The sequence below is a fragment of the Cetorhinus maximus genome, chromosome 31, assembly GCF_964194155.1.
Source record: "Cetorhinus maximus chromosome 31, sCetMax3.hap1.1, whole genome shotgun sequence".
Classification (NCBI taxonomy): domain Eukaryota; kingdom Metazoa; phylum Chordata; class Chondrichthyes; order Lamniformes; family Cetorhinidae; genus Cetorhinus; species Cetorhinus maximus.
The window spans coordinates 1,718,110-1,790,198 of record NC_135909.1 but is presented as its reverse complement, the minus strand read 5'-3'; the positions used below and the strand labels follow the sequence as shown (position 1 = coordinate 1,790,198).

Sequence of the window (72,089 nt, the reverse complement as noted above, 5' to 3'; positions counted from 1 at the left end):
AGAGAGGCCTTTCACCTCCCAACGTGGTCCTGTAGATTTTTGATTTCTTTATTCTTTCATGGGGTGTGAGTGTCTCTGGCTAGGCCGGCATTTATTACCCATCCCTAAGGTGGTGGTGAGCCGCCTTCTTGAACCGCTGCAGCCCGAGTGGTGAAGGTACACCCACCGTGCTGTTAGGGAGGGAGTCCCAGGATTTTGACCCAGCGACAGTGAAGGAACGGCCGATATATTTCCAAGTCAGGATGGTGAGTAGCTTGGAGGGGAACTTGCAGGTGGCGGTGTTCCCATACATCTGCTGCCCTCGTCCTCCTAGGTGGTAGAGTTGGTGGGTTTGGGAGGTGCTGTTGAATGAGATATGACTGCAGGCAACATCAAAACTCTGACAATCATAGAATGAATTGGCACAGAAGGAGGCCATTTGGTCCATCATGCCTGTGACAGCTCTTTGGTCGTTGTCCAATTAATCCCACTCCCCTACTCCATCCCCGTAAGCCTGTACATTTTTCCCCTTCAAGTATTTATCCGATTCTCTTTCGGAAGTTAAATGTTGAATCTTTTCCGATTACCCTTTCAGGCAGTGCACACGAGATCACAACAACTCAGGGCATTAACAAAAAAAGCTCCCTGGTGTGGTGGAGGCGGGTTGCCTCACATCCTTTAAAAAGTACCTGGACGAGCACTTGGCACGTCACGACATTCAAGGCCAAGTGCTGGTAAATGGGATTAGGTAGGCAGGTCGGGTGTTTCTCACGTGTCGGTGCAGACTCGATGGGCCGAAGGGCCCTCTTCTGCTCTGTGTGATTCTGTGTGACCTCTGGCGGAAAATGCTTTGCGCATGTTTTTATTTGACATGAAAATGGCATTTCAACTCCAGGAGTCGGTCAGATCGTAATCGGACTGGAGAGAATGTAGCCATGCGATGCCCCTGTGGGGAGGCCTCTTTGATGTTACGCTATGTGCAGTATAACTCCAGTGCAATGCGAAGCAGTGTCCTGCAAGTGCACCTTGCGGACATGTTGCAAACTTTAATTTTACATTGGCACCTGGTCTCGATACAGTTCCACGGTTAACTGGTCAAGAATGGAGCAGGCGGTTTGTAAATCACAGCCTTTTCAGTACAATGCAAGTTTGGCTCTCTGTGTGCTGCACTCTGCTCCCTAGTGGGCCCAATGTACTATTACCCCAGTCTGGAGTATCACTTTTTTTTTTGGCTCCAGAAATATCTCACAGCTTGCAGAGAAATTCCCAAAATGTGTACTCTTTCCACGCTAAGAGAGGATAGGAAAAACATCTGAATCACCTTTAAAAAAAAGGTCTTTGAGGAGGGGACCCAAGCCTGCAAAAAAAAATCAATAGTAACTTGCATTTATATAGCACCTTTAATGCAGTAAAACATCCCAAGGCATTTCACAGGAAAACAGTCAGAATTTGACACCGAGCCAAAGGGGGAGGTATTAGGCCAGGTGACCAAACGTTTGGTCAAAGGGGTAGGTCTTAGGGTTAGGCTCTTAAAGGAGGAGAGGGAGACAGTAGGTTGGGGAGGGAACTCCAGAGCTTAGAGCCCAGGTGGCTGAAAGCACAAGCAGCAATGATGGGATGAAGAAATTGGTGGGGGGGGGGGACCAGAAGAGGTCAGAATTGGAGGAATGCAGATTTTCTGCAAGGCTGGAGGAGGTTACAGAGATAGAGAGGGTTGTAGGGGCTGGAGGAGGTTACAGAGATAGGGAGGGGTGTGGGGGCTGGAGGAGGTTACAGAGATAGGGAGAGTTGTAGGGGGTGGAGGAGGTTACAGAGATAGGGAGGGTTGTAGGGGCTGGAGGAGGTTACAGAGATAGGGAGGGTTGTAGGGGCTGGAGGAGGTTACAGAGATAGGGAGGGGTGTAGGGGCTGGAGGAGGTTACAGAGATAGGGAGGGTTATAGGGGCTGGAGGAGGTTACAGAGATAGGGAGGGGTGTGGGGGCTGGAGGAGGTTACAGAGATAGGGAGAGTTGTAGGGGGTGGAGGAGGTTACAGAGATAGGGAGGGTTGTAGGGGCTGTAGGAGGTTACAGAGATAGGGAGGGTTGTAGGTGCTGAAGGAGGTTACAGAGATAGGGAGGGTTGTAGGGGCTGGAGGAGGTTACAGAGATAGGGAGGGTTGTAGGTGCTGGAGGAGGTTACAGAGATAGGGAAGGTTGTAGGGGCTGGAGGAGGTTACGGAGATAAGGAGGGTTGAGGCCATGGATGGATTTGAACACAAGGATGAGAATTTTTCAATTGAGGATCAGGGGCTCAGTGGTTAGCCTTCTCAACTCTGAGTCCGGTTGTGGGTTCAAGTCCCTCTGCAGCCTGACATTTCAGTGCAGATGTTGGGAGAGTGATTCATTTTCAGAAATGCCAATGCTTCAGGTAAGACATTACACCAAAACCCTATCTGCCCTCTCAGGTGGATGTTAAGGATCCCACAGCCACCATTTAAAGTTTTTCCAGTGTCCTGGGATGAACCTTACCCTGTCAACCAACACCACCAAAATAAAACAACTTAGTTAGACTGGTCATGCATCCAACTTTATGTGGGATCTTGCTGTGTGCAAGGTGATTTCTGCATTCACCCGAAGAACAAACCCTACACTTCAAAGTAAAATAATTCGGTATATGAAGTGCTTTCTGATTTATCTGAGAGATGTGGTAAGCCAGCAAGGGCAATTATGGAATGGCAACAAGTGCTGGCTCTGCCAATGGCACTCACATTCCCATGAACGAATTAAAAGGAACATAAAAAAATGTGTTTCTTTTAAAGAGAAGCCACTTGGAGGTTATTTATGACTAACTTACCAGCAAGCTGCTCAGAGATAAATTTTACATATTTGTGTAACAGTTATTGCAATAGTTGAGGGAACAGATGATACAGTTTTCAGCTGAGATGCTAAACCAAGACCCTGTCTTACCCTCTCCATTAGGCACTATTCAAAGAGGAGCATGGGGTCGGGGGGTTGAGGGGAGGGGGGGTTCTCTCCAGTGTCCTGGGCCAATGTTTATCCCTGAAGTAACATCACTTAAACAGACTATTTGATCTTAACCACATCGCTGTTTGTGGAAGCTGGCTCCGCACAGCTTGGCTGTAATGTCTTCTACAGTACAACCTCGGGTTGCTAACCCACCAGGATTGGCCTGGAGACTCCAGGAATTGAGGATCAGTCTCCAGGACACTGCTGTGTGTGCAAACCCTGGAGAAAAATCATCGGGACATTCAAAAAGACTGTTTTCTGTCATTTTCTTTGAACGTTTCTCTTTACCAGATATAAAAATATTGAACACGTGGGGGAAACAACGCTGTTTGGCTGACAGTCAAGCATCATTCCATTGGGTAATGAGTCTTCTTTACTTTCCCAATTGGCGTAGGAAGGCCGTACGTCACAAGGATGGATGTGTGGGTCGACTAATGGCTGGAGCGTGGGAGGGGCAAGTCACGTGATTTCATGTCAAGTCATGAAACCTCCAGGAATACACTTAATCACCGTTGGCAACCCTAGTGACTACACATTTCAAAAAATAGATAATTGGCTGTGAAACATTCAGGGTGTCCTGAGGCCGTGAAAGGTGCTATAGTAATGCAAGTCTTTCTTTCAGTGCAATGAGACTGAATGGGATTGTCACCGTAACAAAACAGCTTGCATTTATACAGCACCTTCAGCAGAAGTGGGGAGACGGTGGTGTAGTGGTATTGCTGCTGGACGAATAATCCAGAACTCAGCTAATGCTCTGGGGGCGTGGGGTTCAAATCCAATTGACAAATCTGGAACATAAGGCTAGTCTCAGTGATGGTGGCCATGACAACGATTATCGTAGAAACCCATCTGGTTCACTAATGCCCCTCTAGGGAAGAAAATCTGCCATCCTTACCCGGTCTGGCCTTCATGTGACTCCAGATCCAAAGCAACGTGGTTGACTCTTAACTGCCCTCTGAAATGGCCTAGCAAGTTACTCAGTTCAAGGGGCAATTAGGGATGGGCATTAAATGCTGGCCTTGCCAGCAACGCCCACATCCCATGAAAGTATAAAGAAAGAAAAAGAACATTTCTTGGGAGCAAATATGAAACCAAAAATTTGACATCAAGTCACATAAGGAGATGTTAAGACAGGTGACCAAAAGTTGGTCAAAGAGGTCAGTTTTAATAATCCACAGTTCAATTGAATTCTACTAATCATTTGTATTTTCATTGGCTCCAAGGGAGTGTAGCTTCAAGGGGCTGGGCCAGATATTGTTATTTTTCTGCTCTTGCTTGAGTTCAGGCCATGTTAAATCGGGTGTATGACTTGGCTCGAAAGAGCTGGATCCTCAGCAGAGCCAACAATAAAAATTCCAAGGCTGAGAAAGTTGGCTTGCTGAATATCCTTAACCAGCAGTGCTGACTTTTTTGTTGAGAGGCACAAGCCATGTCCTTTTAGAGGGTTAAGCTCTCAGGAGCATCGCCTCACAGGGTGAGGGTTGGAGGTCTGCGCACCACACCCCTCCGAGCTCCCGATCTCAATCTCTCTCTCTGTCAACAGCTGCCAAGGAGGATCAGCACCTCCCCACAGAAAGGAGAGAAAACATAAGACTTGCAGGCCCAATAATTTCATCGTTGCTATTTGCAATGTCTGGAATCTGAGATAAACCTACCTTCCGGCAACAGTTACTGCCTGTTACTGGTGAACCTCATGCTTGCTGATGTGAGGGATATTGAATGAAGCTCTCTCTCTACACTCTGACACATCAATATGCCTTGCACTCTCCCAAGAATGTCCCCGTACTGCAACATTTCTTCACCTCCCCCCCCACCCCATCCAGCACCCCTAGTCCAATTTTGTGCCAACTCTGACAGTTTTCGGCTGTGGTCAAAATAAGAACAGAGATGCAACTCAATTTCAATAGGGCCCTTGGAGCCATCAGTCCCCATCTATCTGGGCTGAATTGGGAGCTAGGCCACAGAGCTGAAAGGACAGTGGGGTGACCCGCTGAACCACTAGCTTCCTGTTTACCAGACCAGCCAAACTAAATGGTCTCACTGACTGGTCACGGCCCCAGCCCAATGATTAGAAATGGTTGTTCTAATGCTAATAATGTCTTCACTGGCATGACCACCTCAGAGCGTGTTCTTGCTCTGCTGACCAACAGTTTTGACAATAAAACTTACTACGAAAATGGGATGACTCTTCCTCACACTTCTCCGCTGTGGCTTCCTGCACAATGACTAGACTTCAAAGGCACTGCAGTGGCTGTAAATGTACGAACTAGGAGCACGAATAGGCCACTCGTAGGCAAGCCTGCTCCATCATTCAATAAGACCATGGCTGATCTGATTGTAACCTCAACTCCACATTCCCACTACATCTGACAACCTTTCACCCCTTTGCTTATCAAAAATCTATCTAGCTCTGCCTTAAAAATGTTCCAAGACTCTGCTTCCACTGCCTTTTGAGGAAGAGAGTTCCAAAGACACACGACTCTCTGAGAGAAAAACCTTTTCCTCATCTCTGTCTTAAATGGGTGATCCCTTATTTTTAAACAGCGACCCCTAGTTCTAGATTCTCCCACGAGAGGAAACATCCTCTCCACATCCACCGTGAAAGACCCCTCAAGATCTTATATGTTTCAGTCAAGTCGCCTCTTACTCTAATAGTTGCAGATACAAGACTAGCTTGTTCAACCTGTCCTCATAAGGCAACCCGCTCATTCCAGGTATTCTAATAAGACTTCTAGTTCTAGTCTAGTAAACCGTAAAGTGCTTTAGGATATACCAAAGCTGTGAAAGGTGCTATATAAATGCAAAGCTCTTTCACTATTACAGTGCAACCCCTTGGGGGGCATTTATGTTTCAGTCAGAGGTTCAAATTAAGCTAAAAGCTAAAAGCTACTGCGGATGCTGGAAATCCAAAACAAAAACAGAATTACCTGGAAAAACTCAGCAGGTCTGGCAGCATCGGTGGAGAAGAAAACAGTTGACGTTTCAAGTCCTCATGACCCTTCGGCAGAACTGAAGTATAGTTAGGAGAGAAGTGAAATATAAGCTGGTAACAGGGCAGAAGAGACAGGCGGAAATCCTGTCGGAGAACAGAGCAGTACTTCTTTAGGGAGGGCATTTCTTGAAGAGAGGTGGCAGTCAATTAAACACAGAGATAAAAACAAAAAGCTAAAAGCTACTGCGGATGCTGGAAATCCAAGGGTTGTTCACTTGGATCCAATGCCATTAAACACAACAGGACCAACCCTCAATGCCTCTTGCTGCCGTGTAACAGAAGCAAAGACATTTTTGCATATGAGGGCAGGGAAGGGGGGTGCTTTTAAGCTCATTGTACAATGTGTCGGCTGCAATCTGGAGATGCCTGCTCCACTTATTTTTTCTTCTTTCACAGGATGTGGGTGTTGCTGGCTAGACCAGCATTTAATGCCCATCCCTAATTGCCCTTTGAGAAGGTGCTGGTGAGCCGCCTTCTTGAACCGCTGCAGTCCACAGTCCATGTGTTGTAGGTACACCCGCAGTGCTGTTAAGGGAGGGAGTTCCAGGATTTTGACCCCGTGACAGTAAAGGAACAGTGATTTAGTTCCAAGTCAGGATAGTGTGTGAATTGGAGGGGAATCTGAAGGGGGTGGTGTTCCCATGTGTCTGCTGCCCTTGTCCTTCTAGGTGGTAGAGGTGGCAGGTTTGGAAGGTGCTGTCGAAGGAGCCTCGGTGAGTTGCTGCAGTGCATCTTGTAGATGGTACATACACTGCTGCCAGTGGGCATCGGTGGTGGAGGGAATGAATGCTTAAGGTGGTGGATGGGGTGCCAATCAAGCGGGCTCAAAATATTCTGCTAGATACACTGTTTTCCATCTTGTACTTGGTGGGCAGAGTTCAACTAAGCACAAAAATCAAGGCTGACACTCCAGTGCAGCACTGCATTGTCGGATCAGATGTTAAACCGAGGCCTCAACTGCCTTGCTTGAGTGGATGTAAAAGATCCCATGGCATTATTTCAAAGAAGAGCAAGGGAGTTATCCCCCAAGTCCTAGCCCAATATTTATCCCTACATCAACATCACAAAAAACATATTCTCAGCTCATTATCTCATTTCTGTTTGTGGTAGCTTACTGTGCGCAAATTGGTTGCCGCTTTCCCTACATTACAACAGCGATAAGACTTCAAAAAGTATTTCATTGTCTGCAAAAGCATTTTGAGACATCCTATTTTTGTGGAAAGCACTATATAAATGCATGTCTCTCTCTCCCTGTTGAGGTTCCATTTGCTGGCAGAGTGGGATTGACATTGGTAGTAGCTGAGACTGGAAAAAGCTCACTAGAGGAAAGTAGATGGGAACTGTCAGAGGCAATCTTCTTTAGAAAACACAAGGCCGAGGGGTGACCTGATAGAAGTCTTCAAGATTATGAAGGGGTTTGATAGAATAGACTTAGAGCAGATGTTCCAGTTGTGAGAGGACCATACAGACCCTAAACAGCATGTTCCTTCAGTGGTTCATATTAGGCAGAATATAGATCGTACTCAACTAGCCACGCTTGCAAAAGCCAAAACAAAACATCTACTGTTAGATGTGACTCTGCATTTGGGCAGCACTTGCTGAACAATCCTGAGTGTGCCAATAGCTTCACTAACAACCAATTTGAGGTAATCAGTCAAGCTTGTAATGTGGCTCATTTATGCTTGTTAGAAGTGACATACATTCATACACAGGGACCCGGTCTCTGCAAACAAGAGGAATATGTTCAAGGCTTGCGCTTTTTTGGAATCACCTGGGAGCTTGGAGAGCCTATAGTTCCCTGTGACTTTCTCCGTGGCAACACCTCGGCCAATCAGAGTCAACTTTCCAACCCATCAGCATTCTTTTCTCTGTAGTATGAATTGTTGTGGTTGTTTGAAATTTGGCATTCTTCCATTTGTCCTGATGTGTGTAAGACTAAAAGCTTTGGCAACATGTCTCTCTTTTCAGCAATATTCAAGCTCTGTACCACCAAGCGCCTGTTAATAAACAAAGACTTTTGTCAGAATGAAAGGTTATCTGACGGAAGAGATCACCGCCCTGAAACAGTAACTCTGCCCCAGGCAGATGTAGCCTGACCTGCTGACAGTTTTTTTTTAAAGTATTTTCTGTTTTCAAACACGAGGGAGGAGGGAATAGAAAGATCTGCTGTGAAGGTTAGGTGAAGAGGGACGGTGGGGGGGGAGGCTAGTGTGGAACATAAATGCTGGCATAGACCAGTTGGGCCGAATGGCCTGTTTCCAAGCTGTAATGTAATATATGCAACAGAACACCATTTTTTTACCACTAGCTGGGCCACAGGTTGCCTCTTTGTCTTTCATAACCCTCCGAGAAAGATAGCAGAGGGTTAAGAGAGAATGTCAAGACAATTTTCAAAGACTCAGCTCACCTGTTTCACAACTGCACTGCCCCATCCCCCACCCCGCATATCTTTCTTAAATCCCATTCAAACTTAACCACTATACAACTGTTGACTTAACCCACCTACAATGATTTATGTTGACCGGCGGTTTGTAGAAGTCCCCCGCTAAGCATTCCATCTGCTCGGTCAACCCAGTCACAGGCGCATATCTCGAATGTTTTACTGACACAAAAGACCTTTCTTCAGGGGTGATGACCTGTGAGGTTGAAATCAGAGCGAGAAACAGTGAAAACTATTGCACAATTGCCCATCAAAACAAACTAACAGCAGGGTTTGAGAAAAAGGAAATAAAACAGTCACTCCTCCCAGGCAAAAGGGAATGACTCACTCCTGCCTGGCACTGTAACCAGGGTTGCCAACATTCCAGGATTGGCCTGGAAGGTATCGAAGATCAATCTCCAGGACACTGCTGTGCACAACACTGAAGAAAAAAAAATCATCGGGATGTTCAAAAAAGATTGTCTGAATATTTCTCCCTCCCAGGCATAAAAATAATGAAAATGGCGGGGGTGGGGGGAACAAAAAGGCTGTTTGGCTGACAGTCAAGAATCATCCAATTGGGTAATGAGTCTTTTTGCTTTCTAATTGGCGTAGGAAGGCCGCACGTCACAAGGATGGATGTGTTGGCCGATTAATGGCTGGAGAGTGGGGGCAAGTCATGGGATGAAACCTCCAGGAATACTTTTAATCACAATTGGCAACCCTAGCTGTAAAGTTCAGGTGTGTCTCAGTGCCAACTCCTTTACAAGTACAGCACACAGCAGGTGAAAAGGAATGATTCATTCTCGTCTGGTATCATTCCTGCCGTTGTCTCTATGATTATTAGTTCTTGGTATCAATTTTGACATATGGAAGTAAGTATTAGATGTCAGACAATCAGTGAAGCAGCGCAGATAATTGAGGCTGCAAGAGTTGTGGTTTTTCAGGCGAATAATGAAGATATCTTGGACAAGTCATGCTACCAGTAAAGAGGCGCTAACAAAGGCCGAGACCAAAGAACTCAGCTAACCAAAATCAGGAAGAGGAAGTTGGAAACCAATCGGGCACGTACTAAGAAATCATGATTTAGAAAGTCTGGTGCTGATGGAAAAGACTGATGGTAAAAGAGATCGAGGTAGACAGAGAACGATCTTTCTAAAGAGCCTCGCAAACTGGATGAGTGTACCACCAACGAAGATGATCCACTCATCTAGAGAAAGATTAACGTGGAGATGCATGGTCACCAATGCCCTCTTAGGCCATTAGGGCATGGTACCTGAAGAGAAAGAGAGAGTTGTGTACAGCACACGTGGGAAAATGGCTGTGATTCACTCCTGTTACAGTACAGGCTGTGTGTGTTTGTGTCAGCTCCTGTACATGTACAATATACAGCAGGATAAAAGGGAATGATTCACTCCTGTCTGGAGTACACTGGGTAAAATGAATTATTCACTCCCTTCTGATAGGGTACAACTCCCATGCGTCTCAGTGCCAGCTTTTGTGTGTACAGTACTCAGCAGATGAAAGGGAATGATTCACTCGTCTGTTACTGTACAACTCGTGTGTGTGTCTCTGCCTCCTGTATATGTACCGCACACAGCAGGTATGTTTCACTCCCAACTGCGACCATAAGTATTGCTTTTCATCTCGTACTCATCAGGACACTTCGCAAGATTACCAATATAAGGAGAAAACAACAATTTATACTGTTTGTGAAGAGATTGCTAATTGGTTGGCAAGTGGACTCTGAATGGTAGAGGTGTTGCCATGGAGAATGCACCTGTGATGGTGACTGACAGTTAACTGCCAAGCATTGTTTGAAATTTAAACCAGGCAACTTGGCCCTGATTGGTCAAGGCATTGCCCTGAGGAATGAGTCAGCGAATCGCTGTCACTTATTTTGTTTTAGCCAAAACAGACGCAATGTGTGTACATGTACTTTCTGTCTGCAGAGAACAGGGCCCTGTATATTAATGCGTGTAGCTTCCAGTACACGCAAATGCACCACACTGCGAGCCCAACTGATAATCTTAAATTGGTTGTCAGCGTAATTCTTAGCAGACTGAGGATTATTTAGCAAACGTTGTCCAATCAAGGAATCACATCTAATGTTGGACAGTGTGTTTTGAGTTTTGCAAGCACGGGCTGGTTGGGTATGGTCTGTACCCTGCCCATTGCGAACAGCAGCTGGGACATGCTAGGTTTTTTTTTTATATACGATCCACCAGTCTTTGGGATGTACAGCCTAGTTCCTGGAAATCAGTAAGAGTCCACTTGCCAACCAATCAGCACTCTCTTCACATACGGGATAAATTGTTTGTTTTCTCCTTATATTGGTGTTCTTGCAAAGTGTCCTGATGAGTGCAAGATGGAAAACTTCAACATGTCTCTTTTTTCAGCAATACTCGAGTTCTGTACTACCAAACGAAAATCCCATAAGGCATGCAAACATACGAAGTAAGAGCAGGAATATGCCACTCGGCCCCTCAAGCCTGCTCCGTCATTCAATAAAATCATGGCTGGTGATTGTATCCTCAACTCCACATTCCCACCTCCACCCGATAACCTTTCACCCCCCGCTTGCTTATCAAGAATCTATCTAGCTCTGCCTTAAAAATATTCAAAGACTCTGCTTCACCACCGCCGATTGAGGAAGAGATTTCCAAACACACACAACCCTCTGAGAGAAAAAAATTCTCCTCATCTCTGTCTTAAGTAGGTGACCCCTTATTTTTAAACAGTGACCTCTAGTTCTAGATTCTCCCACAAGAGGAAGATTCCTCTCAAGGCAGCCAGATTATCTGATATTACACCATTGCTGGAGATTCAAGCATCATTACTGAGCTCCTAGACAGGCCAGAACCTGTTACACAGCTGTGGAAAACTAGATTTCTCCTAATCACCATCACAACATATTCTTCAACATTAAATAACAAGGGGGAGGCGGTAGCGGAGGTGGTGAAACAGTGGCGTAGTTGTAATGCAAGGGGGAGGCAATGGCATAGTGGTATTGTCACTGGACTAATATTCCAGGGACCCTGGGTAATGCTCTGGGGACCACAGCAGATGGTGGAATGTGAGTTCAACAAATATCTTGAATCAAAAGTCTAATGGTGACCGTGAAACTATTGTCGATTGTTGTTAAAAACCCAGAATTAGGGAAAGAAATCAGGTCTGGCCTACATGTGACACCAGACCCACAACAATGTGGTTGACTCTTAAACGCCCTCTGAACAAAGACAAGGGCAATAAATGCTGGCCTAGCCAGTGATGCCCACATCCCATGAATGAATTTTTTAAAAAAATGTCACTGGACTAGTTATCCAGGTCCCAGGCCAATGCTCCGGGGGCACGGGTTCAAATCCCACCACGGCAGCTGGTGGGATTTAAATTCAATTAATAAAATCTGGAATTGAAGACTAGTTTCAGTAATGGTGAACATGAAGCTGTCATCAATTGCCGCAAAAGCCCATCTGGTTCACTAATGTCCTTTAGGGAAGGAAATCTGCCATCCTTACCTGGTCTGGCCTACATGTGACTCCAGGCCCCACAGTAATGTGGTTGATTCTTAAAATCCCTCTGAGATGGCCTAGCAAGGTGCTCAGATGTATTAAACCGTTACCAAGTCTACAAAAAAAGGAATGCGCTGTGGGTGTACCTACAGCACATGGTCTGCAGCGGTTCAAGGCGGCAGCTCACCACCACCTTCTCAAGGGGCAATTAGAGTTGGGCAATAAATGCTGGGCCCAGCCAGTGACGTCCACATCCCGTGAAAGAATATTTTTTTTTTTTAAAATGACGCGCTGCTTATTTTTATTACATTGCTTTGAGCATAATTGTCAGTCAACAGGGTGACAAATGTGCAGCCGTACCTTTGGCCCTGCTGAACAATTTTGCAGGGCACAACATTATGTGCAATGATATCTCTGACAGACAGAGCGGGGCTGAGAAATTCCCTTTGCATCAGACTCGGAGTTGGCCGTGACTCAACAGTTTAGGTTGCTTTGCGTTCTGAGTGGCTGTACAGTTAACAACTGCTACCTAACGGGCTTTTGTTGGTTCTGAACGACAAAACATTTTCTTGCCTTCTGCTCGGCGCAGTTTGTAGCATTCCCACCACGGAATCAGGGGATTGAGTGTTTGAGCACCCCCCCACCCCCCTCCTCCAGGAACTGAATGATACTCCAGTGCAGGACTGAGGGAATGCTATGGTGTCAGAGTGCTGACATGTTGCTGGTTTAGGTGGGAATATTCCTCTCTCAACTAATCATCAGAGACAGATTAAAAAGACATTCAACGCGCAGCAAATTGGCTGCTGCATCTTCCTAAAGCGACTGCAGATTAAAGCTGTAGTGCTTTGTGGTGATGATGTGTGTGATGGATAAGGCATTATATATATTAGTCCAGTTACTTTAGGGCTACTGCTGCTGAAATGAAGGCAGGTTTCCAGGGACTGGATTTGAGACCCACATGGTTCAAATTGAACTCTTACAGCCAGTAAGCGGAACAGCGACTGGGGCAGATAAGAGACCATGTCCCCAGTTACCAAAGAAAGGCAGACTTGCAATTATACAATGCCTTCCACCACCTCAGGTCGTCCCAGCCAACTAAATAACTTATTTTTTTTAGTGTAGACATTGTTGTAAGGTAGGAAATGCAGTGGCGAAATCCTACAACTGATTTGATTGGCACCCACCCCTCTGCAAGAGACTATGGGAATGGAGCCTCAGAACTTTGGTGAGCTCAGAGGAGATCATCAGCTGCAATTCTTTTGTTGACTGAACAAGCTGATTCTGGAAAGGCAAAGCCTGCCATATCCCAAGTGCCACACATGAAGTTGGTCCCTTGCCAGTGGTGTGGGATGATCTCTGCTGCTGCAGAGCTAATATTCGTTTTGGAGCTTCTGAAACCACATGGAGTGGTAGTGGAGAATTCCTGCCCAAAGCTGTCGTCGCCATTCAGATCAGTAGTTGGCTAGCATTTCCCACTTGTCATGATTGACATCGAGGGCCTTCGTGTTTCTTTCGACAGCATCCTTGAATGGGAGTTTTGGGCGCCCTGCTGGTCTCTTGGCACGGGCTATCACCCCGTATAGCATATCCTTTGGGATACGGCCATATTCCATCCTGTGTCTACATCCAAGCCAGCAACAAACAGCAAAGTGAGAATGGCCAAGCAAACTATTTTAGTGATGTTGGTTGAGGGATAAATATTGGGCCCAGGACACTGGAGAGATCTCTCCTGCTCTTCTTCGGAATAGTGGGATCTTACAAGTCCACTTGAGGTCGGATGGGGGACTTGGTTTTAGCGCCTCAACCGAAAGATGTCACTTCCTGCAGTGCGACCCTTCCTGGAGTGTCAGTCTAGAAATTGTGCTCGTGTATTTGGGGGTGGGGTTCGAACCCACAGTCTTCCAACTCAGGCAAGAGTGCTTGCTACCCACTGAGCTGCAGCTAACCCCAGAGGCACTGGAATTGTTCTCCAGATTAAAGGGGCGATTTATTAGAGGCGTTCAAAATCATGAGAGGTTTCGATTGGGTGCACGAGCAGAAACTGTTTTGCAAAGGCCGAGGGGACAAACGTTTTTCAATGCAGCATTGGTGTGAACTGGGATGGTGGTGAGAATGGGTTCAATAAGGATACGTACAAAAAGCAGAAACATTTACAGGGTGATGGGGAAAGAGCAGGGGAATGAGGCTAATTGGATAGCCAGACGAGGTACGATGGGCCAAAGAGTCTCCTTGCAGTGTGATTCTGTGATTTCACACAGAATGCTTACAGTCAGTGAATAGTGGGGCTGCCAAGTCAGAAAAAAGAACACGACCCTAATTACCAAAGAGACTGTGCACGTCTCGTGCAACCACGGATGCAGTGTGCAATCCCATGGGAAGTTACAGCTGATCGTTTCCTGCCAGAACATTGCTGAAGCACACTCACTGATTGCGAAAAAAAACTTTTTTTCCCCTACTGGCAGCTTGGTGAGCTGCTGCAAACCTCATGAGGACAATCTCCTACCAATCCTTGGCAGAGACTGCAGGTAGTTATTGCGAGTTCATCTCTTTGTTTGTGTTCAGGCTAACTGTTGCTAGGGAGATCAGCAATGGAAAGTGTAGAGACCAAGGGGCAATCATCCTGCTGACATTCAAAAGATAGAGTGCAGGGGTAGCTGGCCAGGCACGCTGCCATTTTAAACATGTGCCCACTTCAGACATTGAGTCTTTCCACAAGTACCTGCACTTGGCATTCCGGGATTGAAAAACAGCTGCACTTCCTCAAGCCTATAGAGGTGACTTTGGGCGACAGCTTGTCGTATAGCACAAAGTGCCTGCGCTTTTAACTCACTCTCCATCAAGTTGAAAAAGGCCAGGAGATAGCTTTTAAACCAGAGGAAGGCAGTCCAACCCTCCCCCCTTACATAGCCACTTGTGTTAGCAGCTGGGTGAGGGAGGGCGTCAGACCACAGAACAACACATCTTTCAATGCTTAAACCATCAATCCCACTTTGCAAGCAAAAGCAGAGAAAAAGAAAATGACATGGAGAGTTTAAGTCCCAATCCAATGACTTTCTCCAACCACTTCCTTCATATAGGGATTTTCAGGGATGTGGGACGGAATCATAACATTTATTTTGAAAAATGAAGATGAGGGGAGGTTACTGCTTTTGGCATCAGCAAATAGTCCCAGAGTAGTTACAGAAACAGAGTAGTGAGTAATGCTCCCTCTACACTGTCCCCATCAAGCACTCCCAGGACAGGTACAGCACGGGGTTAGATACAGAGTAAAGCTCCCTCTACACTGTCCCCATCAAACACTCCCAGGACAGGTACAGCACGGGGCTAGATACAGAGTAAAGCTCCCTCTACACTGTCCCCATCAAACACTCCCAGGACAGGTACAGCACAGGGTTAGATACAGAGTAAAGCTCCCTCTACACTGTCCCCATCAAACACTCCCAGGACAGGTACAACACGGGGTTAGATACAGAGTAAAGCTCCCTACACAGTCCCCATCAAACATTCCCAAGACAGGTACAGCACGGGGTTAGATACAGAGTAAAGCTCCCTCTACACTGTCCCCATCAAACACTCCCAGGACAGGTACAGCACGGGGTTAGATACAGAGTAAAGCTCCCTCTACACTGTCCCCATCAAACACTCCCAGGACAGGTACAGCACGGGGCTAGATACAGAGTAAAGCTCCCTCTACACTGTCCCCATCAAACACTCCCAGGACAGGTACAGCACGGGGTTAGATACAGAGTAAAGCTCCCTCTACACTGTCCCCATCAAACACTCCCAGGACAGGTACAGCAAGGAATTAGATACAGAGTAAAGCTCCCTCTACACTGTCCCCATCAAACACTCCCAGGACAGGTACAGCACGGGGCTAGATACAGAGTAAAGCTCCCTCTACACTGTCCCCATCAAACACTCCCAAGACAGGTACAGCACGGGGTTAGATACAGAGTAAAACTCCCTCTACACTGTCCCCATCAAACACTCCCAAGACAGGTACAGCACGGGGTTAGATACAGAGTAAAGCTCCCTCTACACTGTCCCCATCAAACACTCCCAGGACAGGTACAGCATGGGGCTAGATACAGAGTAAAGCTCCCTCTACACTGTCCCCATCAAACATTCCCAGGACAGGTACAGCACGGGGCTAGATACAGAGTAAAGCTCCCTCTACACTGTCCCCATCAAACATTCCCAGGACAGGTACAGCACGGGGTTAGATACAGAGTAAAGCTCCCTCTACACTGTCCCCATCAAACATTCCCAGGACAGGTACAGCACGGGGTTAGATACAGAGTAAAGCTCCCTCTACACTGTCCCCATCAAACACTCCCAGGACAGGTACAGCACGGGGTTAGATACAGAGTAAAGCTCCCTCTACACTGTCCCCATCAAACACTCCCAGGACAGGTACAGCACGGGGCTAGACACAGAGTAAAGCTCCCTCTACACTGTCCCCATCAAACACTCCCAGGACAGGTACAGCACGGGGCTAGATACAGAGTAAAGCTCCCTCTACACTGTCCCCATCAAACACTCCCAGGACAGGTACAGCACGGAATTAGATACAGAGTAAAGCTCCCTCTACACTGTCCCCATCAAACACTCCCAGGACAGGTACAGCACGGAATTAGATACAGAGTAAAGCTCCCTCTACACTGTCCCCATCAAACACTCCCAGGACAGGTACAGCACGGGGCTAGATACAGAGTAAAGCTCCCTCTACACTGTCCCCATCAAACACTCCCAAGACAGGTACAGCACGGGGTTAGATACAGAGTAAAGCTCCCTCTACACTGTCCCCATCAAACACTCCCAGGACAGGTACAGCACGGGGCTAGATACAGAGTAAAGCTCCCTCTACACTGTCCCCATCAAACACTCCCAGGACAGGTACAGCACGGGGCTAGATACAGAGTAAAGCTCCCTCTACACTGTCCCCATCAAACACTCCCAAGACAGGTACAGCACGGGGTTAGATACAGAGTAAAACTCCCTCTACACTGTCCCCATCAAACACTCCCAAGACAGGTACAGCACGGGGTTAGATACAGAGTAAAGCTCCCTCTACACTGTCCCCATCAAACATTCCCAGGACAGGTACAGCACGGGGCTAGATACAGAGTAAAGCTCCCTCTACACTGTCCCCATCAAACATTCCCAGGACAGGTACAGCACGGGGTTAGATACAGACTAAAGCTCCCTCTACACTGTCCCCATCAAACATTCCCAGGACAGGTACAGTACGGGGTTAGATACAGAGTAAAGCTCCCTCTACACTGTCCCCATCAAACACTCCCAAGACAGGTACAGCACGGGGCTAGATACAGAGTAAAGCTCCCTCTACACTGTCCCCATCAAACACTCCCAGGACAGGTACAGCACGGGGTTAGATACAGAGTAAAGCTCCCTCTACACTGTCCCCATCAAACACTCCCAGGACAGGTACAGCACGGGGCTAGAAACAGAGTAAAGCTCCCTCTACACTGTCCCCATCAAACACTCCCAGGACAGGTACAGCACGGGGCTAGATACAGAGTAAAGCTCCCTCTACACTGTCCCCATCAAACACTCCCAGGACAGGTACAGCACGGGGTTAGATACAGAGTAAAGCTCCCTCTACACTGTCCCCGTCAAACACTCCCAGGGCAGGTACAGCACGGGGTTAGATACAGAGTAAAGCTCCCTCTACACTGTCCCCATCAAACACTCCCAGGACAGGTACAGCACGAGGTTAGATACAGAGTAAAGCTCCCTCTATACTGTCCCCATCAAACACTCCCAGGACAGGTACAGCACGGGGTTAGATACAGAGTAAAGCTCCCTCTACACTGCCCCCATCAAACACTCACAGGACAGGTACAGCACAGGGTTAGATACAGAGTAAAGCTCCCTCTACACTGTCTCCATCAAATGTTCCCAGGTCAGGTACAGCCCGGGGTTAGATACAGAGTAAAGCTCCCTCTACACTGTCCCCATCAAACACTCCCAGGACAGGTACAGCACGAGCTTAGATACTGCGTAAAGTTCCCTCTATGTTGCCGTTAAAATATTCCAATCTCCGAAATGACTTACTTCACTGGTGCGATTTTCCATATCAGCCATCCTGGGATCTTTCTGTGCTAGACTGTCAGGTTGCTACTTTCTTTAGCAACAACTGAGAGACAAAACCTTCGTCCCTCATTATGGGTTTGAGCTGAGATGAAAGGCCAGTCTCAACCACTGAACCTTCCCATACTCCACATTAAATATGAAATAACTAACTGTTAAATGAAGTGTTTTTTTTTGCCGAACAATGTGGTAAGCTTCTTTGACAAGCATTTTTGTCTAGGTGTTCTTCGAAGGATAAATGTTGGCCTGGACACCAGGCTGATCCTCTCCCCCTCCCCCCACCCCCCTCCCACCCACCCCCCACCTTCAACCTCCTCCTCCAGGTACCATGCCTTAAGAGGGCCTTGGCGACCATGGACTTCCATTGGACTGATCCATGATTATGCTTGGCAAAGTACTACAGTGGTTTGCATTCTGCAGTATGGCTGACCAGGAAACTCTCCCACTCTTAACACCTGCCATTAGGCATATTGGAAGGATTAACAGGCTGATAATCAACCTGCTTGGTCACATTATGCACACACCTTACATGGCCATCAAGTCCTGAAGTGGGACTTGAATCCAGAGCGTCTAGTCCAGAAGTAGGGACGTTACCTACTGTGCCACATGACCTCTGTATCCCTTAACCAACTTCACTAAAAACATGGTATCTGGTCATTATCTAATTGTTGTTTGTGGCAGTTTGCCGTCTGCAAATTGGCTGCCGTGTTTCCTACATTACAACTGTGGCTACACGTCAAAACTATTTCATTGGCTGCGAAGTGTTTTGGGGCATTCTGAGGTTATGAAAGTCACTATATAAATGTAGGTTCTTTTTTGCTTTATTTGGCAAAATCATTATTCATTCCTTTAGCACTGTGCTGATATACTTACTTGCAAAGAAGTTGCTGGAGCCTGTTATGACACAGCAGTTGGTAAAGGCTGAGTTGTTTAAATCCCAGAGGGAAACTTGAACAACTGTCATAACCTATATTTTCAATTGGCGTGTCTGAGATGCAGCTCTGAATTCAGGAGTAAAACGGCCAAACCTCAAGAGGTTTTTATATAAAACTAAATGAAACATTTATTAATTTAACAAGTTACACACATACACATCTACAATTTACTACCATAATAACTTTTAAATAAATCCTCAAATTAATCAGTCCCAGGTAAATCTTCCCCAAGGCAACAATAACCTATTGACTTTAACCAGACACCAGGCAAAGCACATTTGATCTAACAAACTCAAAATGAGGTCCCTTGCAATTTGGTTCCTTTGCAGAGTTGCAGGCTTACAGGCTGGTTAGAGGTTAAATGCCTCTGACTTGCACACACAAACTCCTTTCGGTTTATACCTAGTTTTCCCTTTGAATGTAAATTTTCCATTGTATTACTAGGTTTTTAATTTTACCTCTCCTAACAATAATCCTTTCATTCCACCAACTTTATTAGTAATATAAACACATTGCATGGCAACTCCCAGCTAGGCACAAGATTTTACTCCCTTCTTTTGAATGGTTTATTCAACAAATGCAAATGTACTCTTTACCTTTTAACCTCCTTTTATCTAATTAACATCTCAAACCACTATACATCAAGGCACACAGACTAGCTGGCTTTAATCCAATTAAACCACTCACAGGCATACACATAGACACAAACCCCACTACAAGTCCAATTTAAAAATAAATTCCAATAACATTATACACATTGATATCTCTTCATGATAATAAGCTGGGATCCAGAATGCTATATATTATGACCCAATAGTTCAGTGTCTCGGGCTGAGGGATCCATGCTCATTCCTCCCCGTTGCCAACAGCATCTGGGAGCAGGAATTAGAATGGATGAAATATTAGAAATGTTAGTTATTTTTGAAGTTATCAATGTTAATAGGATCCAAGCTGGTTGGCGAGGCCAAAACCACGACACAGCTTTTTTTATTGAGAGAGTTTATTGACTTGTTCAGTCTCAAGCTCTCCTGCTACTCAACCCAGTGTCCCAGCTATCCCCTATTTATTTGTGCTCAATGCCAATTAATACCCATCACCTGTATCTCTTAACCTTAATGTCATTAACAAACCATAATAATGTAATTTGACAAGACATTAATAATCAAGATGATCTTTTCAGTGTAAATATTTTATATCTTTTGATTGTTTATTTGTTTGCAACCAAGGCAGGAGATATCTGATTCCAGCTGTGAAGATAGCTCTACATTATTAAGACTTTTCCTTTAATCACCTGAATTCAATCAAAATTTGAAACTTTCAATTTAAGGATTTGAATGCTAAAAATGGTGGGAGTGTGTCACAAACTTCTACCTCCCTTTGCAGCTAAAGTGTTTTCTTAACTGTTCCCCTGAATGACCTGCCTCTGATTTTAAGGTTATATCATGTCCTAGATTCCCCTACTACTAGAAACAGTTTCCTTCTGTCTACCCTATCATTCATTTCAAAATATAGGAACCTCAATCAAATAACCTTTTCACCTCTTATATCTCAGAGAATACAAACCTAGTTTATGTCATCTCTCCTCATAATTTAAAAATGTAAGAACATATAAGTAGAAGCAGGAGTGGACCATAGCCTCCTTCAGCCTGTTCCACCGTACTATACAATCATGACTGATTATCAGCTTGAACTCCAACTTCCTGCCCACTCCCCACAGCACTTGATTCCCTGAGAGAGCCCAAAACTCTATTTAACCCTTGAAGCCTTAATAACATTACAGCACAGATGCACTGCACTCCTTTCCAGTAGAGTTGTCAACCCTCCAGGATTGGCCTGGAGTCTCCAGGAATTGAAGATCAATCTCCAGGACGCTGCTGTGTGCAACCCTGGAGAAAAATCATCAGGTCATTGAAAAAGATTGATTTTTTAGCATTTTCTTTGAACATTTCTCTTTACCAGATATAAAAATATTGAAAATGGGTGTAAAAAATTGTTCCTTTATTCTTTCAAGGGATGACAAGTCCAGCATTTGTTGGCTATCCCTAATTGCCCTTGAACTGGAGTGGTTTGCTAGGCCAATTCAGAGGCCAGTTAAGATTTAATCACATTGCTATGGGTCTGGAGTCAAATGTCGGCCAGGCCAGGTAAGGATGGCTTTTTACAACAATGATAGTTTTGTGGTCACCATTACTAAGACTTGCTTTGTATTCCAGATTTACTACTAGAATTCAAATTGCACCAGCTACTGCGGTGGGATTTGAACCAATGTCCACAGAGCATTATCCTGGGTCTCTAAATTGCTAGCCCAGCAACATTACCACCACACCGCCATCTCCCCACGCGGTTTGGATGACAGTCAACCATCTGCCAATTGGGTAATGAGTCTTCTTGCTTTCCAACTGGCGTAGGAAGGCAGTACGTCACAAGGATGGGTCTGTTGGCCAACTAATAGCTGGAGCGTGGGGGCAAGCCATGTGATGAAACCTCCAGGAATACATCTAATCAGTTAGCAACCCTACTTCCAAGGCCAATACATTCTCTGTAGGACAACTGGATCTCTGTCATGGATGAGTCAAGATGGGCCTTGCTTCACACACATTTATCCACTCCACAGGTTTACTGCAGTCCCAATGCTTAATCACAAGTTAGATTCCAGATTTCTTTGCTTCAGCTTCAGGAATTTCATGGGGATTCGGGCTGTAGGGTCCCCTACAATGCCAAATGGATCTCTATTCCTAGAAAAGTAGCAAGCTCTTACTCTCGGCTGTGGCCTCGAGTCAGACAACTCAATGACACTCAAAGCCTATGCTGCCCAGGCGAGGCGGACAGCTCAGACACTGACAAACCTGAGACAGAGTTTCCACGTAATGCCGTTTTGGCTGAGTGGAGTTAAAACAATCTCTGCAATTGCTCGTCCTGTAAGGTGCTCCCTATGCATTCATCATGGACTGGGTTTCAATCATCTGAGAGGAATTTTCCTGAGCCTTTATTTTTACCCCTTATTGGCCCTAAGTTTCTTCCACTGGGTGTCGTCTCTCCTAGATTCCTTACTTGGCTGCTGAGGGCACAGGTATAAGCGCTTGGTCACAGTGCTGCAGTTATGTTAAGTGTGGGGCCAGTCTTCAAGCTGGACACTTCCTCTCTGTTGATTTTATATTGTTGCATGATTTGTTTTTTTCCCCCCCCCCGAAGATGTTATGGTATCCTTCTTGCTAAGATACAGTCCATAATCAGCTGCGACTCAGTTGGTAGCACTCTCTTGTTGGCCGTAAAGCGGTATGAGAGGTTCTGATGTTGTGAAAAGCAAATACAAGCTCTTTCTTCATGACACAGAGCTAGGAAGACTATCCAGTAAGGAGTACCCTTTCACAAAGCACTCCGGAAGCTTCTCTGCACTCAACTAGTTAAGCCAAGTTGATAGAAGATTACAGACACTGGTTTGCACATTCCACTTAATTCTTAATGCAGTCCAGAACGTCCCTCAGGACAGTCTGAGACACAACAGAACCACAGAGCTACAGGGGAGCCTTAGCAACTGGTTGCATTCATTCATTCGTTAGATATTTAGGTTCAATTAATAAAAAAATACACCGCCTGGTGAAACCAATGGCAAATCTGAGACTTTGAAGGAAGAAAAAAAATAAAGGAATAGAGCAATTTAGTTGGTTCCAAATGGCATGCGTGTGTAATAAGTATCATCTCATTATCCACCTTCTCATTTATCAGCCAGGACCAGTTCCGAGACATTACCTCAGCACACAGAACGTAATCACCAGTCACCTCCCATCAAGTATAAATAGACCTCATCGTCCAACACAGATTACATTTGATTTATGGGTTTTTTTCTGTCCACAGTTCAGGCCTCCATATTACAAAAAAGATAAGGCACAATTGGAGAAGGTGCAAAAAAAGGATTCACAACAATGACAAGAGATTTGAGAGATTTTGTTTGTCAAGAGAAGCCATTAAGGCTGGGGCTCTTTTCTCTAGAAAAGTCCGATAAAGGTTTCTAAGATACAATGACAAGGGGCAGCGTTTCACTTTTGGGGCAGTCCAAATTAAAGGTCCTAAGCACAAGATAGTCACAAATAAATCCAACCGGGAATTCAGGAGAAACTTCTTCACTCAGAGTGGTGGGAATGTGGAAGGTGCTACCGCAAGGTCTTGGTTGAGGAGGATAGTATAGATACATTTGAGTGGAAGCTGGATAACCATGAGGGAGAAAGGAACAGGCAAATATGTTTATAGGGTTTGATCGAGGGGTGAGACGAGACTCCTGTGAAGCATAAACACTGGCATAGACAAGTTGGGCTGAATGGCCTGTTTCTGTGCTGTTGGCTTATGATTCTTCATGCACACGTTCGAAGAGTACTGTATCCTTACCCATCAGACTAAATTGCAATTTGTGGGACCTTGCTGCGTGCAAATTGGCTCTTTTCCTCCAAAATTAATAATAGTGACAGCACGTCAGAAAGTACTGAATTGGGTGTAAAGTGTTTTAGGATTGTGAAAAGCACTACAGAATCCCAGCTTTCTTTCTATTCAGCAGAAAATGCATGGGAGATGGATGAGGGAGGATGAATCTTTCTGGAACTGTAAGAGTTCTCTCTTGTACCAGTTAACAAGTGACTAACTTAAGTAGACACGAGGCCATAGGGAGTGTCTACAGGTCATTCAGGGAGTCCGAGGGATATTGCTATGGCAACATGCACTTATACATGCACGTTGCAGTAGAACAAATCCAACCCATCCAATGACCGTCCCATCAGTCTACTCTCCATCATTAGTAAAGTAATGGAAGGGGTCATCAACAGTGCTATCAAGTGGCATTTGCTTAACAATAACCTGCTCACTGATGCCCAGTTTGGGCTCCACCAGGGCCACTCAGCTCCTGACCTCATTATAGCCTTGGCTCAAACATGGATAAAAGAGCTGAAGTCCCAAGGTGAGGTGAGAGTGACTGCCCTTGACATCAAGGCTGCACTTGACCGAGTGTGGCATCAAGGAGCCCTAGCAAAACTGGAGTCAATGGAAATCAGGGGAAACCTCTCCACTAGCTGGAGTCATACCTAGTACAAAGGAAGATGGTTGTGGTTGTTGGAGGTCAGTCATCTTAGCTCTAGGACATCACTGCAGGAGTTCCTCAGGGTAGTGCCCTAGGCCCAACCATCTTCAGCTGCTTCATCAATGACCTTCCTTTCATCATAAGGTCGGAAGTGGAGATGTTCGCTGATGATTGCACAATGTTCAGCACCATTCGCGACTCCTCAGGTACTGAAGCAATCCATGTCCAAATGCAGCAAGACCTGGACAATATCCAGGCATGGGCTGACAAGTGGCAAGTAACATTCGCGCCACACAAGTGTCAGCAATGACCATCTCCAACAAGAGAGAATCTAACCATTGCCACTTGACATTCAATGGCATTACCATCACTGAATCCCCCACTATCAACATCCTGGGGGGATTACCATTGACCAAAAACTGAACTGGACCAGCCATACAAATACTGTGGCTATGAGGTCAGAGGCTAGGAATCCTGTGACATGTAACTCACCTCCTGACACCCCAAAGTCTCTCCACTGTCAACAAGGCACAAGTCAGGAGTGTGATGGAATACTCCTCACTTGCCTGGATGAATGCAGCTCCCACAACACTCAAGAAGCTCAACACTGTCCAGGACAAAGCAGCCCACTTCGTTGGTACCACATCCACAAGCACACACTCCCTCCGTCACCGACACACAGAGGCAGCAGTGTGTACCATCTACAAGGTGCACTGCAGGAATTTACCAAGGCTCCTCAGACAGCACCTTCCAAACCCACGACCATTACCATCTAGAAGGACATGGGGATCAGATATATGGGAACACCACCACCTGGAAGTTCCCCTCCAAGTCACTCACCATCCTGACTCGGGAATATATCGGCCGTTCCTTCACTGACGCTGGGTCAAAATCCTGGAACTCCCTCCCTAACAGCACTGTGGGTGCGCCTACACCACATGGGCTGCAGCAGTTCAAGAAGGCAGCTCACCACCACCACCTCAAAGGTAACTAGGGATGGACAATAGATGCTGGCCTAGCCAGCAAAGCCGACATCCCATGAATGAATTTATTTTAAAAGTCTGGTGCTATGCATGGGGATGGTAGAGGCTCCAACTTTCTTTCCAACAGATGGCTGACCAGAAACCTCTCCCGTTCTTACTATCTGCCACTGGCACATGTTGGAAGGGTCTGCAGGTTGATAATCAACCTGTTTTGCCACATTATAAATACGCCTTCCTTGGTCGTCAAGTCCTCGAGTGGGACTCCAACTCAGAGCTTCTGGCTCAGAGGCATGGATCCAATCCAAGACTCCCTCACTAGGCTATAGAGCACTGCCAACATTTAGGGGAGACAGGGGCATAGTAGTAATGCCACTGGACTAGTAATCCAGAAGGCCCAGGGGGCACGGGTGCAAATCACACCAGAGCAGCTGGTGGAATTTCAATTCAATTAATAACATCTGGAATATGAAGCTAGTCTCAGTGATAATGACCATGACAACTATCATTGATTGTCACAAAAACCCATCTGGTTTACTAGCGTCCTTTAGGGAAGGAAACCTGCCATCCATACCTGATCTGGCCACTTGATTCCAGACCCCACAGCAATGTGGTTGACTCTTAACTGCCCTCTGAAATGGCCGAGCAAGCCACTTTATTTAAGGGCAATTAGGGGTGGGCAACAAATGCTGGCCGTATCAGCAATGCCCATATCTCATGAAAGAATTTAAAAATTGGGCAAAGGGGTGGGGGAAATTTCCAAATATTAACAGCACAATATATCATCATTGACCCACACTCCATTATTTTAAAAAGATTTTGATGAAATGTTGATCCTCTGGTGCAACCTTGACTCACACATACACACAGGGGGGTGGGGGCTGATGTTTTGGCACTCCTACAGAAAGCAATAACAAAAGATGGCACAAGCTGATGCTTTTTTTCAATCGAGGCTGCAAATTCCAAAGACTCAACATCCATGCGCCAAGCCAACTCAGAGGCCATGAGCTCACCAGCCAGTTGGCCAGTCAATATTCCAACCTTATCAAAAGGTTTTATGTCCTTGCTGTAAAAAAAGAGCTTTGTTATCAGTGCGCTTGTCACAACCTTTGAATGTTAGGGGAACCAAACAAGTTTAGCCCAGTATTTACTCTGAAGTCCAAGTGTTGCAGGCCAATGCAAACAGCCTCACTTCCTGTTTGTTGCCTGCATTGTCAGTGTGGATGTGTTTAAGCCTGAACGCAATGTACCTGCTCTATTATTTTAGGCAGTGCCTCTGTTTTGGTTTCATTCAAGTAAAACACTGAGATGGAAGGAATGTCGTGGGTTCCCAGGCATTGCTCACATATTCCACGGCTGAGGTTATTGTCTGGAACAAGGCCCAACAATTGGGTTCCCAAGTTAACAATAACATGAGGGGCCTGGTCTTTCTTCAGGCAAGACGTCTGGCTGAATCAGTTATAGATCAGTAAAGGTCAACTGAAGCAACCAGGATCGACAAAAAAAAGACAGACTAGCTTTCTTTTTAAAGGCTTTTCCCTTTAGGTGTGTGTCACGTTTTCTCAGCTCTCTCCTGAAATGGGGTCACATCTTGCTGGGATACAGGTCTACCAACACTGGAGTGAAATAGTAAGGCAGGCTGGGGTGGGGGGCCGGGGGGGGGGGGGGGGGGGTGCAGTTGGTGGGTACATCATCTTCCTGCGCAATACAGGCAGTGAGATTACCAACAATGAGGAATAACAAAACACAGTTCAATCACAACCTCAGCAGAAGATCCACACACTTTTCCCAGTAGGAGTTCTAGGATAGTGATCCACTGCAAAAACATCTGGCTGTTTCTTTTTGCCCTTCCAGCCCCAAAGGAGGCATTAATTGCAGCATCCCTTCTTCAGCTTCTGTTCTCCGCCGAAAGGAGGTCCCACACACACTCCCATGACCTCCACCAGTTAGGGCCAGAAGGCAGGTCCCAAATCCACCCCAGCCAGAATGGGGTTTCAACCCCATGCTGTTGGAACCAATCTGATCCACACTGGACATCCAGCCAACTGCCCCCCCTCACCTCCACAAGAACTTGAACCCAGAGCTTCTGACCCAGAAACAGGGATGCTAGCCACTGTGCCACATGGACCTCCTTGTAGCATCCCTACCTCAGCACAGGTCAGAAACCACCCTGGATTCTCCTGGACCATAGGGGATAATGCTACACCATCCTTTCCTGAGCCCAGAAAGTAGATACCTTGTTTGGCACATTGTGTAGTGGCCTTGCTCACGTGGAGTGGGAGCTTCAAAAGAGCAGAGATTTAATCAGAAATAATTATTTATCAGAGATTATCAGGGAAAAATCTGAGATTCTGGAGAATTGGGAAGGCCACTGGGATCTAGTGGTATTGGGATGGGGTCTACAGGCACTAGCATTCTTTTGAGGAGGTCCGCTGGATCTCAGAATTTGTGGGCACAGTCTAGCATTGCAGAGAGGAGTTCTGGCAGCATTGGCACAGGAGATCCTAGCATTTAGGATCACAGAATGAGGTACTGGAATCTGGGAGCATAGAATGATACAACACAGGCCATTCACCGATTGCGTCTGTGCCAGCTCTCTGAAAGATTGATCCAATCAGCCTTAATCCTCTTCTCTTTCCACACCGTACACATCCAATTCCCTTCTGAAAAGTTATTACTGAATCTGCTTCCATCCTTTCAGGCAGCACAGCACATTTCAGACCATTGCAAGGAGAAGGGAATCTGTGTATAGTTTGGTGGCATGTTTGAGGCGGGGTCGGGGGGGGGGGTCCAAAACAGCAGCGCAGAAAGTCAATAAACTCCAGGTTTAAAGTTCAGGAGACAGGTGACGTCATGAACATTAGTTCCAGCCACATGCCGTTAGGGAACCCAACATAAATACTCAACTTTAGTATGAAACAGTCTACAAGTTGAACACAAACACTGGCACCAAGGGCTTCAAAAGCACTGTGACAGATTGCTTTTTTTCTTTATCCTTTTATGGGATGGGGGTGTTGCTGGCAATAGCAGCACTGGTTGTCCATCCCTAATTGCACTTTTGAGGATAGTTAAGAGTCAACCACTTCGCTGTGGGTCTGGAGTCATAGGTAGGCCAGGCCAGGTAAGGATGGCAGGTTTCCTTCCCTAAAAAGCGTTGGTGAATCAGATGAGTTTTTATAACGACAAATCAGTGATGGTTTCACGGTCACTATTCCAGATTTTTTTTTTTTGGATTTATTAATTTAATTCTTATATTCCACCAGCTGCCATGGCAAGACTTGAACCTGGGCCCCCAGAGCATTAGCCTGGATTACTTGTCCAATGACATTACCATTAAGGCACCATCTTCCTCCTAAAATTTGGTGTATCCCTCAAAACAATTATTTCAGAAAATAGAAGCACATGAGATTTAAGGGACAGCTGTAGCTTGGTACGCAATTGGTCGAGGGATAGGAGGCAGAGAGTAGTAGCGAATAGAATTTCTTCTCGTTTGAGTGCATTATGCACTGCTGTCCCTCAGATTGATATTGGGAGCATTACTTTTCTTGTTGCATACAAAGGACCTGGACATTGGGAGTACAATGGAAGACATTGGCGTAGTGGTAATGTCACTGGAATGGCTAATGCTCTGGGGGCATCACTGAATCCCTCACAATCATCTTCTTGAGGGTTACCATTGACCAAAAACAGAACTGGACCAGCTATATAAATACTGTGGCTACAAGAGAACGTCAAAGGCTGTGAATTCTGCAGTCAGTAACTCACCTCCTGACTCCCCAAAGCCTGTTCACCACCTACAAGGCACAAGTCAGGAGTGTGATGGAATGCTCTCCACTTGCCTGGATGAGTGCAGCTCCAACACAAGAAGCTCGACACCATCCAGGATAAAGCAGCCCGCTTGACTGGCGCTCCATTCTCCACCTTATTCACTCTCTCCACCACCGACGCACACTGGCAGCACTGCGTTCCATCTACAAGGTACACTGCAGCAACTCACCAAGCCTCCTTCGATAGCTCCTTCCAAATCCGCGACCTTTACCACCAAGGCCAAGGGCAGCAGACGCTTGCGATCATGTCAACCTGCAAGCTCCCCTCCAAGCCCCATACCATCCTGACTTGGAATTATATCCTTCAACGTCACTGGGTGACAATCCTGAAACCCCCTTCCTAACAGCACTTTGGGTGTACCTACACCACGTGGACTGCAACGGTTTTAGAAGGTGGTTCACTATCACGTTCTCAAGGGCAATTAGGGATGGACAATAAATGTTGACTTAGCCAGAGATGCCCGCATCCCATGAAAGATGATAAAGGTGGTCTCAGCTGGAATATTGAACACCATTCACACTTTAGGAACGATGTCAAGCCCTTGGAGAGGGTACAGAGGAAGTTGACCAGTGAAGATACCAGCGATGAGAGACTTCAGTAAGCTTGTATTGTTCCCTCTGGAGCAGAGAAGGTAAAGGGAGGCATAATAGCAGTATTCCAAAGTGAGGGGTTTTGTCAAGTGTAAAAAAGGAGAAACTGTTTCCTCTGTCAAGTGGGTCAGTAGCCACTGGTTAAAGAATTAAAATACTTGGCAAAAGGACTGAAGGGAAAATTAGGAAAATGTATTTATCTTCCCCCCACAGGGGGTTGTCCAGAAGCAGATTCCAGGGAAACTTTCTAAAGGCAATCGTGCACACGCTTGCTCACTTATGGGGGAAAAAGTTGGGGTGTGGGACAGTCCTTGCAAAGCGCCGGCGCAGCAAGCGGCCTCCTTCTGTGCAAGATTCCATGAAAGGTCTTCCTAATTAAGACGCAACCTGTTGTGGAGCAGGGGGTGGGGGGAGAAATCTGATCAGAGAGAACATGCTTAAATAAGGGAAAACTTTAATTCACATTAGTAGAAAGACATTGTGTGAATACTGCAAACCTAAGAAACACTGTGTATTAACAATTAGTAGGAACAACCGACCGATCATAATTAAGTGCTGATTCATACAAAAGCAAATTAGACCACAGAGTAGAAAGTGAAAATCTCTTAAACTCGCAAACGTTCTGGAATCAGTTACCCTATGTAGTGCAATTAGAAAAAGAAACCAACACCACACACACCTAGCAGTTTCCTCTGGATTAATTTCAGTGCAGTCAGGGAGGAAGAGAAAATATATATTCACTGAGTTTTCTGGATCTGCACAACTCCGAAAGCAGTTGAGCTTAAAATCAACTAAGGCACTGTGTTAGGAATGCAATATGTTTTTGCTCTGACTAAAATCGAGATCTTTAACCCTCCCACAGCTCCCATTAAACTTTCGGGCCTTGGAATAGCACCCTGCGACCTTACCTTTTAAAGCCGTTAGTACTCCTTGGTTAAATAGAGGAAGGAATATTATACAAGCCAGTTGAGTGTTCACAGACCCTACGGCATCATTTCAAAGCCTTGACTTTTCTTTTGGGGTAGGTGCATGAGAAAGACCAATGCTTTGGATTGTGTCGAAGAGAACAGAAAGGGTTCCCAACTCTGTGCTGTATCTACTGCTGCCATCTAAAAAGTTAAGGTTGCAATTCAGAACGCTAGAGACAGACCTCTCTGGGACTCTGGTTAAATGTGAATGGGAACGAGGCAAATAAAATAAAAAAGTAGCCCATCCACTGGCATCGCTTGCTGCCACTGCCCCAGAGGAGGTGGAATGTAATGAAGCATTGGAAATCTCATCAACTAGAGGCCACCTCTGGACGTGCATTAGAAGCTAATCACAATATTTAGGGCATGTTAGTAGCCTCCTTCCACTCTGCTCTGTCACCCACCAGTAGGCAGCTGGGGCAGATATCGCACCTAGTGCAGATTAAAAAGGCCACAAGAGGTACCAATGTGAAAAGTAGAAGATACTGGAAAATGATAACAGGTCTACCATTGGCTAGAGGCTCTGATGATGTCCTGCCCAAAATGTTAAACAAAAGCTCCCTCTCTTTACCAGAGGGTGACAGGGCTTGCTGTATGCCTTTCTAGAATTTTTGCCTTCCTGTCGGCTAAACCGCAGGCTAGTCACGGAGATAAAAGCTCCCTCTATCCTGCCATGACAAGGTGCTCTACCCCAAGAACTCTAAAGGTGTCGCACTAGTGCATCAATCTATGGGTCATGCAGTCAAACAGACGATTGTATCAGTGCCAGATTGGGTGCAATATGCCGATGTGGAATCAGCTGGGCTGAGGCTCTCCCAAACTCACTTGTGTATGAGACACCCAACACAGCGAGGAGGCCTTCATCCCGTCAGAGTGGGCTCGATTTCTCCTAGAAATGAAAGGACCAAGATGGAAGGACATGATTTATCCCACCATGCCATAGAATTGCTACATTTATATAATCAAGTTCGTACATTTCTTAAATAAACAAAGATATATATATTTGTATTTCCCCCCCCCCCTCCACGATTCCTCTAAGGCTCCAGGTTCAACACCGGGTAATTGGGTTCCCCGAATACTGCAGCATCTTGTTTCATGGACCCTCTTGAAAATGTTGCTTTACAAACAGAGCAGTAGTTGTGCTGTGTAATAGTTCAGTCTCTGCAAACTCTCTTCAATCCACTAAGTTTTTTTTTGGGCTACTGGCAAATTTCTTGCTTTCCTCCCTGCCCCCACCACCACCTTCAATCGTCTGGGAATATACTCCCCACACCGTGCCCCCCACCCCCCCCCCCCTCCCCCACCACACCCACCCATGGAAAGCTTAGTTTCAATGAATTGTCTCAGCCCTGCTCCAGTGTCTCTGTGACCTCCACGGCACTGTAAGAGGCTGGACCCTGGGACAGCTGCCGTGTGAAGAATGACGCTGCTCTCTTGGGCTTCACGCGCTTGATTTCTTTACCTGGGAGTGAGAAAAGCAAAAGGAAAACAAAAAAAAGATTTGCATTTATACACCTCAGGACATCCCAAAGAGCTTCACAGCCAATGAAATACATTTTGAAGTGTGGTCACTGTAGCAATGTAGACAACATGGCAGCCAATATACACGTTCAACAAAAATAGGACAATCATGGCCAGATAATCTGCTTTGTTTGATGAGAGATAAACACTGACCCAAAGACACCAGGGAGAAATCCCCTGTTTTTCTTCGAGCTAGCAGCAGCAGGATCTTTAACGTCCCCCTCCAGGGGGCAGGTTAGAGGCCTCAAGTTTGACGTCTCATCTGAAAGGCAGCACCTCTCACACTAGCTCTCAGTACAGCACGGAGCGTCAGCTTGGAGCGGCATTCGAACCCACAACTTCTGACTTCTGAGGTGAGATTGTTACTCCCTGAGCCACAGCTGATGCCCCAGATATGAAGCCCCAGCACTACGAGCGCTCAGCGAGTGAGCCAGAGCTCTGCTGCGGCTGGAGTTAAGGTCAGGGGATTTCGGGTTACAAATGCAATCATCTAAATGCCAGAGGACCTATTAAGTAAACTGAAATAATGGAGTTCCTGCACCCAGCAACTAGAATGAGTTTTTTTAAATACAGCTTACAGAGGCTTTCTAATAGCTGAAACCTGGCAATGCATCAATACCAGACAGATTCTTGTAAATGAATAAGACCCTTTCCACACTTGTTTTTCCTGATGCCTGACACACACTATTCACTCAATGTAGGAATAGTTGTGGCTACAAAGGGCAGTGCTATGGCACAGTGCATTGCTGTGCCAACATGCAATGAAATGGGTACAGTACAGGCATTCAAAATAGCCACACAGGGGAGGGGGCTGGTTGGGAAAGAAAGTTATTCCAAGAAGAATTCATTTACATCTCCCTTACTGTTCACATTGGGTTAGCTAATAAAGATGCACTGCAATACTGGGCACTTCAGTGCTGCAATCCTGCAGGGTAACCACTGGAGAACATATTTGTGTCATACTGTGACTTAGCTGACACTTGCACAATGCTACAGACCTCAGCATTCTCTCTTTACATATGAACATACGAATTAGGAGTAGGTCACTCGGCCCCTCGCACCTCCTCCACCACTCAACAAGATAATGGATGATCGGAATGTAACCTCAACCCCACATTCCAGCCTACCCCCGACAACCTTTCATTCCCTTGTCAATCAAGAATCCATCTAGCTTTGCCTTAAAAATATTCAAAGGCTCTGCTTCCATCGCCTTTTGAAGAAGAGTTCCAAAGACTCTCAACCCTCAGAAAAAAATTCTCATCTGTCTTAAATGAGGGACCCCTTATTTTTAAACAGTGACCCCGAGTTCTGGATTCTCCCACAAGAGAAAGCATCCTCTCCACATCCCTGTCAAGGCCCCACAGGATCTTAAAGGTTTCAATTAAGTCGCCTCTTACTCTTCCAAATTCCAGTGGATAAAGCCTCACCTGTCTAGCCTTTCCTCATAAGACAACTCACCCATTCCTGAAATTAGTCTAGTAAACCTTCTCCGAACTGCTTCCGATGCATTTACATCTTTCTTTAAATATGGAGACCGGTGCTGTTCACAATACTCCAGATGTGGTCTCACCAATACCCTGTAAAACTGAAGCATAACCTCCCTACTTTTGTAATCAATTCCCCTCACAATGAATGATTACATTCCATTAGCTTTCCTAATTACCTGCTATACCTGCAGACTAACTAGGACACCCAGATCCCTCTGAATCTCAGAGCTCTGCAATCTCTCACCATTTAGATAATGTGCTTCTTTTTTATTCTTCCTGCCAAAATGAACAATTTCGCATTTTCCCACATTATACTCCATTTGCCAGATCTTTGCACACTAACTTCACCAATGTTATTTTATAGCCTCCTTACATCCTTTCCACAATTTACTTTCCTACCTATCTTTGTGTCATCAGCAAATTTAGCCACCATTCCTTCGGTCCTTTCATCAAAGTTATTTATATAAATTGTAAAAAGCTGAGGCCCCAGCACTGATTCCTGTGGCACACCACACGTCACATCCTACCAACCAGAAAAAGACCCATTTATGCCAACTCTGCTTCCTGTTAGCTAGCCAATCTTCTATCCATGCCAATATGTTACCCCCTACACCATGAGCTTTAATTTTCTGCAATAACCTTTGATGTGGCACTTAATCAAATGACTTCTGGAAGTCTAAGTACAGTACATCTACTGGTTCCCCTTTATCCACAGCACATGTGACTCCTTCAAAGAACTCCAATAAATTGGTTAAACATGATTTCCCTTTTATAAAAGCATGCTGACTCTGCCTGATTGCCTGTTAGGCTAACTGGCCTATAGTTTCCTGCTTTCTATCTCCCTCCCTTTTTGAATAAAGGCATTACATTTGCTATTTTCCAGTCCAATGGAACTTTCCCCGAATCTAGGGAATTTTGGAAAATTAAAACCAGCTCATCAACTACCTCATTGGCCACTTCTTTCAAGACCTTGGGGTGAAGTCCATTCGGAACTGGGGATTTGTCAGCCCGCAGTCCCAACAATTTGCTCAACACCACTTCCCTGGTGATTGTAATTTTCCCCGAGTTGCTCCCTCCCTTCCATTTCCTGATTTACAGCTATTTCCAGAATGTTACTAGTGTCCTCTATAGTGAAGACCGAAGCAAAATAACTGTTTAATTCAGCCGCCATTTCTCCGCTTTCCATTATCAATTCCCCAGGCACACACTCTATAGGACCAGCGCTCACTTTGTTAACTATTTTCTTATTTAAATATCTATAGAAACTCTTTACTATCCATTTTATATTACTAGCTAGCTTTCTCACACTCTAACTTTTCCCTCATTGTTAATCTTTTTGCCATTCTTTGCTGTTCTTTATATTCTTTCCAATCTTCTGACCTCTACCAGTCTTTGCACAATTATATGCTTTTTTCTTTAAGTTTGATACTGTCTTTAACTTTTTTAGTTAACCATGTATGGTGGGCCCTCCCCTTGGAATTTTTCTTTCTCAATGGGATGTATATATTCTGAAATATTCCTTTAAATGTCTGCCACTGAACCCCTATTGACATATCCCTTAACCTCATTTGCCAGTTCACTTTAGCTAGCTCTGCTGTCATGCCCTCATAATTGCCTTTATTTAAGTTTAAAATACTAGTCTCAGACGCACTCATTTCTCCCTCAAAATGAATGTAAAATTCAACCATATTATGATCGCTGTTACCTTGGGGTGCCTTCACTAGGAGGTTATCAATTAATCCTATCTCGTTGCTCAATACCAGGTCTATTGTAGCCTGCTGTCTGGTTGGCTCCAGAACTTGCTGCTCTAAGAAACTACCCTGAAAACATTCTATGAACTCATCTACGCTACCTTTGCCCATATGATTTTTCCAGTCTATATGTAGATTAAAACCCCCATGATTCCTGCTGTACCTTTCTGGCAAGCTCCTATTATCTCTTCTTTTATACTCTGTCCTACTGTGTAGTTACAATTAGGGGGCCTGTACTCCACTCCCACAAGTGAGTTCTTGCCTTTATCATTCCTCATCTCAACCCAAACAGCTTCTACATCCTGGTGTCCTCTCTCTAATGTGCTAATACCATCAATAATTAACAGAGCCACTCCTCCACCTTTTCTTAACTTCCTGTCCTTCCTAAATGTCACATACCCGTCAATATTCAGGTCCCAATCTATGTCATCCTGCAGTCATGTGTCTGTAATGGCTATCAGATCGTACTTATTTATTTCTATTTGCGCTATCAGTTCATCTGTTTTGTTTCGAACGCTACATGTGTTTAGATAGAGAACCTTTAGTTTTGTCCTTTTAGTATTTTGCTAGCGTCTAGCCTTATCTGCGAATTTACTCTTAGATTTGAACACTCTATCCTTTCCTGTTATAGTCCGTTTATTATTTCCCATATTAATACCCGCCTCTCTTGCCTTGTCTCTACTCTTTGGTTCACCACATCTTCCCAAATTTGATCCCTTGCCTCCACTATTCAGTTTAACCCTCTCTACTTCCCTAGTTAGGTGGCTCGCAAGAACACCAGCCCCAGCACGGTTCAGGTGTAGACCGTCCCAACAGTACAGATCCCATTTTCCCCAATACTGGTGCCAGTGCCCCACAAACCGGAACCCACTTCTCCCACACAAGTCTTTGCGCTACATATTCATTTCTCTAATCTTAATCCAGAAATTATGTTTGAGGTTCTGCTTCTTAATTTGGTATCTAACTCGTCATACTGATTATGCAGAGCCTCCTTCCTCATCTTGCCTATGTCGTTGGTATCTACATGGACCACAACCACTGGATCTTCCCCCTCCTACTGCAAGTTCCTCTCCAGCCCTGAGCTGATGTCCAGGACCCTGGCACCGGACACAGGCAACAAAGCTGTCGGGACTTTCGCTCTTTGAAAGAACAGTGGCAGTCCACCTTACTACACTGTCCCCTACTATCACTACATTCCTTTTCGTTTCCCCCACATGGATGGCTTCCTGTACCATGGTCAGTTTGCTCATCCAACCTGCAGCTCCCACTCACACAGAATCTTAACGACACAGGAGGCCATTCAGCCCATCATATCTGCACCAGCTCTCCAAATGAGCATTATGACCTAGTGCCATTGCCCTGCCTTTTCCCCATACCCCTGCACCTTGTTTCTATTCAAATAATCATCTAATGCCCTCTTGAATGCCTCAATTGAACCTGCTCCCACCACAGTTCCAGGCAGTGCATTCCAGACCCGAATCACTCATTGTGTGAAAAAGTTTCTTTTCACGTCACATTTGCTTCTTTTGCAAATCACTTTAAATTTGTGCTCTCTCGTTCTTGATCCTTTTATGAGTGGGAACAGCTTCTCCCTATCTACTCTGTCCAGCCCCTTCATGATTTTGAAAACTTCCATCAAGTCTCCTCTCTGAGGAAAACAGTCCCAACTTCTCCAATTTATCCTCATAGCTGAAGTTTCTCATCCCTGGAGCCATTCTTGTAAACCCCTTCTGCACTCTCTCCAATGTGTTCACATCCTTCCTATAATATGGTGTCCAGAACTGTACACAATGTTCCAGCTGAGGTCCGAGGATGGCAAGCTGTAACTAGTGGGGTGCCACAGGGTTCGGTCCTTGAGCCCCAACTATTTGCAATCTATATTAATGACTTGGATTCAGGGATAGAAGGTACGATAGCTAAATTTGCAGATGACACCAAAATAGGTGGGAAAGTAAGTTGCAATGAAGAAATAAGAAATTTACAAATGGATATGGACAGGTTAGGTGAATGGGCCAAAATTTGGCAGATGGAGTTTAACGTGGACAAGTGTGAGGTTATCCATTTTGGTCGGAAGAGTAAAAAAGCAACATATTATTTAAATGGAGAGAAACTTCAGAATACTTCAGTGCAGAGGGATCTGGGTGGCCTCGTGCATGAATCGCTGAAAGCCAGTATGCAGGTACAGCAGGTAATAAGGAAGGCAAGTGGAATTTTGGCATTTATTGCTAAAGGAATAGAATATAAAACTAGGCAAATGTTGTTGCAACTGTACAAGGCATTGGTGAGACTGCACCTGGAGTACTGTGCACAGTTTTGGTCCCCTTACTTGAGGAAGGATGTAGTTGCATTGGAGGCGGTTCAGAGGAGGTTCACTAGATTGATTCCAGGGATGCGGGGGGCTTGTCTTAAAAGGAGAGATTGAGCAGTTTAGGCCTATACTTGCTAGAGTTGAGAAGGATTGAGAGGAGATCTAATTGAGGTTAATAAGATGCTAAAGGGGATAGACAAAGTAGACGTGGAGCGGATGTTTCCCCTTGTGGGGCATTCTAGAACGAGAGGCCATAGTTTTAGGCTAAGGGGTGGTAGATTTAAATCAGAGATGAGGAGGAATTACTTTTCTCAAAGGGTCATGAATCTGTGGAATTCACTACCTCAGAGTGCAGTGGATGTCGGGATGCTGAATAAATTTAAGGAGGAGATAGACAGATTTTTAATTAGGAATGGGTTGAAAGATTTTGGGGAGAGGGCGGGAAATTGGAGTTGAGGCTGAAATTAGATCAGTCATGATCGTATTGAATGGCGGGGAAGGCTCGAGGGGCTGAATTGCCTACTCCTGCTCCTAGTTCTTATGTTATGTTAATGAGGGTCTTCTATAAATTCAGCATAACTTCCCTGCTCTTGTTCTCTATGCCCCTATTAGTAAAGCCCAGGATACTATACACTTTATTAACTGCTCTCTCCACCTGTCCTGCCACCTTCAATGATCTATGCACATATACACCCAAGTCTTTCTGCTCCTGCACCCCCTTCAAAATTTCACCTCTTATATTGTCTGTCCATGTTCTTCCTACCAAAATGCACCTCACACTTCTTGGCATTGAACTTCATCCACCACCTATCTGCCCACACCACCCTCCTCACAGTTCACAACACTCCCAGGCTTCGTATCATCTGCAAACTTTGAAACTGTCCCCTGCACACCAAGATCTAGATCGTTAATATATATCAGGAAAAGCAAGGGACCCAATACCAACCCTTGGGGAACTCCACTACAAACCTTCCTCCAGCCCGAAAAACATCCATTAACCATTACTCTTTGCTTCCCATTTTTCAGCCAATTTTGTATCCACGTTTCTACTGTCCCTGTTATTCCATGAACAATAACTTCTCTCACAAGGCGGTTGTGCAGCACTATGTCAAATGCCTTTTGAAAGTCTATGTACACCACATTAACAGCATTACCCTCATCGACCTTTTCTGTTACCTCTTCAAAAAACTCCAGCAGGTTAGTTAAACATGATTTCCTCTATAGAAATCCATGCTGGCTCTTCCTTATCAACCCATATTTTTCCATGTGACTACTAATTCTATCCCAAATAATTGTTTCTAGAATCTTGCCCACCAATGAAGTTAAACTGACTGGTCTGTAATTGCTGGGCTTATCCTTACAACCTTTTTTTGAACAAGGACATAATGTTTGCAATTCTCCAGTCCTCTGGCACCACTGAGTCTAGGGAAGACTGAAAGATTATGGCCAGTACCCCTGCAATTTCTTCTGTCACTTCCTTCAATGTCCTTGGATGTATCTCATCCAGTGCCTTGTCAACTTTAATTACTGACAGTCTATTCAACACATCCTCCTTATTAATGTTGAACTCTTTTAGTAACAGAGTTTCCTCATCTGTCACCATGGCCTGGGTAGCATCTACCTCCTTGGTAAAGACAGATGCAAAGTATTGATTTAATACCTCAGCCATGGCCTCTTCGTCCATGTGTAAATTCCATTTTAGGTCCCTAATCGGCCCTACTCCTCCTTTTACCACCCTTTTACATTTAGATCCTACAGAAGACTTTGGGATTCCCCTTTATGTTGGCGGCCAGTCTTTTCTCATAATCCCTTTTCACTTCTCTAATATGCTTTTCCACCTCCTATCTGAGCCTTCTGTATTCCTCTTGGTTCTCCACTGTATTTGCCAACTCTGAGAACCTCAACCTGTTGGACAATTGCAGAGGCTCACACTCCTGCCCTCTGGATCTCCTTACCTGCCTCACTCGCAATCACACCCTCCTGTCCCTGGCCACTGTCCAAATCAGAAGGCCCTTTTCTAAGTGGTGTGGCTGCCTCCTAGTATAAAGCATCCAGGAAACTTTCCCTCTCCCTGATGTGTCGCAGAGTCTGGAGGCAGCTCAATGACTCTGAGCCAAAGTTCCTCAAGCCGCGAACACTTACTGCAGATGTGTCTGCCCTGGGTCACAATGTTATCCAGGAGCTCCCACATGCTGCAACCTTGACAAGACACCTGCCCTGCCATCCTTAATGTGTTTTAAATAATGACTTAATTACATTAATCACTTATTTATGTTGCTTTCTTATAAATTTTATTAACCTTCCCACCAAATTGTGTACTATTTTAAACCTTAGGGATAGGATAGAATTTACCCACATACCAGATACCAAACAGCTAGCTTCTTTCCCTGTAGTAGAGCAAGAACCAATTTCCATGGGTGAGAAACATAGAAAGAGGAAACAAACAGCTCCTTCTCTCAAAACCCCTCTCACCAAACTCTAAGTCTTCACTCAGTTAGTCAGCTGCGCTCCATTTGCCAAGGCTGCACTCAAGAGCCCTGAATTTATCGTAAACTGAACTGGGGCCAGAGTAACCAGGTTCAACCAGTTAGCTAGTTAATCACTGGGTTCCTACAGCTGAGAGTGAGTTTACCCTTCTAAAGTGCAAGTAAGAAAGAACTTAGCCTGCTTACACAGTACTTTCCAGTTACTGCTGATTACAGAGTAGATTAAGATTTTAAGAGTAAAATTTAAGAACAAAATTAGCACTTAAAACTCCCCTCTCCCCAAACTCCAAGTCTTAACTCAATTAGTTGGCTGCACTCCGTTTGCCAATCCAGCAATAAAGATTTTAACTAGAGGCTTGCTGTTTGGGTTTACAATGAAATCAGGTCAGGAAATGTCTCCACTTTAAAATCAGTATGCTATGTTCGTAGGTTCTTTCCCTCTTCCTCCCAAGCCTCCTAATACTCCAACCTCCACACTTCTCCCTTCCTCACTGTTCACCTCCGGACAGCCAGCTGACAAAGGATAGTACTGGAGCCAATCTTTACTCAGTCTTTCATTTGTTAACTAGTACAAGCTTACACCTCCGAACTCAAATCACACCAGAGTTTCAAATAGCGTGTTTACTCTTTTGAATATAACAATTAGACCAGAAAACATTGCCTTCTTCGACCAGTAACTATTTTGACGACAACCTTTTCCCCGTCAGGGAACTGAACCTCAGTGTCCTGTGTGACAGGCAGGGTTACTAACCACTATACCAATGAGGAGCTCTTTATAACGTGCTTAAGTGAAACCCCAGTTCATACCCACCGCCTGCATATAATTGAAGCCAAGTAATACTCACCACATTGAAATCAAGACTTATCACACCATAACAACACTAGTTCCCAGGGATGCCTTACCTCTTTCAGGTCCCTCCAAAATCTAAAGGTTTTAAAAGAAGCCAAATTTAGGATCACCTAACCACTACTGCTCGGTTTACGCTGTCTTTTATTCTATTCTTTTATCCTTGGAGCTTCATGGTTCCTCAGTTTGGGGGAAAATTGCTCTCACCCAGAACTGGTCCACAACACTGCAATACACATTGGCAGAGACTTCTCTCCTGATGAGACAGTTTGAAGTAAACTCTCTGCACCCTACATCCAGTTTGTGCACTTACGAACAGCAAGTGCTGGAGTTACCTTTAGATAAAAAGCAAAAAACTGCGGATGCTGGAAATCGAAAACAAAAGCAGAAATACCTGGAAAAACTCAACAGTTCTGTTGAAGATTCATGCGGACTCGAAACATTAACTGTGCTCCCTTCCGCAGATGCTGCCAGGTCTGCTGAGTTTTTCCAGGTATTTTTGCTTTTGTTCTGGAGTTACCTTTGTCGGGCTCATAAGGACTTCATTATGGAATATGATTGAGAGGTCGAAAACTAAATTAACAACCAACATCAACAAGCTGCCATTGCAATGTCCCTTCTGACCATCCTTGCACATGCCTGCCCAGCACATTATTACCCCCAATTCATCCATTATCTTACTCAGGTGGCAATAAACGATTATACTTATTCACTCTTTTAGGCTCTATTGCTTCTTGTGTATCTAGGTGAAACATATCCCAGGGTTAAACTTCTTCTGATTGTTGGCAGTTTAACAAGTTCACGTACATACCTCTGTGTGATATTTCGAGGCAATCGTCCTGTCCGCACTAATTGGGATTGCAGAGCTGCTTTGCAATGCAGCAGCACCCTCTGATGTCAGGGAATGGAATGACAGAAACATATCTGTGCACAGCATTCACGAGGAATCCCAAGAAGCATCCCAGTACGTGCAGGCGGTCCCCATGAGTACCCTCAGCATTTTCAGGACATTTGGTAGAGTGCCAACATTTGTAAAGGTGGTGGTGGTGGAGGGGTGTGCAGCAGGGGTTGCTGATTTGGCTCAGGGTCACATTCCCATGACCAGTTAGTCAGTGAGCCTAGCTCATGACTTGCAGCCACCAACGCTCCTGTAACAACTCAATGTCTGTCACAGCTACACCCAAAGCGCAGTCAAACAGGCCACCTACCCTCCTCCACGTAGTCAATGGTCGAGAGCTGCTGTATCCGATTGCACACTACGCTGTTCTGCCGCTTTAGTTTGCCGCGTTTCCCCTTTGGTCTCGGTGGTTTTGCAGCACCGGTGTCCTGCGCCAGTGGCGTCTCGAAGGCACTGTTGAAGTCGATGCAGTAGTCGATCATTCCGCTCATCAGCTCTGCCTGTATGCACACGCACACAAGTATTAGTTTCAAGGTATCACTCTGGCACCTCCCAAACCTGAAGGAGCTGCATTTCTTTGGCCACCATTTCCCTGACCACCTAGGGGTGCCTAATCAGCAAGTGGTAGCGGATTATTCAACTGTGGGCGGAATTGTAACTCATCCCAATCTCATTTGATAACCACCCAGCCTCAGTCTAATAGGGATCACCAGGTAGCAACTCAGAGCTGGGGCCCTGGCAGATTCTTCCAAACTCTGTTTGGGGACAATGTGGCAAATTGTAGCCTAAATGTTGGTCTGGCTAAGAAGAGCAGCCTGAGGATCGGGCCTTGGACTTTACTGGTCAGTTTGGTATAGTACAACACCAGGCCATGCCTTCACCTAACATGGGTATTCTGATTGATTTGGGGCAATTGGCTTCTTTCTGCCCCACCCGCACTCCACAGAGTGTGAAAACAATTTCTGAAACTTTACACCCAAGTTATAAAAGTTGTTGGTCTACATACTTCAATGTAATTATGCGCTCAAGTAACCATTTAGCAGGACAAGACACTCTCTTGCATTTAAGGTTTCATGGTCCTCACCCTCTACCACCCCCCTCAAAATCCAACAATTAAATCAGAAAAAAAACTTCACACATTTACATACAAACATACAAATCATGAGGAGTAGACCCAGACGGCCCCTCGAGCCTCCTCCGCCATTCAATAAGATCATGGCTGATCTGAATGTAATCTCAACCCCACATTCCTGCCTATCCCCCGACAACCTTTCACCCACTTTTTAATCAAGAATCTATCTAGCTCTGCCTTAAAATACTCAAAGACTCTGCTTCACCACCTTTTGAGGAAGAGAGTTCCAAAGACTTTCAACCCTCTCAGAGAAAATATTTCTCCTCATCTCGGTCTTAAACGAATGACCCCTTATTTTTAAGCAGTGACCCTAGTTCTAGATTCTTCCACAAGTGGAAACATCCTCTCCACATCCCCCGTCAAGACTCCACAGGGTCTTAAAGGTTTCAATTAAGTCGCCTCTTACTCTTCTAAATTCCAGTGGATCCAAGCCTAACCTGTCCAGCCTTTCTTCATAAGGCAACTCACCCATTCCTGGAATTTGCCTAGTGAACCTTCTCTGAACTGCTTCTAACGCATTTACATCTTTTTTTAAATAAGGAGACCAGTGCTGTACACATTACTCCAGATGTGGTCTTACAAATGGCCTGTACAACAGAAGCGTAACCTCCCTACTTTTGTAATCAATTCCCCTCACAATAAATGATAATATTCTATTAGCTTTCCTAATTACTTGCTGTATCTGCATACTAACCTTTTGAGATTCATGCACTAGGACACCCAGATCCCTCTGAATCTCAGAGCTCTGCAATCTCTCACCATTTAGATAATGTGCTTCTTTTTTATTCTTCCTGCCAAAATGAACAATTTCGCATTTTCCCACATTATACTCCATTTGCCAGATCTTTGCACACTGACTTCACCAATGTTATTTTATAGCCTCCTTACGTCCTTTTCCACAATTTACTTTCCTACCTATCTTTGTATCGTCAGCAAATTTAGCCACCATTCCTTCGGTCCTTTCATCAAAGTTATTTATATAAATTGTAAAAAGCTGAGGCCCCAGCACTGATCCCTGTGGCACACCACTCGTCACATCCTGCCAACCAGAAAAAGACCCATTTATGCCAACTCTCTGCTTCCTGTTAGCTAGCCAATCTTCTATCCATGCCAATGTGTTACCCCCCTATGAACTTTTATTTTCTGCAATAACCTTTGATGTGGCACCTTATCAAATGCCTTCTGGAAATCTAAGTACAGTACATCCACCGGTTCCCCTTTATCCACAACACATGTGACTCCTTCAAAGAACTCCAATAAATTGGTTCAACATGGTTTCCCTTTCACAAAACCATGCTGACTTTGCCTGATTACCTTGAATTTTTCTAAGTGCCCTACTAAAACATCTTTAATAATAGCTTCTCACGTTTTTCGTATGACAGATGTTAGTCTAACTGGCCTATAGTTTCCTGCTTTCTGTCTCCCCCACCTTTTGAATAAAGGCATTACATTTGCTATTTTCTAATCTAAGGGAACCTTCCCTGAATCTAGGGAATTTTAGAAAATTAAAACCAGTGCATCAACTATTTCACTAGCAGCCATTTCTTTCAAGAACTTGGGGTGAGGTCCATTTGGACCTGGGCAGCTCCAACAATTTGCTTACTGCCACTTCCCTGGTGACTGCAATTTTCCCAAGTTCTTCCCTCCCTTCCATTTCCTGATTTACAGTTATTTCCAGCATGTTACTTGTGTCCTCTATAGTGAAGGCCGAAGCAAAATACCTGTTTAGTTCATCCACCACCTCCCTACTTTTCATCATCAATTCCCCAGACACACTCTCTATAGGACCAACGCTCACTTTGTTAGCTCTTTTCTTATTTAAATATCTATAGAAACTCTTACTATCCATTTTTATATTATTAGCTAGCTTGCTCTCATATTCTAATTTTTCCCTCCTTATTAATCTTTTTGTCATTCTTTGCTGTTCTTTATATTCTTTCCAATCTTCTGGCCTGCCCCCCATATTTGCACAATTATGTGCTTTTTCTTTAAGTTTGATACTGTCTTTAACTTTTTTAGTTAACCACGGATGGTGGGCTCACCCCTTGGAATTTTTTCCTCGTTGGAATGTATATATTCTGTGTATTCTGAAATATCCCTTTAAATGTCTGCCACTCAACCTCTATTGACCTATCCCTTAGCCTCATTTGCCAGTTCACTTTAGCTAGCTCTGCTTTCATGCCCTCATAATTGCCCCTATTTAATTTTAAAATACTAGTCTTGGATGCACTCATTTCTCCCTCAAAATGAGTGTAAAATTCAATCATATTATGATCGCTGCTACCTGGGGGTGCCTTCACTAGGAGGTTATCAATTAATCCCATCTCGTTGCTCAATACCAGGTCTAGTATAGCCTGCTCTCTAGTTGGCTCCAGAACGTGCTGCTCTAAGAAACTATCCTGAGAACATTCTGAACTCCACATCTACGCTACCTTTGCCCATGTGATTTTTCCAGTCCGTATGTAGATTAAAATCCCCCATGATTATTGCTGTACCTTTCTGGCGAGCTCCCATTATATCTTCTTTTACACTCAGTACTACAGTGTAGTTACAGTTAGGGGGACTGTATAGCGCTCCCACAAGTGACTCCTCGCCTTTATCATTCCTCATTTCAACCCAAACCGCTTCTACATCCTGGTTTCCCTGAACTTAGATCATCCCTCTCTAATATGCTAATACACGGTAGGACAGAGTAGGCAAAAAAAAAGAGACAATGGGGGCTCTACTGATCATATTACGATCGCTGCTGGAAATCTCTGAACTGGAAACAGAAAATGATGCAAACACACAGCAGGTAGGGAGCAGGACCGACAGGTTGTCTCAGAAGGAGACAGAATCATCAGGTTCAAAAGCCAGACAGATGGTGAGCGGGGAGTGTGTAGGGGTCAGAAAGCAATGCTTAAATATATAGGAAAGTAAATTATTTTTACTCTCATCTGGTTGCAGAATGGAGATGTAATTATTTCAATTCTGCCTCTATCAACATTTTTGGGTTTTGGCCCCCGACAGAACTGAACCAAGCTCCTTGTACGTTATCCTCAACGCAGGGACTTTATACGGAACACTCAGCTCAGACACAGTCCATTCAGTCCAGTGTTTATGCTCCACACTAGTCTCTTCCCACCCCCTCTACATCAAACCCCATAAACATATCCTTCTATTCTTTTCTCCCCTCATGTTTATCCAGCTTCCCCCTTAAGTGCACGTTTGCCTCAACTACTCCTTGTGGTAGCAAATTCCAAACCGACAATGGGGTCATCTCTTTGGTACCTGTTTGGAGTAGATCTTCAAAAGCTTGTTCACGACAGCACCTCCCTCCTCTCCATCAAATTCCAGCCACAAGATGTCATCGGTGTCCTCTTCCTCCGAGGATGTGTACTCCCACGATAGCTCGTGAAAACACAGAGTCAAGAGCACGCACTGAAAGAGTGGAAGTGAAGACTTGGTATCAATTGCCCTCTGAATGGTGATAAGTACGATTTAACTCTTACGCTTGTATTAACCTCAGGACCACTCCAGAAAGTAACCCCCCTCAATTTTCTTTCCTCATCCGAAGGCACCAATTTTCACTGGCCACAGCTCCATTAACACCAGGTTGCCTCCACTAGCCACTGTGCAAACAGAAACCTGGATAGTGAGTGCCGGAGCAACATTTAGCTGAAGCACAGCCAAGCATTTCTAACCGCGCATCCATACTTCGGCAGAGGTCGCTGAATATAGGTCCGAAGCACGATTTACGACCGAATTCCACCCCCTGCCAGTAGGCTGTGGGTGCCGAATTGGTCTGTAGCATTCAACTGCTGCTCCAACTATGAACCAACTCAGCAAACGTAACAGCATCAAACCAAGGACCTTTGTGGTTTGCACAGCTTTACACAGGGCAATGTGACCCACCACTGGGCCAAAAAATATGGTGCGCTTGAGAAATTTTAACGTAAGTGGGACCTGGGTGTGAGCTGCTGCTTTAACATATGTCACTGCGCTCCACCATATGACCTGTCCAGTTTTACTATCAGCCTCTTATTAGGCAATGGGTTACACCAGAAATTATATCCTTTTCCATAGGGTTGGCACGGGAAGGATGGGTAAAGTTCCTCTACACTATCCCCATCAAACACTCCCAGGACAGGTACAGCACGGGGTTAGACACAGAGTAAAGCTCCCTCTACACCTTCCCCATCAAACACTTCCAGGACAGGTACAGCACAGGGTTAGATACAGAGTAAAGCTCCCTCTACACTATCCCCATCAAACACTCCCAGGACAGGTACAGCACGGGGTTAGACACAGAGTAAAGCTCCTCTACACTGTCCCCATCAAACACTTCCAGGACAGGTACAGCACAGGGTTAGATACAGAGTAAAGCTCCTCTACACTGCCCCCATCAAACACTTCCAGGGCCATGTACAGCACGGGGTTAGATACAGAGTAAAGCTCCCTCTACACTGTCCCCATCAAACACTCCCAGGACAGGTACAGCACGGGGTTAGATACAGAGTAAAGCTCCCTCTACACTGTCCCCGTCAAACACTCCCAGGGCAGGTACAGCACGGGGTTAGATACAGAGTAAAGCTCCCTCTACACTGTCCCCATCAAACACTTCCAGGACAGGTACAGCACAGGGTTAGATACAGAGTAAAGCTCCTCTACACTGCCCCCATCAAACACTTCCAGGGCCATGTACAGCACCATCTAGCTAGTGTAAAACACATTCGACACTTTTCCAGAACCATGCCTCAATTCCAACCTCTCAACAGTATTGGCAGTGCAACAACGCAGGATTTGAATTTCTCACACTGCCTATATTCTTGCTGACAGAGTGATTACTTAATTGTTATAAGGGACATGTGCCCGAGGTGGATTTGATCACATGACACTGAGACAAATGAAGTAACATCTGAAGTAACACCATACACCCATTTTGTTCTCCAAACAGCAAGACGACAATTAAAACTGCTCAAATAACATTAAACATTACCTTCTCCTTACTGTCCATGACAGACACGCCATCCAGGCTGATCGCTATGGTTACCATCTTCCGCCCATTCCGGTGCAGAAAGCTCTGCACGGGTTTGTCAATCTCCCCTGTGAACAGTGCAGAGCTGAAACCACAAGAGGCAAAGAGCGTGAAGATTTACAAGGACGATGCCAGAGCTGAGAACACTCAACAATCAGGCAAGATTGCAGGTTGGGGTTCTTTTCTCTATAAAGAGGAGAAAGCAGACGGGTGACCATTAAAAACTGACGAAAGGGTTTGACATAGAGACATTTACACAGTGGCAGGATCCAAAGTAGGGGCATGAAATAAGGTTTTCACTAATAAGTCCATTGGGAGGTTCCTGAATGTCCTGACTCTGACCCGAAGGCAATGTCTCCTTGTCCTGCTGAATAAAGTTTCTCCCCACCATATCAATTCCTTGAAACAAACCTCAAATCAAATCAGCTCTTAACCCTCCACATTCCAGAGGTTACAAACCTGGTTTGTGTAATCTCTTCTCCTGGGGGAATCGAAAGGCTGTCCTGGCAACTTCCCCAATCTTGCCACAGACCGAGCTGTGGGCAGAAGCTTCCGTCCCATTATTCCACAACACAGCACGGTGGAGTTTCCGGCAAAGGACTCCCTACAAGGACCTGCGCAGCACGGTGACCCTTAACAAAAGGCTAGCGATGCTAGTTCAGATTCAAACGAGTTTAGTTTAGGGGACATAGTTTAAAAATAAGGTGTCTCTCATTTAAGACGGAGGAGAAGAAGAAATTTTTTCTCTCAGAGTGTCGTGAATCTTTGGAACACTTTTCCCCAGAGAGCGGTGGAGGCTGGGTCAGTGAATATGATTAAATGAGTCAAAGGTTATATGGGCGGGTGGGTAGCAGAGTGTGGAGCTGAGGCCACAGTCCGATCAGCCATGATCTTGTTGAGCGGCAGAGCAGGCTCGAGGGGCTGAATAGCCTATTCCTGCTCCTCATTGGTGTGTACGCTCATATGACCCTTAAGGAAGGTAAAACTAAAAGTGTAAGAAAGAAAGTCCAACTAGCCATGGTGAGTATGCCAGGATTTTACTCAACTTTTCCTCATGATCTCCTCAATAAATGACAGGAGGCAGAACTTCTTCCTCGGGGTGAAATGGGTGGGTAACACACAGTAAAATGCCATATGGGGCTGATCAGGGTACTGGGTGAACTCCATCTGAGCCTTTGCCAATCACTGGCTTTCTGTTACATCCTTTAGTGACTGCTCTCAAGAGAGTTCATGGACTGTGGAAGCAACAGGATTGACAGATTGCTCAAAATTCACAACCCTTCAACGACTGTGCCAATTTCCTTGCTGTTTTCTTCCCTGCTGTGTCCTGTGTATGTACGAACGTATGTATGCACGCACACACAACATTCCGCGTCGCCATGATACATAACTTTCTGCACACACTGCACTGCACTAAGATGAGATGGCAACATCAGCAACTTTAGCGCAACCTCATTTTTCAAATGAGGAAAGATTCTCTGCCTTTTTTCTACTGAAGGTGCTGCAGCTACAGAGTCTCCATATACCAGGAGTGGGGCAAATCCTTATAAGGTCGACAGTCTTCCTTTGCAAGATGAGACAGTGAAGGTTGGCAGGCCAATCCTCCAAATTCAAGGGATTACACACATTGTCTGTGCAACCTGTCCCGACTGATTCCTGGGATGGCAGGACTGACATATGAGGAGTGATTGAATCGATTAGGATTATATTCGCTGGAGTTCAGAAGAACGAGGGGGGAATCTCATAGAAACCTATAAAATTCTAACAGGACTAGACAGGGTAGATGTAGGAAGGATGTTCCCGATGGTGGGGGAGTCCAGAGCCAGGGGTCACAGTCTGAGGCTATGGGGTAGACCATTTAGGACTGAGATGTGGATAAATTTCTTCACCCAGAGAGTGGTGAACCTTTGGAATTCGTTACCACAGAAAGTAGTTGAGGGCAAAACATTGTATGCTTTCAAGGAGGAGTTAGATATAGCTCTTGGGGCAAAAGAGGTCAAAAGGGTATGGGGAGAAAGTGGGAGCAGGCTACTGAGCTGGATGATCAGCCATGATCATAATGAATGGCGGAGCAGGCTCGAAGGGCCGAATGGCCTACTCCTGCTCCTAGTTTCTATCATCAGAATTTGAAAGGATTAGGACACCACCCACTCCTCTCTCAACCACGCGTCCCCATACCTTACCCATAGTACAGCAGCAGATGACACTTTTCCAGATAAGCCCTGTAGTGTAGCTTCAGTGCCTCGGACTCCTCACGTGCTGCATCATCCACCAGCTGCCTGAAGGACTCCAGGAGACCCTCTTCATAGCCGTGCTGCTTAGCTCCACGGGGCCGGAACGCTGCCAGGAACCCGCCATGCTTTTTGCACAGATGAGTGGGAAGGAACGAGTCAAGTTTCTCCCTAAAAACATTTCACACAACAGGTTAACCCAAGCTTTTTGGGGCAGGGGGATGTGTGCAAACTCGGTTAATGGTTCAGTCAGCAATGCAACAGTAGTTAATGTACAAAAAGCTTCACCGATACCAGCAGGGAGTTTCACTCGAGCAGAACATGTAGTTGGTCAATTTACCTTACAGTATCTTGTGCTAAAACATCTGAGTTCTCTACACAGGGAGTGGAGTTGATAATGAAGGAATAATGTAAATACGCTTCCAAGTGTGGTACTGAACTATAGAGAGCAGCAAGTTCCCAGGACAGTTCACCGAATTGGGCTGATCCTAGCCAGTGCAGCAGTTGAGATGCTACAAATGGCCTCAGAAGTCAGCCTAGATTTCTGCTCTTGTGCAATATGCAGACAGAATCCATCACCTAAACACTCCTCCCACCTCAACTCCCTTAACCCACAAGCATCAAATCCAATTGTAGTATCTGCCAGGATCCACAAACTCAGCACAGGCCAGGACTGAAGCTCAGTGTAAGCAAGAAGCCCATTTCGAGGTTTAGCCCTGCTGTGTGCGGAGTTTTCTCCTCCCAGCCATTGCTGCAATTGGCCCAGGATTGTCCACTGCTTCAGTGTCGCCTCCTCATTCAACATCAACTGCTCAGTGCAGGGCCTCCAAATATAGCAGGTTGCAGTGGAGTTAGACCAATATCAGGCAGTAATCAGCAGCAGCAGAGCATAACCCATGGTTCAAACATGACCTTCTCATTCAATCTGTCCTTAGATGAAAGAGTGGGCTAGGCCCACTCTCATCTGGCCCCAGAAGGAGCCAAATGCATCCAGAGAAGCTTTCACAGTCATCGAATCCTGACTGGTGACACACAGAGTGTACAACAGCACCAGACAGCTGAAGCTTCACTCCTGAGGCAGTTCTGCTGTACAGTGTGGTGACATCAATAAAAAAAAAGGAAGAGGATCAATGGTTATACTCGGGGGAAGACGGTAGCGTAGTGATGATGGCACTGGATTAGTAATCCAGAGGCCCAGGTTAGTGCTTTGACAACATGGCAGCTGGAGGAATATGAATTCAAGTAATAAATCTGGAATATAAAGTTAGTCTCAGTAACGGTGACCATGAAACTATCATCGATTGTCGTAAAAACCCACTTGGTTCACTAATGCCCTTTAGGGAATCTGCCATCCTTACCCGGTCTGGGCCACGTGACTCCAGGCCCACAGCAATGTGGTTAACTCTTAACTGCCCTCTGAAATGGCCGAGCAAGCCCCTCAGTTCAAGGGCAATTAGGGTTGGGCAACAGATGCTGGCCTTGCCAACAACACCCACATCCCATGAAAGAAAGAAAAAAAATGGCTGAGTTCAGAGAGACTGTCTCTTCCTATTAGAACAAAATCAAGAGGAGGTCTTTCAAACGATGAGTGGCTTTGATGAAACGAATGGGGAAAGAATTTCACTGCTCAGTGGGTTTGTAACTCAAGGACATAGAGAGATCACAACCTCTCCCTTTAATCGTCAGGCTATAGGAACTTTTTTTTTAAAAACGCAAGGCTGTTGGGACATGGAATTCACAGCAGCTTTTAAAAGGGAGAGAATAATTATCTGAAAATGAAACATTTAGAAAGGGATAGGAGAAAGCAATGATCAAACTTTCAATTAAATATAACATCTTTCACCACCTCAGGACATCTTACAGCCACTGGAGTACTTTTTTTAGAGATCTATTCACTGTAATGTAGGAAACACGGCAACCAATGCCCGTACAGCAAGGTATTTCAAACAACAATTAACCAGGTGACTTTAAAAAAACGTACGGTGCTGATAGGAGAACGATGTGAAGTGGACAGCTCATAGCCAGCACAGGCATGATGGGCCAAATGGCCTCCTCCTGTGCTGTAAAATTCACTAATCTCTTCCTGATGCAAGCATGCACAGTGTGCTGGCACAGTGTCTTTGATGCAATAATTTTTCTTTAATGTTTCCCCTCCCACTGCAATTTAAAGGAAAGCACGCTGGCAATCGTAATGACATTGGCTTTTGTTCATTAAGCGTCGGCCATTCAGTGGCAAGTTTAGCCCCCACCACTTCAAATGCTTCCATTTCGGTCAGACAGGATCTGTCTATAATTCGCCCACTGCCTTGGCATCGATACTACCCTCACCTGATGAAAGCCGGACTGTGCTGATCCTGATCAAAGGCGCCGAGCTCAATTCGACAAGCGAGGGCACCCAGTCTGAGGCAATCCTCCATGTCGTAAGGGTACCGGCCCTCCAGGATATTAAATTTGGCCTCTTCGTACAACAATCGGAGGATGCCCTCATCCTCGATCTGAAATAAATCAAAACAAATAAACGTTCACTACTCAATCTGTTTTAAATCAGGAAAACGTTAGTGGAGGAGAAAAAGGGAACATTTTTTAAAATGCAGAACATTGTGAAAAATTCTGTGGATAACAAGCAATCATATTAACACTTAGTATTGAGGCCAACATGGCTTACCCGAAAGCCAATAGTGTAAATGGCCTTCAGCCAGTACAAAGTAAAAAAGATTATTGCTTTCTTAGAGAGTGTAATATTCATGGCCATCTCCCCTGAGATACATTCTATTTTTGATCTTAATTTTGCTCATCTCCAGTGTCTAATGTGAAGAGCCAAATGTTTAAACAAAGAGTCTAACCTCAGGAAAATAATTCCCTATGTTCATCTTACAGGAGCAGGTGGTCTTAAGCTAGCGGTATACTGAGAGGAAAATGGGAACAGCAGTAGGCCATTCAGCCCATCGAGCCTGCTCCGTCATTCAATTTGATCATGGCTGATCATCTACCCTAACACCACTTTCCCGTGCTATCTCCATAATCCCTCGATGTCACTGGTCTCCAGGAATCTATCGATTTCTGCTTTGAACATGCTCAATGACTGAGCCTCCACAGCCCTCCGGGTAGAGAATTCCAAAGATTCGCCACCCTCTGAATGAAGAAATTTGTCCTCATTTCAGGCCTGCCTCTTATCCTGAAATTATGTCCCCTGGTTTTAGACTCAACAGCCAGGGGAAACATCTTATCTACACAACCACTACCACCTATAAGGGCAAGGGCAGCAGATAGATGGGAACACCACCACCTGGCAGTTCCCCTACAAGTCATTCATCATCCTGACTTGGAAATATATCGGCCGTTCCTTCACTGCCGCTGGGTCAAAATCCTGGAACTCCCTCCCTAACAGCACTATGGGTGTACCTACACCACAGGGACTGTAGCAGTTCAAGAAGACAGCTCACCACCACCTTCTCAAGGGCAACTAGGGATGGGCAATAAATGCTGGCCCAGCCAGCAAAGCCCACATCCTGTGAATGAATAAAAAAAAACATCCACCCTGTCACGCCCGTAAGAATTTTGTAACTTTCAATGAGGTCACACCTCATTCTTCAAAACCTAGGGAATACAGCCCCTCAAAACAATCCTGCGATCCCAGGGATTAATCTGGTGAACCTCTGTTGCACTCCCTCTATGGAAAGTATATCCCTCCTTAGATAAGGAACCAAAACTGTACACAATACTCCTGGTGCGGTCTCACTAAGGCTCTATACAACTGCAAGACATCTTTACTCCTGTATTTAAATCCCTTTGCAATGATGGCCAACATACTATTTGCTTCCCTAATTGTTTGCTGCACCTACCTGTTAGCCTTTAGTGACTCATGAACAAAGTCACCAGGTCCCTTTGAACACCCACACTTTGTGACTTCTCACTACTTCAGAAATATTCTTTGCTTTTCCCTGCCAAAGTGAATAACTTCACACTTCTTCACATTATATTCCATCTACCATGTTCTAGCCCACTGACTTAGCCTGTCCAAGTCCTCCTTGCATCCACCTCACAATTTATGTTCCTACCCAATTTATTAGCAAATTTGGAAATATTACAATTGGTCCCCACAAACAAATCATTTATATAAATTGTGAACAGCTGTGGACCTAGCACTGATCCTTGCAGTACCCCACTAGTAAAAGCCTGCCATCTTGAGAATGATCTGTTTATTCCTACTCTGCTTTCTGTTTGTTAATCAATTCTCAATCCACGTCAGTATATTTCCCCCAATCCCATGAGCTCTATTTTATTTACTAACCTCTTGTGTGGGGCCTTCTGAAAACCAAAATACACCACCATCCACTGGTTCTCCTTTATCAATGATACAAGAAATATGCTCATAAAACTCCAAATTTGTCAAGCATGATTTCCCTTTCATAAATCCATGCAGGCTCTGCCCAATTTTAGCATTCTTTTCTAAATGTCCAGTTATCACATCCTTTATAATAGATTCTAACATTTTCCCTACTACTGATGTCAAGCTAACAGATCTGTAGTTCTCCATTCTCCCTTCTTAAATAGTGGGATTATATTTGCTACTTTCCAGTCTGCAGGAACCTTTCCAGAATCTAAAGGCTCTATTTCCCAAAGGCTCTTTTACAGCAAGGTTATTAATTAGCCCTTTCTCATTACACAATGCTAATCCAAAATAACCCGATCCCTAATTGGCTCAATGTATTGGTCCAGAAACCCATCTCATACACACTCGAGGAATTCTTCCTCCAGAGCATTAGTGTTGATTTGGTTAACCCAATCATACAGTGCTACAGGTTCCAAATAGGTTGGATAACTTGCACTAAAGGTGACCAACAGAAGGAAGAAGGTGCTATGAATTACACAAGTGCACACACACACAAAACCGTTAAAGAGTTCCTGACTGAACACTAGTTCATGTGGCATTGCAATCGTGAATGAAACTATGAAATCACAGCAACTAGATGTGTCAGAACCCACCTGTAACTCCTTGCCTTTGGGAAAGAAGACATTCTTCCGAAATTGCAACGACGGTTCATCTGTCAGAGATAGGAGATATTGTTAGGACAGAAACTGAACTAGCGATGGACATTGTCACAGCATCTTCAATTCACCCAGGTGGACATTTTTCATGTATGAGGTGAAATCTAGCCTTTTGAACCATGGGAGGCAGGTCAGGGGGAGCTCATAGCTGAGCCTGAGGCTGTCCTCAGCCAATATCCACACACCCAGTAAAGGGGGGGGGTATGCAGTGTGGGGTTGGGGGTCACCTTCCAGCCTTGTACCTTCACTGGTGCCTCCCCTTCTGAGCACAAGGGTGCCAATACCAATTGCAGTGCCTCCCAGCCTGAATTCAGTTAGTGCTGCTCAGGCCACAGAACAAATCAGGCACTTGCCATGTCTTTCACCCGGACATCTCTCAGAGTGCAACATTAACCAGGGAAAAATTATATCTTTACTCTTCTGTTTCAATCAATCATTCACAAACTTCGAATAAAATTATCAAGTGCTGCTTCAATGAGGTTTTATTTACTTTAGCAGGGTTCCCCTTTCCCCACTCAGTATCTATTCTCGGCTATGCTGCAATTGGTCTCAGTATCCTTGGGCTAAGGAAAGTAGGTTGGGGGGAATGGAAGAAACTTGTGCATTGAGTTCTGTTGTAAGTGGAGGCATTTGGACTCTGGTCAGGATCTGAGTGGAGATACCCTTCAGGATTAGCAAAGCACACTATATATAAATGGGCTGAGGAGACGATGGATTCTGGAGAGAGATGGAAGTGGAGAATACAGTGAGCTGTTAAGGTCAACGCTCTTTGCCCACGGCGCCCTCAAAATTCTCACCAAAGTTGTCAACCGGTGCAGCACTTACCGTGAACAATGTCATCAACAGGGCACTTGGTGAAGCGGTATAGGAGATCCGGCCACTGCCGGCAGAGCTTGTACGGAAGGTGCTTAGGTTTTAGCTGCAGCTCTGTGAATAGGCAAAGAAGTGTCAGATAGGGGAATGTTACATGGAGGACCACGAACAGAGAACGGTTAAGCATTCTGCTCTAAGTCTGTCCTATACCCACCCCTCAGCCTCAAACTACTCCTCCCTTTATTTAGTATCTCCCAGAGTCACTTACAAATGGATTGAGGTGTCAAGAACCCTTCAACCCGATTAATGGAAAAATATAATCTTCACAATCACGGGAAAATGAGATCTCCTGTTACAGCTGGAGGGCCAGAGCAATGCCTTGTTGTTGCCTGTCTCATGATGATTTCTAAAGAAAGGGACACAAATAGCCATTGTGCACAGCCAAATCCGTGGTATTTAAGTGCCTGTGGGTGTAGTCATTTGGACACTGAAATCATGAGGGTGCATTATTTTATGAGAGACTTGTTCACAACCAAGAAATTCACTGTGGAACATATTTATACACAGATCAGGCTCGAGAGGAGCCTTCCTTTCATTTGTTTCTCTCCCCCTTGCCCTGGAATAATACTTCCATTTACATCTCACATTTCATATGACTCAGTGCTTCAGACAATGAACTTTATTTTTTTATGGGACTACAGTCACTATTACATAGGCAGAAATTCTGTGCCAGCAACACCACAAAAACAGCAAAGCAATGAATGACTAGCTGTTGAGTTTCTTTGCTGGTGTTGACTGAGGGATTGGCTGAGGCATCAGAACTCCGTGCTCTTGAATATCCACAGGAAGACGCTCTGTTTAATGATTCATCCCAAGGATGAATCACAGAGTTAGGTCATATTTCTGGGTAATTACCTGGGAGAGCTTTTTTTATTCATTCATGGGATGCGGGCATCGCTGGCTAGGCCAGCATTTGTTGCTCATCCCTAATTGCCCTTGAGAAGGCGGCGGTGAGTTGCCTTCTTGAACCGCTGGAGTCCATATGGTGTAGGTACACCCACAGCGCTGTTAGGGAGTTCCAGGATTGTGACCCAGCAACAGTGAAGGAACGGCGATATATTTCCAAGTCAGGGTGGTGAGTGGGTTGGAGGGGAACTTGTGGGTGGTGTTTCCAAGTGTCTGTTGCCCTTGTCCTTCTAGATGGTAGTGGTCGTAGGTTTGAAAGGTGCTGTCTGAGGAGCCCTGGTGAGTTCCTGCAGTGCATCTTGTAGGTGGTACACACTGCCGCCATTCTGTGTCAGTGGTGGAGGGAGTGAATGTTTGTGGATGGGGTACCAATCAAACAGGCTACTTTGTCCTGGATGGTGTCAAGCTTGTTGAGTGTTGTCGGAGCTGCACTCGTCATGGCAATTGGAGGCCCATCACACTCCCAACTTGTGCCTTGTAGATGGTGGACAGGCTTTGGGGAGTCAGGAGGTGAGTTACTCGTCGCAGGATTCCTAGCCTCTGACCTGCTCTTTTAGCCACAATATTTATATGGCTAGTCCAGTTCAGTTTCTGGTCAATAGTGAACCCCAGGATGTTGATAGTGGAGGATTTAGCGATGATAATGCCACTGTCAAGTGACGATAGTTAGATTCCCTCTTGTTGGGGATGGTCATTGCCTGGCACTTGTGTGGTACAAATGTTACTTGCCACCTGGCTGCATGGCAAGGATAATAGGTGCATGGGAGTCCTTGAGGCACAAAGTACAGGATTTTTTGTCCAAGCCAAACATGTGCCATGTCCACCGCTTTGTAGCAGAAACTGTTTAATAACGGGACAGCAAGATTTTCCAATGACATCCTTTATACCGCATGAGGTCACTCATGCTCTGCACCATTGGGGTGGGTGGAGGGTGGAGGGGGGGTGGGGGGGGTGTACGTTTAGAAATCAAAGCATAGACAGTGGCAAGGCAACTGCAGGAGCACGAAGTAACCTACAGGAGTTTTCAAAAATATTCTGTCTCTGGCCGATCCTCAATATTAGGTTGAGGCCAATACAGAAGTGGACGCTACGCTACTTTAGCCATCTTCACAAACTGAGCTCAGTCCACTTGCTACCATTCCCCAACGACCCTCAAGGAAATACAGTGAGTTGCCTGTGCATGGTGACTGAAGATGTGCCCTCTGTTGATTCTGCCTGCTGGCCTAGAATGAACGTAGCGCTCCCTAGAACAGAGCAAGGGTCTACGTGCAGCACACTGGAACTGCAGTTTGCCGATTCTGTGCTTCCAGCCTTAACCCCAATTTTGCAAGCCAGTTGTTGGGTGGGGGGAGAAGAGGGTGCTGCACCCTGATCATTTCTATTTCAGGAGGCAGCACTACAAAGTAAGCAGAGAATCAAAGGGGAAAATGTTTTGAAAGAAAACAAAGACAGCAAGAATAACTAACTGCAGGAATTAACAACAATCACGCTCAGCAAGGGTGTGCCTGACTAATTTCAGTAGAATGTAAACTTTGAAGGTCACAAGATAAAGGGAAGAGGAAACGGAGAGATACCCATGATGCCTATTTGTTAAACGGGTATTTATTTTGATCGGGTGCGACACAGACCCCTGCGCCTAGTATTGAGCTACACAGCCCTACGAAGGAACATAGGAAATAGCAGCAGGAGTAGGCCATTTGGCCCCTCGAGCCTGCTCCGCCATTCACTAGATCATGGCTGATCTTTCACCACAATGCCATTTTCCTGCACTATCCCCATATCCCTTGACATCTTTAAGATCTAGAAATCTATTGATCTCTGTCTCGAACAGACTCAATCACCAAGCCTTCACAGCCAGCTGGGGTAGAGAATTCCAAAGATTCACCATCTTCTCGGTGAAGAAATTCCTTCTCATCCCAGTCCTAAATGGCATGCCCCTTATTCTGAGGCTGTGTCCCTTGGTTCTAAACCCACAACATCTCCGCCCCCCTCCCCTGCCCCTATCAGCAGCATGGACACACAGATCAGGTATAGGTCCCTCCACACTCCCCCAACAATGCAACTTCAATCCCAACCTCAGAAAAAGGGTCTCTCCTTCAATCGCACAATTTCCCATTTCCTCACCCTGTGGTGCCCGAGTGAGATCATCAATCTAGTACCAAATTGGTGGCTGTACTAAGAACTGGACTGAAACAACTTGCATTTATATAGCGCCTTTAACATAATAAAATGTCAAAGGACCTTGACAGGCGTGTCACCCAGTCATATTAGGATACATTAGAACAGGCAACCAAAGTTTTGGTCAAAGAGGAAGGTTTTAAGGAGCATCTTAAAGGAGGAGAGAAAGAAATAGAGAAGTTTATGGAGGAAATTCCAGGGCCTGGGGTCCAGGCAGCTGGAACTATGACTGAATGCTGGGATGATTATAATCACGGGTCTCAAGAGGCCAGATCACAAGAAATAGAAGGAATATCACCCACCAAGCCTGCTCCATTATTCACTATGGCCATGGCTGATCTTGAGTTTCAGCTCCATTTTCCCACCCACTCCCCATATTGTTAATTCCCCCGAGAGACCAAAACTCTGTCTATCCCAGCCTTAAGCGTGTACAACGATGGAGCATCCACAACTCTCTGGGGGTAGAGAATTCCAAAGATTCACAACCCTTTGAGTAAAGAAATTTCTCCTCTCAGTCCTAAAGGATTGTCCCCTTATCCTGAGACTGTGCCCCTGTACTTTAGATTTCCCAACCAACAGTAACAATCTCACAGCGTCTACCCTATCAAACGCCTTCAGAATCTTGTATGTTTCAATGAGATCGCCTCTCATTCTTCTAAACTCTAGAAAAAATAGGCCCAACTTACTCAGCCTTTCATCATAGGGCAACTCCCCCATCCCAGGGACCGATTTAGTGAACCTTCGCTGTACCAGCTCCAGTGCAAGTATATCCTTTCTTAAATGTGAAGACCAAAACTGTGCACAGTACTCTAGATGTGGTCTCACCAAAACCCTTCACAACTAAGAACATAGAATCTTAGGAGCATAGGCCATTTGGCCCCTCAAGCCGGCTCTGTTATTTAACTAGATCATGGCCGATCTTCTGCCTCAATGGCATCTTCCCACACTATCCCCATATCCCTTAATGTCATTGGTATCTAGAAATCTATCGACCTCTGCTTCGAACATACTCAAGGACTGAGCCTCCACAGCCCTCTGGGGTCGAGAATTCCAAACATTTACCACCCTCTGAATGACAAAATTCCTCCTCATCTCAGTTCTAAATGGCCAACCTTTTATTCTGAGACTGTGCCCCCTGGTTCTAGACTCACCAGCCAGGGGAAACATCCTTCCTACATCTACCCTGTCAAGCCCTGTAAGAATTTTGTATACTTCAATGAGATCACCTCTCATTCTTCTAAGCTCTAGAGGATCCAAGCCCAGTTCCTTCAATCTTTCCACAATTGTAGCAGGACTTATTTATTCCTGTCAATTGCAAACCTTGCAATAAAGGCCAACATGCCATTTGCCTTCCAAAATTGAAGCAGTGCAGAAATCTTTCAGAGCTGTAGGGCTGGAGCAGGTTGCAGGGATAGGAGCAGTGAGGCCATGGAGGGATTTGAAAACAAGGATGAGAATTTTAAAAATTGAGGTGTTGCCGGATTGGGAGCTGATGTAGATCAGCAAGTAGGGCACAATGGGTGAATGGAACTTGGCGCAGGCTGGATATGGGCAGCAGTTTTGACTGAGCTCAAGTTTATCGAGCGTGAAAGATGGAAGGATGGTCAGGAGAGTATTGAAGTATTCAAGTCGAAGGGTATGAATGGGCATTTCAGCAGCAGATGAGCTGAGGCAGGGGCAGAGTTGGGCGATGGCTTGGAGGTGGAGGCGGGCGGTCTTGTCGATGGAGTATATATCGGGTTGGAAGCCCATCGCAGGATCAAAGAATGCTTAAAATCTTATTTCGTCCAGTCCAGCCTGCAGACGTCCTTCACACCGCTCAGGCTGAACTCGAAGCCAGGCCACCAAGCTGAAAGCCCAGTGTCTAACCTACTGCAACAAGGAACTTCACACTGAAGCATTTCCCCAATCATGCCGTTAAAATCCTCTCCAGCACCTTTTATGGCAAATGAATTTATTTACACACAAATGGAGACGCACCCTCCCCAATCTACAGGGCCTAAAGCGACGCACAGACTCACCTAGGAATGGCGAAATGAGCCACAACGAGAAAATCTCTTGAGCGTGATCAGGCAACTGGAGCGCTTCCCGAACAGTCCTGGCGAGCTCTCCTGCTGTGAGGGACGTCAGACTATCCACAGAGATCTGAATAACTGAGTTATTCACCAGGTAAACCAGTACCTCTGGGTCTGGAGGGGGGGCGGGGAAAAAAAGAAAAACAGGAGTCAGAAAAATATTAATTAACTGAAGAACAGACTCATTTTGTCGATAAACAATCATCACACTTAAAATGTGAGGCAGGAATTTGGACTGAGACTCTTAAACGTGCACATACCTGCACAAGAGGCAAATCTTCTGATTATTTTTTACCTTGTTGCTAATAAAGCTATTGTTATGGAACAGATAACATACGGAACTCTCCGCGCTGTTGTCCCATTTATTCTATCTTACCTGTCTTATTTAAAATGAACTGATTTTTAATTTACAACAGCCAGTTTTCTTTTAAGTGACAACATTAACACAACAGGCTAGCTGGGGCAGCAGAGATATTGTTAGACTGTTTGCTTTCTCCAGCTCTTCCGACAGTATTGACTCCTGCCAGGCTCTGTGCCAGCACCTTAGATCAGTGACTATTTTTCACGCGTTCAAGGATGGCAGGCTATTCGACTGTGGAATGGCAACACTGCCAAGCTTAATAGGAGCATAGGACAAGTAGGCTAGTCAACCCCTCAAGCCCACTCTGCTATGTAACTGAATCATAGCTGATCTTCAACCTCAATGCCACCTTCCCGCATTATCGCCGTATCTCTTAATATCATTGGTGTCCGCATCTGATCCAGCCCCCTCTCACTCTTTCAGTCACTGGATAACAGAAGGGAGTCAAAAAACTGGGTAGATATCCATCTCCCTTGCTGACTGACATGCAAAGCAATAGTGATGGCTAACAGCCTGGTCTTAGATGAAGCCAGACTGGAGAGTGAAGCATGCATGTGCCAACACCTGTAGGTCAGACTCAGTCTGACTTAACCAACTGAGACATTACTTTAAAAAAAAAGGCTCTTTCCCATATTCTGGCACAGCGCACCATCCAGCAGAAACTGGTTTCAAGACAAGCATGCAAGGAAACTCACGTCTAGCCACAGACGAGGACACACTCCCCCACTGGGAACCTCCAGACACTTCCAGCACATTTCTCGGCTCACTTGGATCCATCTGGATGAAAAAGAAAGCTACTGTCAGAAATATGCCTGCGTCAGAATGAGGGTTTCAATCCCTCCAGTTACTGTAGGAAGTTTAGATTCCTCATACACAGAGCAAATATAAACTTGTTTATTTCAATAACACAATGCAATTAATTATACAGCCCAGAAGATAACTCCCTGCATCTGTAGCTCCCAGACTTACTGCTCCATGTTTCTCTGAACAGTGCCTGGCTATAAGAAACTGGTACAGAATTACCTGGAAAAACTCAGCAGGTCTGGCAGCATCGGCGGAGAAGAAATCAGTTAACGTTTCGAGCTTTCGTGGCCCTTCGGCAGAACTGAAGCATAGTTAGAAGAAGGGAGAAATATAAATTGGTTTAAGGTGGGTGTGTGGGTGGGTGGGGGGGGGGGGGGGGGGTAGAGGGAGAGAGAGAGAAGGAGAGACATTGAGGGTGTGGTGATTGTGGAAATGAGCAGATAATCAAAAGATGTCACAGACAAAAGGGTCAAAGAGGTGTTTTGTCTGAGAAAAGTGCTAATTAAGAATGGAAGACAGGATATTCAAAGTACAGCTCTAGTGGGGTGGAAAGGCTAACAAGGTTTTAGTTTTAGATTTAAAAATAATGGAAATAGGTGGGGAAAGAAGAATCTATATAAATTATTGAAAGATTCTTCTTTCCCCACCTATTTCCATTATTTTTAAATCTAAAACTAAAACCTTGTTAGCCTTTCCACCCCACCCCCACTAGAGCTGTACTTTGAATATCCTGTCTTCCATTCTTAATTAGCACTTTTCTCAGACAAAACACCTCTTTGACCCTTTTGTCTGTGACATCTTTTGATTATCTGCTCATCTCCACAATCACCACACCCTCAATGTCTCTCTGCCCCCCCCCCCACCCCCCCAACCCACCTTAAACCAATTTATATTTCTCCCTTCTTCTAACTATGCTTCAGTTCTGCCGAAGGGCCATGAAGGCTCGAAACGTTAACTGATTTCTTCTCCGCCGATGCTGCTAGACCTGCTGAGTTTTTCCAGGTAATTCTGTTTTTGTTTTGGATTTCCAGCATCCGCAGTAGCTTTTAGCTTTTTGTTTTTATATAAGAAACTGGTCTTTATTTGGGCTCCAGGGAGTAAATTAAGCTTTAACAGAACAGCCACTCCTCCCTTCTTCCTGCAGGGACACTCTAGGCCCCCATCTGCCAACTGCCCAGGCAAAAACAAATCAAAAGCACAGACCCTTGTCTGCCGTGCAGTGTTCCCAAGAATGGCTCGCAAGTGAGACAGAAAGGTAGCGACAGTACGTTAGAGTGGAGACTTAGGTGGGGGTGGGTGTTTGCAACATGAATGTTTTGAACAGACCAAAGCCCAATCCTCCTGGGGAGATCAAGAGGGCTCATCTGCCTGTTCCAGTCGATTCAGGTGAACGAGAGAGATCATATGACGCTGCTGGAGGGCAACCAGGAAGTTCTATCAGCGCCCTGACCATTTCTCCCTCAACTAAACCTCCCTGTGGAGATTACCCCATCATCCATCTCATCGCCGATTCAGATACTGAATGGCTGCCTACACAATAGCCACCACATGACAAAAAGGAATTCAACGCTTAAAGCATTCACAAAACACTTCAACATTTTTCTCCAATGCAAATAATACCCTGGCTATAGACAGCGCTAGATCTTTGGAAACAGACAGAACCCCAAACATTCAGGAAGAGGAGAGAGAGTGGGGGGGGGGAATGGGAGTGAAAGAACAGGCTCAAGAGATTAAAAAATAGTACAGCAACACTCAGGGCAGATGCAGAAATGCCATCAACATTCTGTGGTGCCCACCTATCAGAAACTTACACGTGACCAAGCTGAGATCTTGCACTGAAGAAGAGTCACATTGGACTTGAAACTGTTTCTCTCTACACAGATGCTGCCAAACCTGCTGAGTTATTCCAACACTTCCTGGTTTTTATTTCAGATCCCCAGCATCTGCATTATTTTGCTTTGATTTAACTGAAAGTCTTGCACCATTACCCCATGGCCACCCAGGCACAAACCACTTTTCCCCCCCCCTGTTGTTCCAGAATCTTAAGGAACCTTCGTGAATCTTTCTTGGATTTCTCTCCTGCAGCTATACGGGGATCTGATATTTTGAGTATCCAAGTCACCCAAAACACCGCCCCCTCCAACCGAGTGCGTCAGCCTGGAGCTTGATGAGTGTGCAGGGCTCAGGGCTGTTTTTCTAGCTAGTCACTACTCCCAGTCACCAGTCACGCTGGATTCATCGGTGATTGCTAAAACCCTAATTGTGAGCTGAGCACTTTACTGTGACGTTTCTTCAATTCCTTGGTGGCGGCTTTCTTTTTTAATTCATCCACTGGGTGTGGGCATCACTGGCAAGGCCAGCATTTACTTCCCATTCCAGTCTAACTAAGTAACTTGTTAGGCTATTTCGGAGGGCAGTTAAGAGTCATCCACATTGCTGCGGAGTCAGACATAGGCTAGGCCAGGCAAGGATGGCAGATTTCCTTCCCAAAAGGGCATTTTTAAAAATTATTATTCGTTCATGAGGTGTGAGCATCGCTGTCTAGGCCAGCATTTATTGCCCATCCCTAATTGCCTTTGCTCAGAGGGCATTTAAGAGTCAACCACATTGCTGTGGGTTCTGCAGTCACATGTAGGCCAGACCGGGTAAGGATGGCAGATTTCCTTCCCTAAAGGGGCATTAGTGAACCAGATGGGTCTGTAATGACACTAGTCAGAAGGTGACCTTTACGGATTCTAGTTTTCATTTAATTTCAGACTCATTTAACTAACTGAATTTAAAGTCCCCAGTTGCCATGGTTGGATTTGTCCTGTCTCTGGATTGCCAGTCCAGTAATCTACATTCCCTGTCATTTCCCCACCCCACCCCCCAAGTCTGCGGGCACTTTCTTTAAGTGTGCAGACCCTTTAAAAAAAAAACTGAATAGTAATTTTAAAGGGACCAACTAGTGTGCGGGAATCTTCAGGTTGCTGCGCGGTCATGTAGCTTCGTGGAAATTTTGACAGTAACGTAACCACTCTGCTTCCGTACCTCACTTACGCTTTATCTCAGTGGCCACTGCTTTCCAACAAGAGCCACTTGGACGAGCGCAAGTCAGCGAGGCCAGTTTTCAGCCAAGTTGGCCGTCAGCCTATCTGCAGCATAAACAGAAAACTGATAATATTGCCAGAGGGCAAAGGACATCTGTTTAGTCTTTAGGTTCGGGGTCAGTGTGATAGAAAGAACAATGCCAAAGTGATTTATGGGGAGACGGTGGTGTAGTGGTAATGTCATTGAACTAGTAATCCAGAGTCCCAGGCTAATGACCTGGGGACACGGGTGCAAATCCCAACACGGCAGCTGGTGCAACTTAAATTCAATTACTAAAATCTGGAACTGGAAGTCAGTCTCAGTAACGGCGACCGTGAAACTATCTTCGATTGTCATAAAAACCTAATCGGGTACACGAATGCCCTTTAGGGAAGGAAATCTGCCTCCTTACCCGGTCTGGCCTACATGCGACTCCAGATCCACAGCAATGTGGTTGACTCTTAACTGCCCCTCTGAAATGGCTGAGCAAGCCAAGGGCAATTAGGGATGGGCAACAAATGCTGGCCTTGCCAGTGACACCCACATCCCGTGAAAGAATAAAGAAAATACTCGCTGTTCTCCCCCTTGTTGTATTGTCCAAGCAGGTATGTCAGAGAAAGGGCCTGGCAAATGGACCTGGCAACATCGCGCCAAGGCACAATTGCTCAAGCACAATTGCTTGCCTAGAACTGATATTGAGACAGGTGTAGCTATCATTTCCCACGGTGTCATGCCATTATATATCACAACAGAATCACACTGACAGACTGACGCAGCTCAAGCACACGTAACAACCAAACAGGCGAAGCTGCCCCTCTCATAGCCATTGGTCTACACTGCCTTTAGCAGAACAGCTATCCGGTTGTTTAAGTGCCTTGTATTGCTGATATGTTTATCTCACACTGGGCTCTAGGAAAGTAAAATAAAGATTTTACAAGAAATAAATGCATCGACATTTTCCACACAAGATGGGGGAGTTTGCTCCACTAACAGTTCATGCCACATTCCAGAATATTCTTTGTAATACCTCGTTAAAAGCCAGAAAATTTATTACAGACCGTCAGATCAGCATTTTTCCAGGCAAGGGCGATTCAGAATGAGTTTGCCCACAGGCCAAGAAAACCACATGACTCCTCACAAACCAGGGAGGATTGGTAAGAGATCCGTAAACATTTGAGAAATGTCAGATATGTGGCATAAAGAATTGGGGTGGATTTGAAAAATTAATTCCAACATGAAGGCAAAACAAAAGCTGCAAATGGAGGTAATTACCCAGGCCAGCTACTATCTGGAGAACAAGCAAAACGCAGGCCAATGTTTTAAGCAGATCCTTCATCGGTTTTAACAGAAGGTTCCTCTGCAAAACATCAACTTTTTATTCAGATGCCGTTCTGCATTTCCCGCTCATTTATAAAGGCATCAGTGAGGGTTACTGCACTGTAAGAGGTGCTATCCTTCAGATTAGATGGTGAAGCAAGATCATACTTACCCTTTTAGCTCTGAAGGTGGGGGTGCATATGGACTTGAAACGTTAACTCTGTCTTTCTCTCCACAGATACTGTTAGATCTGCTGAGTTTTTCCAGCATTTTCTGTTTTTGCTTCATACTTACCCATTCAGGTGGATTTTAAAGTTGCGATCCCACTATTGGAAGGCAATCATTTAGTTTTCCTGGTCAATGCTACTCCCTCAAATCAACCCCAAAATCCTTTCAGTTTGTACATCAATCTTGTCTGCAAAGTTGCTGCCTTATTCGCTCGCATACCAACAAGTCATCGTCTTTCATAAATTAATCCATGCTGTGCAAAGTATTTTAAGGATGCAGAAAGCACAATAGAACCACAGAACCGTAGAAAAGTTACAGCACAGGAGGCCATTCGGCCCATCTTGCCCATGCCAGCCCGAGGGCACCCAGGTGTCCTTTCTAATCCCACCTTCCTGCACCCGGCCCATAGTCCTGCAGCTTACAGCACTTAAGGTGCAGATCCAGGTACTTTTTAAAAAGAGTCTAGAGTTTCTGCCTCTACCACCAACTTGGGCAGCGAATTCCAGACACCCACTACCCTCTGTGTAAAAAAGTTCTTCCTCATGTCCCCCCTACACCTTCTGCCACTTGTTTTGAATCTACGTCCCCTGGTTCTAGAATTCTCCACCAAGGGAAACAATTTTATCCTGTCCACTATCTATTCCCCTCATAGTTTTGTACACCTCAATCAAGTCACCTCTCAGCCTTCTTTGTTCTAAGGAAAATAACCCCAACCTATCCAATCTCTCCTCGTAGCTACACTTTTCTAATCCTGGCAACACTCTTGTAAACCTCCTCTGCACTATCTCCAGAGCTATTACGTCCTTCCTGTAATGTGGTGACCAGAACTGCATTCAATACTCCAGTTGGGGCCTCACCAATGTTTTATACAATTCCAACATTATATCCTTACTTTTATATTCTATACCTCTGTCAATGAAGGAGAGAATTCCATATACCTTCTTTACAACCTTGTCTACTTGAACTGCTGCCTTCAGGGACCTGTGTACTTGTACGCCAAGATCTCTCACTTCATCTACCCCTCTTAGTATATTCCCAATTATTGTGTAATCCCTGTAACTGTTTGACCTCCCTAAATGTATGACCTCACACTTCTCTATGTTAAAATCCACCTGCCATTTTACCGCCCACTCCACCAACCCACCTATATCATTTGAGATTAAGGCTTTCCTCTGCACTATCCACTACTCGGCTAATCTTTGTGTCATCTGCAAATTTCCCAATCGTGACCCCACGTTCACGTCCAAATCATTAATATATAACACAAACAGCAAGGGTCTCAACACCAAGCCCTATGGAACACCACTTGAGACAATTTTCCATTCGCAAGGGCATCCATTGACCATTATCCTTTGTTTCCTGTTACAAAGCCAACCTTTTATCCAGTTTGCCACATTACCCTGAATCCCATGGGCTTTTACTTTCCTAACCAATCTGCCATGTGGGACCTTGCCAAATGCCTTGCTAAAATCCATGTACACAACATCCACTGCACTACCTCCCCTGTATCTAGTGAAGATTGGAAAATCATCCTCAGAGTATCTGCTATCTCCTCCCTGACTTCCTTCAGCAGCCTCGGAAACAATCCATCTGGCCTTGGTGACTTATCAACTTTCAAGGATTTCAACCCTTCGAGTGCTTCCTCTCTCTTTATGACTATCCCGTCCAATATCTCGCAGTGTTTCTCCTGGACTACTATATCTGCAAGTTGCTGTTTAAAACAGAATTTGACAGCACATTAAAGCCATTCAACACTGTGTTTGTGCCTGCTGAATTATTCGTCCAGGCCTCAGGGTTACTAGTCCAGTAACCAACAGTCCCTGTAAAATATTTTCAGTTGGTCCCATTTCCCTGTCCTTTGCACATAAATGAAGAAATTTTTATTTTTCTAACATTTCTTAACTTTTCAAAGCTATCAGGGATTCTGCTCCCCCCACCTCCCACTGTTGCTGGTAGGACATGCTATATCCAAGCAACATTTCTGACTGTCTTTTTGGTGGTCTTCACTTCTGACTCAGGAACCAGGCAGAATAGTTTTCACATGAAAAGCAAAAGATACTGGAGATCTCAAAACAAAAACAGCAGGAAACGTGCAACATCTGACTCATGCCTGTCTTCCGAGAAAAACAAGCATATTCACAGCAAGGGGGAAAGAGAGAAAAGCAGAAACGCAGAGAAAACAGGGTTGCTGAGTGGTTTCACTCAACGAATGACCTGAAGCATTAAACAAACATGAGAACTGCTGAAGCAGTGGGAGGACAAAGGGAGAGGCAAGAAAGTGAGAGCAATAGGACATGAAGGCTTCAAGTAAAAACAGAGAAATCTGAAGTAAACAAAAACCGAAAAGGTGCTTGCAGTGTTTCTAATGGGGTATCCATGCCCAAAAAGGCATTCTACATAAATTTTTAAAAAATCTCTCCCTCGTTTTATTTTTTTTGATCATCTTCATTCCTGCCTCAGGAACCAGTCACAATAGTTTTGACATGAAAATCAGTTAAGCAGCCAAAATCGAGATGAAGAACAAAAACGAAATGCTGCATATGTGGGAAATCTCAGACCAGAAAAAGTGGACAAACACACAGCACTCATGTAAAATACTGGAGATCTGAAATAAAAACAATACTGGAGATCTGAAGTAAAAACAATACTGGAGATCTGAAATAAAAACAGTACTGGAGATCTGAAATAAAAACAGTACTGGAGATCTGAAATAAAAACAATATTGGAGATCTGAAATAAAAACAATACTGGAGATCTGAAGTAAAAACAATACTGGAGATCTGAAATAAAACAATATTGGAGATCTGAAGTAAAAACAGTACTGGAGATCTGAAATAAAACAATATTGGAGATCTGAAGTAAAAACAATACTGGAGATCTGAAATAAAAACAATATTGGAGATCTGAAATAAAAACAGTACTGGAGATCTGAAGTAAAAACAATACTGGAGATCTGAAGTAAAAACAGTACTGGAGATCTGAAATAAAAACAGTACTGGAGATCTGAAATAAAACAATACTGGAGATCTGAAATAAAACAATACTGGAGATCTGAAATAAAACAATACTGGAGATCTGAAATAAAACAATACTGGAGATCTGAAATAAAACAATACTGGAGATCTGAAATAAAACAGTACTGGAGATCTGAAATAAAACAGTACTGGAGATCTGAAATAAAACAGTACTGGAGATCTGAAATAAAACAGTACTGGAGATCTGAAATAAAACAGTACTGGAGATCTGAAATAAAACAGTACTGGAGATCTGAAATAAAACAGTACTGGAGATCTGAAATAAAACAGTACTGGAGATCTGAAATAAAACAGTACTGGAGATCTGAAATAAAACAGTACTGGAGATCTGAAATAAAACAGTACTGGAGATCTGAAATAAAACAGTACTGGAGATCTGAAATAAAAACAATATTGGAGATCTGAAATAAAACAGTACTGGAGATCTGAAATAAAACAGTACTGGAGATCTGAAATAAAACAGTACTGGAGATCTGAAATAAAACAGTACTGGAGATCTGAAATAAAACAGTACTGGAGATCTGAAATAAAAACAATATTGGAGATCTGAAATAAAACAGTACTGGAGATCTGAAATAAAACAATATTGGAGATCTGAAATAAAACAGTACTGGAGATCTGAAATAAAACAGTACTGGAGATCTGAAGTAAAAACAATATTGGAGATCTGAAATAAAAATAAAGTGTTGGAGGAACCTGGAGGGTTTGTTTTTGTTTTTATTGCACTGCACTCATGCCCTGCCTGAGAGATAAATCTTATTGTTCAGACGTAAAAGAAACAAACAGCACAGGAGGCCACTCAGCAACAGGGTTTAGGGATTTAAAAACAAGATGAAGCGGAACCCTGAAAGCCATAAAACAGCTGGAAGCACAGGTCAGGCTGTATATGTGGAGGGAGCAGCCGCCACCACCACCATGATCAAAGAAACAAGAGCTGGATCTGGACACTTCTTTCAGGTGTGAGGGGAGAGCTAACAGCCCAGTCCAGGCTCTGTGCTCCATTCCACAGGGCGGGAAAAGAGCCCGGGCCAGGGGGTTCGGGGCCAGAGTCCAGAGGGTTTGCTCTTCCCAGCTTCTCAGGAAAGGGTGGACAACAACTTCCAAAGCCCCCCATCATCATCATCATTAATAAACACTAGGCCCTCAGACCTCCAGCAAATAATACTCACAGGTACAGAGCTGGGCCGCCCGGCCCTCCCAGCCCCAAACCCAGGGCTGAGGCTTCAAGTACTTGCCGCCTCCCTCAGTCCAAGCAGCCGGAGGACGACAAACTCAGACCACTCTGCCGCTTCCGCGCCTGCGCAGTACCTGACTCTCTCTCCCCCCCCAACAAACCTCCCGGCCCGTTATGCGCCTGCGCGTAATCGGATGCCACCACCTCCTTCTCCTCCTCCCGACGCGTTGTGCGCTTGAGCGGCATCCGACTCCGCCCCCTCTCCGCCTCCCGACGCGTTGTGCGCCTGCGCAACAACCGACCGCATTCCCCCCCCAACCCCCCCTTCCTCCCTCTGCGCAGCTGCTGCGGTGCCCACTGAGAGTTGTATTTCGGCGTGAGGTCTCTCTTACATCGCATGCGCACTCCCCTGTCCTGACATGCGCGTTCGGTTATCTCCGTCGCAAAGCACGGCGGTAAGTGTAGTTTTTCTCTCTCTCCCCGTCTCAACTCAACGACACAGAAGCAAAATCAATTTAACTCGATATTCGATCTCTTCTCTTTCACCCAGTTTTTTTTTCTCTCCCCCCGTCTCCGAGATGAACCGTCCCTTGAGCGTGTTTCTGGCCCCTTTGCCCACCCAGGGCGTTTGGCGCCTCTTTTTTTTCGGCGCGCGCCCTCGCCAACTGCCATCTGCAGCGGGAGCTCGGCCTGAGGTAAATGGATGGGAAACCATGGAGCTGGAGGGCAGGAGGCTTCAGCTCTCTCCCCAGTGCATCTCCTGGTGGGAGAGGTTCTGCCCCACACCTAAACCCTCCCCTACTGAAATTCCCTCCCTTAAACCTCGCCATCTCTATCTCTCATCTTCAAAACTGACCTCCTCGACCCAGCTTCTTCTCACCTGCCCCTCATATCTCATGCCGCTGGGTGTCAAATTTTGCCTGGTTTGCACTCCTCTGTTCGACGATGATTT

General features: G+C 45.2%; 1 protein-coding gene across 1 annotated transcript; it reads right to left on the bottom strand.

Annotated features, from left to right (window-relative positions):
• Positions 1 to 29,859: 29,859 nt before the first annotated feature.
• Positions 29,860 to 71,270, bottom strand: frmd8 (FERM domain containing 8). Its single transcript, XM_078532949.1, has 11 exons — positions 71,133 to 71,270; positions 62,206 to 62,287; positions 61,096 to 61,263; positions 55,943 to 56,044; positions 55,055 to 55,113; positions 52,397 to 52,563; positions 50,021 to 50,239; positions 47,799 to 47,922; positions 46,091 to 46,240; positions 41,999 to 42,188; positions 29,860 to 31,852 (listed from the first exon to the last, which is right to left on the bottom strand). Exons 2-11 carry the CDS (start codon positions 62,285 to 62,287, stop codon positions 31,734 to 31,736), a joined length of 1,380 nt encoding a protein of 459 aa, XP_078389075.1. The 5' UTR covers positions 71,133 to 71,270; the 3' UTR covers positions 29,860 to 31,733.
• Between the last annotated feature and the right edge of the window lie 819 nt (positions 71,271 to 72,089).

Coding starts and splice junctions, on each gene's coding strand:
- frmd8 (XM_078532949.1), bottom strand. CDS start 62,287: ATGGATCCAAGTGAGCCGAGAAATGTGCTGGAAGTGTCTGGAGGTTCC. Junction 50,240..52,396: donor CACAGTCCGGCTTTCATCAG/GTGAGGGTAGTA, acceptor AAATGTTTTTAG/GGAGAAACTTGACTCGTTCC. Junction 31,853..41,998: donor CATTGACTACGTGGAGGAGG/GTAGGTGGCCTG, acceptor TCTCACTCCCAG/GTAAAGAAATCAAGCGCGTG.